This window comes from Lepidochelys kempii, chromosome 14 (genome assembly GCF_965140265.1).
Source record: "Lepidochelys kempii isolate rLepKem1 chromosome 14, rLepKem1.hap2, whole genome shotgun sequence".
Taxonomy (NCBI): Eukaryota; Metazoa; Chordata; order Testudines; family Cheloniidae; genus Lepidochelys; species Lepidochelys kempii.
In genome coordinates, this window is record NC_133269.1 from 35167122 (window position 1) to 35231004 (window position 63883).

Consider the following 63883-nt stretch of genomic DNA (forward strand, 5'->3'; position numbering starts at 1 on the left):
CCCGTAGATCCCAACAAACCCCTCACCCTTTCACTGCAAGCCGGCTGCACAAACTGCAGCCGGTTAGCTTTCAAATTGCTTCACGGAAATACTTATATACACTTACGCTTCACACCCTTCACGCCCACACCCTGGTGTCCCGCCCCGATACAAAGTGGCGGGATCTCCTGCCACCTTTGGAGGGTGAGCAACCTCGGTGGGCCAGCCTGTATTCCACCCTGGTCCCAAGGCCCGTCGGGGACATCAGTTGGCGGCTCCTTCACGGAGCTGTGAGCACGGGCGTGTTTTTGATACAGTTTACCCCCATTCCGGACACTTGTCCTTTCTGTAATGTGAGGGAAACCCTGGTGCACGTGTATTTAGAGTGTGCCAGATTGCAGCCCCTTTTCCGGCTCCTCACAAATATTCTATTACGCTTCTGGCTTCATTTTTCCCCCCACCTTTTTATCTATACACTTCCCATCCATGGCCCCACAAAGTCGCGGGATCTTCTGGTCAACCTCCTCCTAGCTTTGGCTAAAACAGCCATTTATAAAACCAGAGAGAGGAGGTTGGCCCATGAAACGTCCTGCGATTGTGGGGCCGTTTTCCGATCCTCAGTACACTCACGTATCCGGGCGGAGTTCCTCTGGGCGGCGTCCACCGACTCCCTTGAAGCCTTCGAGGAGCGGTGGGCGCTGTCTGGGGTTCTCTGCTCGGTGACCCCATCCGGTTCCCTCCGTCTGACCCTTTGATTGAGGGGAAGAGCGAGAGACGCCAGCCCCAGCCGTTGCCGCTGTGGATACCATCATTCCTGTCATCTAGGAGGGGTCCTATAATACATGGGTGTCTACCCCCCCCTAAACTGCCCACCCCGCAGCCGTGCCCATCTTACCGGGCACTCTCAGGAGAGGGAGGATCGGTGACACTGGGCGCGGCACTGGGTAACTCGAGGGGGTGGAAGACCACGAGTGTCGAGGAAGCCCCCCCGCTCTACGCCACCAGGTAACTCAGGAGGGTGGAAGACCACAAGTGTCGAGGAAGCCCCCCGCTCTGGGCCCAGGCTAGCCTGAACACTTCTCCCTCCTGAAAGCTGCTGTGTTATACCTTCTGATTGCGTTGTTTTGTTGCATAGTTGTTTTGTTTCCTTTGGTAATTCTGTAAGCGTTACCAATAAACTTTCTTTCTGTTTCAAAAAAAAAAAAACCTTCCCTGTTGGGAAACGGAACGTTCTTTGCTTGCTCCTCAGCTATCTGCTTTCTATTCTCTCCTAAAGCCCCCTGGCCTGGATTTTTCTTACTTTTTGAACCTGCCTTAGTTCCCCCCTCCGACCGGGCCAGATGCTTTTTGTTTTGGTTTGATTTTTTGTTGCTTTTTTTTCTTGCCGTTTATGTGCTGGAGGGCCTCCAGCTTGCCGCCAGCACCCCCCCCCCCACGCCTGCTTTCGGGCGCAGCTATTTGCCTCAGCTGAACCCCCCGGAGGAGGGGGGGGAAGATTGCCGATTTTGCTAGCCGGAGGGGGGAGTGGAAACCCCCAGACCCAGCTGTTTTGCTGTCTGTTTGGAATTCCTTTCTTATCTCAGCCCGTCGGAAGCCTTGGTACACAGCCAACAAGCTGGAGAAGAAATCACCCAGGGAAACTACAAATCATCGTGAAGAGGGCCGTAAGACTGAGTAATTTTTTGAATTATACTCTTGTGGGGGGAATTTGACTGTGTTTTAATTGCATCTGTGGTGGCACATGGGGTGTGGCACGGAGCTGCCCCCCAATCCATCGGTGCCCCTAACCCGCCCCACCATTACTACAACTGTCACGGCCCCCCTGCCGTCCGTCCCTGCTGGCAACCTGCCATCTGCCTTTGGATCCAGCTGTTTGCTTTGAACTTTGCCTTTCGGACCAGACTTAACAGTCGACCAAACGAGACTCTGGACAAACATGCGTGGGTCTACCCCCCACCCCCTTGGACTGCTTATTCCACAGCTTGCCCCTATCACTGGACCCCAATTTCTGTTATTCCTCCCCTCCCAGTCCAAACCATTTGGAATTTCCCCCCCACCCCGCCTGCAGCCCAGGAGGAAGGAGCGGTTAATCTGCTTCCCCCTCCCCCCTCCTCCTTCCGGTGTCTCCCCTTCTCTCCCTGCTCACAATGGCAGGGAATGAGAGGGGCGAGGCCCCTCTAACAATATCAGCTGTCCCTCCCCCACCCCTGCCCGACCCCCAAGGCCCCCCCCCCACTATTGTTAAAATACTTGCCACTCCCCTGGCTGGGGCACCGGCAGCAGGAGGCACCGGGGTGATTACTGCCGCTGCTGCGCCCACTGCCCACCCCCCCCCGAGATTCTAGGACCCCCCCCCAGCTGGCCGGAAAGGCCAGGGCGGGAAGAAAGGAAAGGGCCGTGCTAAAACCATTAGGCCCTTCATGGTAGGGGCTGCCCCCACGGCTGTGGCCTAGTCATTGACCGTGGCGCCCCTCCCTGCATTTCCCTCCACCAGCTCTGCGAATGTACCTCCCCCGGCCCCGTGACGGGCTCCCCCCTGCCTGCCGCCTCGTCATCTCGCCCACCCCCTGCCTGCGCTACCATCACCAGCGGCCGGGGCCCTTTCCCCACCTTGACCAAGAGGCACGGTGTCCGTTGCCTCCTGGTGCCCACCTCACCCCACGTGGAGACATACGTGCAGGCGTTGGCGAAGGTGGTAGGACCCACGGCTATTGTGGCAGCTTCCAAGACGTATGGGAAGGTCGTTTTCTTCTTAGCTTCGGAGGCTGCCGCCCAGGAGGCGGTGGAGAGGGGCCTGGCGGTGCGGGGGGTGTTTGTCCCCCTAGAGCCGCTAGAAGACCTGGGCGTCGCCTCGTCCTCACCTCCGTTCCTCCCTTTTTACCCAATTTTGCCCTGTTACCCGCTCTCTCCACCCTGGGGAAACTTGTCTCTGTCATCAGCCCTCTCCCGTTGGGCTGCAAGGACCCCATCCTCCGTCACATCCTTTCGTTCCGCCGGCAAGTGCAGCTCCTACCACCGGCAGGGGCGCGTGACGGAGAGGCGCTCGAGGGGTCTTTCCTAGTCCCCTACCAGGGAGCCCGCTATCGGGTCTTTTACTCCACTGGAGAGGCCAGGTGCTACCTCTGCTGCTCAGAGGGGCATGTCCGCAGAGACTGCCCTTTGGCCCGGCGGGGAGGAGCACCCGAGACCCCCGAGACCCGGCAGGACATCGGCCCCGTCGTTGCTGACACCCCTGGCTGCCCGGCACCTGAAACCAACCCTCCTCCTACTCGACCCATCGCTGCTCCCATCCGGGCCCAAGAGATACCTTCCCTACAATGCCCGGGCGAGCAAGGGAGTTCCACCCTTACTATTACCAATCCGGCAGAGCCTATGGAGGAGGGTGTGGCAAGGATATTACCGTGTACAGGAGAGGGCCCGCCCCAAGGAGAATCCCCCGCCCCTCATGCTGCCTCACCGCTACCCCCCCGAACCCCTGAACCATCACCTCTGCCCCCCGACACGACCCCTGCTAACCAACCCCCAGAAGACGCTATGGAGGGCTGGACCCTAGTCCAGGAGAAGTGAGGCAAGTGGAAGGCTCGAGCTCCGCTGCATCCATCTGACGCGGAAGCCCCCTGGAAGACCAGGAAAGGAGGCACTGATATTGAGCCTCCCGCTACGGCCACAAGTGAGATCCATCCACTGGTGTTGGGAGAGGAAGACAGACTGGCATTGGAGGGCAGAATCCCCCCTCCATGGGAGACCCTCCCCTCCGAGACTCCTGAGGACGCCCCTTCTGTCTGGATACCACCCAAATTCCCCGCAGACCCCGAGGCAACCGTTGAGGCGGGCCCTAGAGGAGAGGCCCCCAGGGTAGCAGGAGCTGGCCTCTCCTCCGTGTATGTGGAGATTGAGGCCCTAGATTTGACCTCGGTCACCCAGGGAGAGGATGATCTACTGCCGGCTGGCCTCGAGCTGGGCAACCTTACCCCAGCCTCCCTTTCCCCATGCTCCCTCCCCCTAGTTACCTTCCCGGGTGAGCACCCTGCAGAAGGTGGTCCACCACCTGATGCCATGGCCGCCAAGACCACCACGGAGCCAGTGCCTAGCATTATTGGGAGCCCCCTCCCTTACCCCTTAACCCTTGACTCTGCTCAGGAGGCACTTTCCTTTAGCTGCTTGCCTCCTGAACCCCAGAGCCTTACCCCTGCCCCTGCCCCTGCCCCCACCCCTGTCCCTGCCCAATTCCCCTCCTCCTGCAATGCTAATGCCGCCCCTGGGGTTATTTCCTTCCTGCCTTTCGCAGATTCCCCCCAGGGAGCAGTCTTTGCACTTTCTAGTCGCGACCCATTAGGAGTTGCAATTTTTTCCCTTCCATCCCCCTCCACCCCAAAGCGTGAAATGAATTTAATAACCCCAGCCTGTCAGACACCCCGTCGGTGGTCCGCACCCTGTCTACCTGCCTTAGCGGACCACAAGGCTGTATTAAGAACCCCACCAGGGAATACCCCAGAAATTGTAACCCCACCCCCCCATGAGCTGCGGCTGTAGGATGTCTCTCCGCAGGTCCCAGGTGCTCTCTTACCTTCAGGAAGGGGGGTACTCTGTAGTTTTCCTGCAGGAGACCCATACGGACCCGACCGCCGAAGACAGGTGGCGGCTGGAGTGGGGGGACGGGATATACTTTAGCCACTTCACGACTTGGCAAGCTGGAGTGGCAACCCTGTTCTCCCCCAACCTATGGCCTGAGGTGCTAGGGGTCACTGAGGCCATGCCGGGCCACCTGCTGCACCTTCGAGTCTGTATGGAGGGGCTCGTGGTCAATCTTGTTAACATCTATGCCCCACAAATGAGCTCAAAGCGGCCACAATTCTATCAGCGGTGTCCGACTTTCTCGGCACCCTAGATTCGCACGAGTGCCTGGTCCTGGGAGGGGACTTTAACACCACCCTCGAGGAACGGGACTGCTCGGGGCCAAGCTGAGCCTGGCCACCGCGAATATTCTCCGAGGAATAGTTGAATATCACTCCCTAGTGGACGTCTGGCATGACCATCACCCAGATGACACTTCCACATTCACTTTTGTCCAGGTGGAGGCCTATCGGTCACACCACTCTCAGTTGGATCGTGTTTACCTATCCCGTTTCCATCTTTCACAGGCCCACTCCTCCAACATTCGGCCGGCCCCATTCTCCGACCATCATTTAGTCACCATAATGGTCTCCCTCCGTGTAGAGAGACCGGGGCCGATTTAATTGGGGATTGGTCCTGCTTTGAGCAGGGGGTTGGACTAGATGACCTCCTGAGGTCCCTTCCAACCCTGATATTCTATGATTCTATTCTATGATTCTATGATTACTGCCACTGCAACGTTCACCGCCCCCTCAGACTCTAGGAAAACCCCCCAGTTGGCCGGAAGGGCCAGGGTATGAAGAAAGGAAAGGGCCCCGCTAAAACCACCAGGCCCTCCATGGCAGGGGCTGCCCCCACCGCTGTGGCCTCGTCATCGAACATGGCGTCGCTCCCTGCTGTTCCCTCCACCAGCTCTGCGAGCGTCCCTCCCCCGGCCCCCAGGACGTACGCCCGGATGGTGGCACGCCCCCCCCCCCCGCCTGCCACCTCGTCATCTCGCCCACCCACCGCCTCCGCTACCATCAATAGCGGCCGGGGCCCCTTTCCCACCATGACCAGGAAGCATGGCGTCCGTTGCCTCCTGGTCCCCGCCTTGCCCCACGTGGAGATATACGTACAGGCGTTGACGAGGGTGGTAGGACCCACGGCTATTGTGGCGGCCTCCAAAAATGTACGGGAAGGTCGTCTTTTTCTTAGCATCGGAGGCTACCACCCAGGAGGCAGTGGAGAAGGGCCTGGCTGTGCGGGGGGTGTTTGTCCCCCAGGAGCCACTAGAGGACCTTGGCGTTCACCTAGTCCTCACGTCCGGCCCTCCCTTTCTACCCAATGCCGCCCTCTTATCCGCTCTCTCCTCCCTGGGGAAACTTGTCTCTGTCATCAGCCCTCTCCCGTTGGGCTGCAAGGACCCCACCCTCCGTCACGTCCTCTCGTTCCGCCGGCAAGTGCAGCTTCTACCACCGGCGGCGGCGCGTGACAGCGAGGCACTCGAGGGGTCCTTCCTAGTCCCCTATCAGGGAGCCCGCTTTCGGGTCTTTTATTCCACGGGAGAAGCCCGGTGCTACCTCTGCCGCTCAGCGGGGCATGTCCGAAGAGACTGCCCTTTGACCCAGCTGAGAGGGGCACCCGAGACCCCCGAGGCCCAGCAGGACGTCGGCTCCATCTTTGCCGATGCCACTGGCCGCCCGGCACCTGAAACCACCTCTCCTCCTGCCCAATCCACCGCTGCTCCCATCCGGGCCCAAGAGACACCTCTCCTACAACACCCAGACGAGCAAGGGAGTCCCACCCTTGCTATCAACAATCCAGCAGAGCCTATGGAGGAGGGTGCAGCAAAGATATTACCAGGTATAGGAGAGGGCCCGCCCCAAGGAGAACCCCCCGCCCCCCATGCTGCCTCACCGTTACCCCCCCGAACCTCTGAACCATCACCTCTGCCCACTGACACGACCCCTGCTAACCAACCCCCAGAAGATGCTATGGAGGGCTGGACCCTAGTCCAGCGGAAGCGAGGCAAGCGGAAGGCTCGAGCTCTGCTGCACCCATCCGATGCGGAGGCCCCCTGGAAGACCAGGAAGGTAGGCACTGATACTAAGCCTTCCGCTATGCCCACAAGTCAGACCCATCTGCCAGTGTCGGGAGGGGAAAACAGAATGGCATTGGAGGGTAGAATCTCCCCTCCATGGGAGACCCTCCCCTCCGAGACCCCTGAGGAAGCCCCTTCTACCCGGATACCACCCGAACCCCCCGCGAACCCCAAAGCGACCGTCGAGGCAGGCCCCAGAGGAGAGGCCCCCGGGGTAGCAGAAGACGACCTCTCCTCCATGTATGAGGAGATTGAGGCCTAGGTTTGACCCCGGTCACCCAGGGAGAGGATGATCTACTGCCGGCTGGCCTCGACCTGGGCAACCTCACCCCAGTTCCCTTTTCCCCATGCTCCCTCCCCCTAACCACCTTCCAAGGTGGGCACCCTACAGAAGGTGGTCCACCACCTGATGCCATGGCCGCCAAATCCACCATAGAGCCTGCGCCTAGCATCACTGGGAGCCCTCTCCCCCACCCCTCAACCCTCGAATCTGCTCAGGAGGCACCACTTTTCAACTGCTTGCCTCCCGAAGCCCAGAGCCTTGCCTCTGCCCCCGCCCCCACCCCTGTCCCTGCCCAATCCACCTCCTCCTGCAATGCTACTGCCACCCCTGGGGTTATTTCTTTCCCATTATTTGCGGATTCCCCCCAGGGAGCAGCCTTTGCATTTTCCTGCCATGACCCATTAGGAGCTGCAATTTTCCCTCCGCCATCCCCTTCTACCCCAAGGTGTGAGATGGACCTAATAACTTTAACCTGTCAGATGCCCCGTCGGTGGTCCGCACCCTGCCTGCCTGCCTCAGCGGACCACGAGGCTGCATCAAGAGCCCCACCAGGGAACAACCCAGAAATCGTAACCGCACCCCCCCATGAGCTGCGAAATGCATTGTGGAAGTTTTTAGAAAACATCCGTGGCGCCCACAACAGGGTACAGCTGGCTCTCCAGCTATGGGGGGACTTTGATCAAATCCTCCAGGCCACAAGGGCCCTTATAAAGGAGGGTAGAGGGCAAGGAAAACACGGTGCTGCGGCCTACGGGCGGGCCCGCGGCTTCCGTAATGATCTACTCACTTACGGGATGGGTCACGGATTGCTGCGCGACCCACCGAGGGCCGCAAACACCTCCGCCAATAAGGAACCCCCACCCCCCCCCCAGCCCTTTGCATGACGCCTCTCATTATCGCAACTTTGAACACCAGGGGCTGTAGGATGGCTCTCCGCAGGTCCCAGGTGCTCTCTTACCTTTGGGAAGGGGGGTTCTCTGTAGTTTTCCTGCAGGAGACCCATACAGATCTGACCGCAGAGGACAGCTGGCAGCTGGAATGGGGGGAGGGGTCTACTTTAGCCACTTCACGATGTGGCAAGCTGGAGTGGCGACTCTGTTCTCCCCCAACCTATGGCCCGAGGTGCTAGGGGTCACTGAGGCCATGCCGGGCCACCTGCTGCATCTCCGAGTCCATATGGAGGGGCTCGTGGTCAACTTTGTTAATATCTGTGCCCCGACAATGAGCCCGAAATGGCCACAATTCTATCAGCAGGTGTCCGACTTCCTCGGCACCCTAGATTCTCACGAGTGCCTAGTCCTTGGAGGGGACTTTAACATCACCCTCGAGGAACGAGACCGCTCAGGGGCCAAGCTGAGCCTGGCCGCCGCAACATTCTCCGAGGAATAGTCGAACATCACTCCCTAGTGGACGTCTGGCGTGACCATCACCCAGATGACACTTCCATGTTCACCTTTGTCCGGGTGGAGGCCCATTGGTCACACAACTCTCATTTGGACCGTATTTATTTATCCCGTTTCCATCTTTCACAGGCCCACTCCTCCAACATTCGGCCGACCCCATTTTCCGTCCATCATTTAGCCACCATAACAGCCTCCCTCCGTGCAGAGAGGCCGGGGCCGGCCTATTGGCACTTTAACAACAGCCTGTTGGAGGATGAGGGCTTCGTGACGTCCTTCCAGGAGTTTTGGCTGGCCTGGCAAGAGCAGCAGCGTGCCTTTCCCTCAGCGCGGCAACGGTGGGATCTAGGGAAGGTGCGCGCCAAGCTCTTCTGCCGTGACTACACCCGGGGCACCAGCCGACGGAGGAATGCAGCGAGAGGGCAGTTGGAACGGGAGGTCTTAGAGATGGATAGGTGTCTGGCCGCCAGCCCCAAGGATCCGTTCCTCTGCGGAGCATGCCGGGAGAAGCGGGAGGAGCTCCAGGACCTCGAGGAACATCGGGCCCGAGGTGCCTTTGTTCGATCCCGCGTCCGCCTCCTTCAGGAGATGGATCGCGGCTCCCGTTTCTTCTACGCCCTGGAGAAAACGAGGGGGGCCAAGAAACACGTCACCTGCCTTCTAGCAGAAGACGGCGCCCCCCTCACGGATCCGGAGGAGATGTGTGGGAGGGCCCGTGACTTGTACACAAGCCTCTTCTCCCTGGATCCGACCGATCCTGGCGCTTGCAGGGTGCTCTGGGAGGAACTCCCCACGGTCAGCGTGGGCGACCGAGACTGACTCGAGCTGCCTCTCACCCTGGCCGAGTTCTCGGAAGCCCTCCGTCGCATGCCCACCAATAAATCTCCAGGCATGGACGGGCTGACCGTGGAGTTCTACCGCGCGTTCTGGGACATCCTTGGCCCAGACCTAGCCACTGTGTGGGCTGAGTCTTTGCAGGGCTGGGTCTTCCCTCTTTCGTGCAGGCGAGCAGTGCTCGCCTTGTTACTGAAGAGGGGGGACCTCCGCGATTTACGAAACTGGCATCCCGTCTCACTCCTTAGCACGGACTAGAAAATCATAGCGAAAGCAATCTCGCTGCGGCTAGGGTCCGTGATGGCGGACGTGATCCACCCAGACCAGACCTATACTGTCCCGGGTCGCAGCATTTTTGACAACCTATTTCTAGTCCAAGACCTTTTGGAACTCGGGCGAAGAGACGGTCTGTCGTTCGCCCTCCTGTCTCTCGATCAGGAGAAGGCGTTCAATAGAGTAGACCATGAGTACCTCCTGAGCATTCTGCAGGCGTTTGGATTCGGACCTCAGTTTGTGAGTTTTCTCCGGGTGCTGTATGCCTACGCGGAGTGTTTGGTTAGGCTCAACTGGACCCTGATCGAGCCAGTCAGTTTTGGGCAAGGAGTGCGGCGGGGTGCCCCCTCTCAGGCCAGCAGTACGCTCTGGTGATCAAGCCTTTCCTCTGTCTCCTCCGCAGGAGGTTGACAGGGTTGGTGCTGCGGGAGCCAGAGCTGCGGCTGGTCCTGTCGGTGTACGCCGATGACGTGCTCCTCGTGGTCCAGGACTCGGGCGACTTGGCGCGGGTGAAGGCTTGCCAGGCCATCTACTCGGCAGCCTCCTCCGCCCAAGTCAACTGGGTCAAGAGCTCTGGCTTGGCGGTGGAGGACTGGCAGCAGGTGAGCTCCCTCCCACCCGCGCTTCAGACCATCCGGTGGAGTGCAGGTCCACTGCTCTACCTAGGCGTTTACCTTTCTGCCACGCACCCTTCCCCGCTGGAGAACTGGCAAAATTTAGAGGGCTGGGTGATAGTATGGCTCCGGAAATGGACGAGGCTATTCCGATGTCTCTCCCTCCGAGGGAGAGCACTGGTGCTTAACCAACTAGTCCTGTCATAGAATCATAGAATCATAGAATATCAGGGTTGGAAGGGACCCCAGAAGGTCATCTAGTCCAACCCCCTGCTTGAAGCAGGACCAATTCCCAGTTAAATCATCCCAGCCAGGGCTTTGTCAAGCCTGACCTTAAAAACCTCTAAGGAAGGAGATTCTACCACCTCCCTAGGTAATGCATTCCAGTGTTTCACCACCCTCTTAGTGAAAAAGTTTTTCCTAATATCCAATCTAAACCTCCCCCACTGCAACTTGAGACCATTACTCCTCGTTCTGTCATCTGCTACCATTGAGAACAGTCTAGAGCCATCCTCTTTGGATAGCCAATCTAAACCTCCCCCTAATATCCAATCTAAACCTCCCCCACTGCAACTTGAGACCATTACTCCTCGTTCTGTCATCTGCTACCATTGAGAACAGTCTAGAGCCATCCTCTTTGTTTAGTGGTCTTGTACCTACAGAATGTTATCTCCTAGCCTCAATGTCTTGTGATCAGTATTTCGCAATATGCAAACCACTGCATTGTGCAATGATTATGAATGGCAGGTTCTGCACCAATCTGGCAACTGTGTCTTGGATAGGTGGCTTTCTGGCTAGCTCTGTAACAACGTATTTGATATCAGAGCTAACTTTTTGCGGCCCCAATGAAATGTACCATTTCTTTTGTGATCTCACCCCAATGATTAAACTCTCCTGCAGCGATACCTATCTGATAGAACTTGTGACCCTCATCTTCTCCTCTCTTTTCACTGCCCCCTTTTCTGTTAACCCTGACATCCTATATTTGTACCATTACAACCATCCTGAGAATCAATTCCACCACTGGGAGTCAAAAGGCCTTTTCCACCTGCTCCTCTCACCTCACGGTGGTGACAATTTTCTATGGGACCCTCATCATTGTGTATATGCTACCAAACAGAATGAGAGATCTAAACAAAATATTCTGTCTTCTACACAGTCCTGACTCCCCTGGTCAATCCCCTCATTTACATGCTGAGAAACAAAGAAGTCAATGGGGCCCTGAGAAAAGCTGTCAGGAAACTTCTGTCTTTCACAAGAATCCAGATAACCTAAGGTGCATGTTAAAAAAAAGTTCTTAGACTGAAATAGAGACAGTCTGAGATGATAAAAGGGTGGGATCCTGCAAACGCTGATATCTATCTATCTATCTATCTATCTATCTATCTATCTATCTATCTATCTATCTATCTATCTATCAGGATATATATATATATATATCTCCTTGAGAATCCTCATGTGAATTCACATTAGCATGACTTCCTAGATTAGACCATTCCTTTATCAGAAAGCACACACGAGGTGGTCCCTAGTTCTAGGCATCTGATACAATATTAGTGCAAAATGAGGACAGAGGATCAAATCCTGTGGAATCTAACTGTAGGAGAGAGACAGAGAACCTGAAATACTGAGCCTGGTATAAGGCCTGAGGCCTAAACCATAGTCAGCAAAGTCTGGCCATGCTGTGAACCAAAGTCAGGCCAAGTATTAAAGCAGATGCTTACAAGTTCACTGCCAGATACATAAACTTGACAAGGGCACTCCTAGTGTTGCTAACACACAGGCACTCCTAAGAAGCAACAGACACTGGGTATGTGTGTGAGCACACTGCAAAGATTAGCCCAGGTACATCCTGACCTAACACCAGATAAGAGGGTTTGACAGAAGTGATGAATAGGGATGTTTTTCTTGAGACACCTGGAACAAGATACAAGGGGAGGTAACAAGCAGATGTCATGAAACATGTGAGTTGGAACATACGTTTGTTTCAGTCTATAAATGTCAGGGTACCTCAGTTTAAACCTCTGTGCAGCCAAGAGGACAGCAGAAATTCCCGCCGCTGACTGAGCTGCTCCTTGGCACTGGGCACTCGTGTGTTAGTGTATCTGTAACCACAGAACCAGGATGCGAGAACTGTGACTTGAGGGCAATAAACCTGGCCGAGTGCCTTTGTCACTGAACCGAGCCTGTGGTCTTTCTTTATGAGTAACATCAAGGTCTGCTGAATTAACACGCTGCACTGTCTGCTAGTGCCTCTGACATCAGAGCTCCACGAACAGTAACAACATTGCAGCAGCAATAACATCCTTCAGCACTTAACAACACTAACCATACTGAATATCTGTCCCTCTGAAAACAATGGGAATAACAGGCACTCAGCACCACACAGGATTTGAGGTACAAGGTTCGCACAGCTGTACCTCTCCCATCTTTTAGCTCAGATAGCTATCTATCTTGACTGGAGTACCATCTATAAGTATTCACATGGAGAGAAGATATAGTGGAGGGCTCTTTATTATGGCAGAAAAAGACGGAACAAGATCCAGCACCTGGAAATAGAAATCAGCAAAACTCAAACAGGAAATAAGGTGCAACTGTTCATCTCTGAGGGCAATTAACCACTGGAATGTTACACAGCATAATATTGTAATTTAAATGTAATGTATTGCATGACTCTGCAACTTTTCACATCATTTTCACCAATATCAATTCTCCACAAGTGTACATGCAAAGTGAGATCAAATTTCCAGGGTTAAGGATATAATAAACATTAGATGACAATCACCTGTTTTTAGTCTTCTGAGGCAATAATGGAATTTCTTTCTCCTCCAACCTGTGGGCATTTCTCTGATAGGATTAAGAAAATCAGTAATATGTTCCTTCATTCCATCTCTGTGGACACAGTAAAGACATCCCACTGCGGGTCTGAGAGCCTTGGTACTGCTGAGGAGGATGAAAGTCTTGGGAAAGGAGAACATCAAGACTGAGTGGAAGGCAATGATCCCATAGTTGGGACCCTTCTTCCAGATGATGTCATGGTATCCTCTCGCACTGAGGATACCTCTCCAAGGGAGGGGAACCCCATTATTAGGAAGAGACAGGTAATAGTAATGGGGGATTTGATTATTAGAAACGTTGATAGGGGGGTTTGTGATGAATGGGAGAACCACATGGTGAATTGTCTGCTGGGTGTGAAGGTTGCTGATCTCTTGAGACATCTAGACAGGCTTATGTGCAGTGCTGGGGAGGAGCTGGTGGTCGTGGTACATGTAGGTATCAGTGACATAGGGAAGGATAGCAGAGAGGTCCTGGAAGCCAAATTTAGGCTGCTTGATAAGAGATTAAAATCCAGGACCTCCATGGTAGCATTCTCTGAAATGCTTCCAGTTCCACACACAGGGCCAGTTAGACAGGCAGAACTGCAGGGTCTCAAAGTGTGGATGAGATGATGGTGTTGGGAGAAGGATTTTAGGTTTATTAGACACTGGGGGATCTTTTGGGAAAGGACCAGAGTATAGAGGAAGGATGGGTTCCACCCAAACAATAATGGAACCAGACTGCTGGCATGTAAAATTGAAAAGGTCACAGAGGAGTTATTAAACCAAGGTCTGGGGGAAAGCCAAAAGTTACAGAAGAGTACATGGTTCAGACAGAGACATCCCTTAGGGGAGGATCTATTAATGGGGATTCTCTATACCTTAGTAAGGAGGAGAGGATAGAAATTGATAAAATGCAGGTAGGAGGTGAAGAGAAACAGTCAAATGAAAAAAAGTCCCATTCAATTACATCACATAAAGGCAGACAACCAAATATTGACAAATATAAGTGCTTGTATACAAATGCTAGAAGTACTAAGATGAGTGAATTTGAGTGCCTGGTATTAAATGAGGATATTGATATAATAGGCATCACACAACTCAATGGGAGCCTTTCCAATTACTTCCATGGTCACTGGATCATTTCCATACCGAAGTGAGAAATTCAGGTCCCAGGAAGGGTTGGAAAACAGAGGGGAAGGAGAAAGCACTCACCATTCAGGAGGAAGAAAAGAGAGAAGAAACATCTTCCCTGCCCTTCAGCATGCAGAAGGGGTGAAGAATTTGGAAAGGGGGAGAGAGAGAGATGTTAAACCGGGGTTGATAGTTGGCCCAGTGTATCAAATGGTGTCACACAGGGTCAAAAGAACCCCTGGTGCACCTTCCTGTCGATGTCTTGAGTCCTGATGGTGCATTAGCATTTCATAATATTACTTAAGGTGGCATTTATTCCATGGCACATATACTGCAAAGCAACAACAGGGACCAGGATGGTACAGCTGTTCTTTGCAACTTTGTTCAGACACAAATGGCCAGTTCTTTAAAGATATTTGGCACCTAGTGGGATTTTCAAAAGCATCTGGGACCTAACACCCATTGAAAAATCTGGCTAGGTACCTAAATACCTTTAAAAATATGATCCAAAGTGACTCTGCATTTCCTTGAGTCTAAATCTCCAGTAATCTAAGATGTCCAGCTGCAAATCCATCCCTGTGTGAGATAGAGCCAGATGCTCCTTGCAGGATTCTGTATGTTTGATTTCTTTCCTTTCTTGTTACTAAGTTCAGTTGGAGTTGCTTGGCAACATCATGGCGGAAGATCTTTGGGGAGAATTCCCTTGTGGTCATGAAAACGTGTATAAGTAATTGCAGTGTGGCACTTTGGGAATCCTGCTTCGGTTGTGCCATTCACTTCTATCCAGGTGAATTAGGTTGGGATTTGTATTGGGGAGATGGGGGGGAGGGAATTCTCTGTTTATCGATTCCACTGGCATTTCTAGTAGATTAATTAATGGATCATGTCTGAAGCAAATCAAAGCCAGCTGGCCAGATCCTAAGCATATATAAAGCAGTACAACGAACGCTGAAGTCAATGGTGCTACACAGATTTATGCAAGCTGGGGATCTGCTGAATTATACCAGTTTAGGGACCTGGTTCAATATGGTTAGTGTGTGTTTGTCTGAGTTTGTGTACAGTTCATTTGGTACATGTGTTTGTCTGTTTCCTTTACTCTCTCTGTGTGCATGTGTCTAGAACTGCATTTGTCTGGAATTTGTATGGATGTGTTTGTAGTTCTGTGTGGATGAGATCATATTTGTGTGTTTTATTTTGTTTGTAGGTTTGTGTGTGTGATTCTCTATGCAGCTGTCTATGTATCATGTTTTTATGGTCATATACCTGTGCTAATCATTTTTTTTGCATGTTCATAAGTGTGTGTCTAACTGCATTTGCCTCCTCATCTCTGTGTGTGTGTCATTGTGATTGACTGTAGGTTTGTGTGTGAGATTGTCTGTTGTGAATGTATGTTCATCTGTGTGTATTACAAGTCACACAGAAACTCCAGAGACATGTATCTCTGTCTTTCTAGGCACTTTTAAAAATCCCATCCACGGTCTGAGGATATGTGTTTGCAGGTTGTCTTTGTGCTCATGTGTGTGTCATAGAATCATAACTCTGGAAAGGACCTTGAGAAGTCATCAAATCCAGCCCCCTTTGCTGAGGCAGTAAACCTAGACCATCCCTGACAGATGTTTGTCCACCGTCTTCTTATAAACCTCCAGTGACGGGGGTTTCCACTGTCTCCCTTGGAAGCCTTTTCCAGAGCATAACAACCCTTATTTCATTTTTGAGACAAGGTGGGTAAGGTATTATCTTTTATTGGATAGCCTTTTGTTGGTGAGAGACAAGCTTTTGAGCTTACACAGAGCTCTTCTTCAGGAAATTATTTCATTATGTCAATGGGTTTGTATTTGTATGTTGTGTAATATATGTGAAAGGTGGTTTCAAAAAGGACAGTGATCAATTGTTCTCCATGTCCACTAAGGGTAGGACAAGGAGGAATTGGTGTAGTTTGTATCTGGACAGATTCAGGTTAGATATTAGGAAAAACTCTTCAGCTCGAAGGATAGTTAAGCTCTGGAACAGGTTACCTAGGGACGTTGTAGAATCCCTGTCACTGGAGATTTTTAAGAAAAAGGTTGGAAAAACATCTGTCAGAACTGATCAAAGTTCACTTGGCCCTGCCTCAGCATCAGGAGCTGGACTAGATGACCTCTTGAGATCTCTTCCAGCCCCACATCTCTTCGATTCAATGTCTACTTATATCTGTTGATTTGTTTGTGTCAGGCTGTTGTGTATGTATGTTGAAGACTAAGGCCAGAATTTTCAAAGGGAGCTGTGGGCTAGTTTTTTAAAGGTATTTAGGCACCTAGTGGGATTTTCAAAAGATTTAGGTGACTAACACCCATTGAAATCATTTGGACCTTAGTGATTTTGGATAACTCAATTTTCAGTTTTCTAACATGTGATGCCTTAAAGGGGGCTGATTTTCAGAAAGTGCTGAAGAATCATGTCCCTTTAAGGTGACTTAAATTGGGCAACTCAGAATCTTTTGGGCAGCTTTGAAAATCTTAGACATAGGGGGAGATTTTTCAAGGGTACAAGGGATAGTTAGGCCTCCAGCTCCCATTTCAAAGGTAGCCTGTGTCTTTAAAAATCCTCTCCCTTCCCCAGTGCCAACTCTCAATGCCATATTAAATATTGTAGCTGGGCTTCTGCTCATCTGGGCAGCCCCATATTCTACAGTTCGTATGCCCCACTTCTGTCTGCCAGGCCCCTGCATCCCAAGGCAAATCTATGGTTCCTGTGAATTCAACATAGCATGACTAAGTATGAGCATCAGGTCTCATCTAAATGAACACTTAGTTTGAAGCAAGCTGGGGTGCACTAAGTATCTGACTGGATGCTGCTGCCACACACTAATAGCTCCCGAATGCACTTTGAGCTACTCCCATTGCAAAGCAGGCTAGATCAAAGCACACTAGGGGAGTGTTAGTACATGGCAGCAGTGTCCAGATGGACACTTGTTACACGGCAGGCAAGGGGGTAGATTTAGACCCGTCATTAAGCGTCGATGTAGATAAGACCTCAGCGGCAGTCTGAAAGTCTTGGAGCTTATGTGCTTTGTGGCACGGGTGGGAGAGGGATATTAATTAGGTGAGGAGGAGAAGAGAGTGCAGGGTGGCCACAGGCAGGAAGGACATAGAAAGAGAACAAGAGTTAGACAGATGCACAAAGAAAGAAAGAAAGAAAGAAAGAAAGAAAGAAAGAAAGAAAGAAAGAAAGAAAGAAAGAAAGAAAGAGACTAATCTAGCCCTGATAAGGATGATGACGATAGATAGATAGATTAGGTAGGAGTGAGTGAGTGATTAGCAGGAGATAAGGGGAACTAGTTGATTCTTCTACCGCTGAAAAGTGTTATTAGGTTTATATGTGTCATATTCAATGATGTACCTGGGTATGGACCCAGATGGGATGTAGATGAGGAAATGGTGTGTGCTGGCTGGCTGGGAGGTGGCATGGAAAATGCATGGAGGTGGCAGAGGGAAAAGTTGGTATGAAACAAACCAGCCATGGGGGAGTTTTGTGGAGCGTTATGAATTTAGTACCAGAGTTGCACACAGGGACTTTTCTGAAACAGGATTTCTCTTGTATTGATCAGACCAGATTTCAAACAGCATTACCTCCTCACAGCGCTATAGATAGGGGTTATCCTCTCCTCGATTAATGATGAATTTAAGTCTGCAGCCCAAATTTGTATTGAGTAGAAATAGCTAAGCACACAAAAGCACAGACATGCACAAACATATACAGACACAGAAACCACATATACATGCTACTGCATTTACACATGCACAAACACAATTAAACACACACACTGACACTACAAGTACACACAGAAAAACACACACACATAACGCACACAATCATATACATACACATTGAAACACACACATGCAGATGCTACCAGAATCACACAAAAGCACATGCAATTGAACACACAAACACCTAAATACAAATCAGCAAACATTCAAAATTGTATACATACACAACTGAACACAAATAGAGGCACTACCACAATCACACAAAATCACATACACAAACAACACCACACACAGTACAACCATATACATATACAATAGAAAATAGGCACTACTGCAATCACACACACAATGACAAACATATACAACAACACACACAATCATATATATTGTGATGGGGCAAGGCCCGATGGCTATAGAAAAGTAGTGGGAGATAGATATATTAGCTCCAGGCTAAACAAATCCCTGGTACCAGCATAAGTGAAATGGCAGCTGCTCCAGGTCAATTAAGACACCTGGGGCCAATTAAGAACTTTCCAGAAGGCAGGGAGAATGCTAGGTTGATTGGGACACCTGAAGCCAATCAAGGGCTGGCTGAAACTAGTTAAAAGCCTCCCAGTTAGTCAGGTGGGTGTGCATGTCAGGAGCTGTGGGAGGAAGTTGCGCTGTTGGAGAGGCTGAGTAGTACACACCATATCGGGCACAAGGAAGGAGACCCTGTGGTAAGGGTGAAGTGGAGCTTGAGGAAGTGAGGGCTGCTGTGGGGGAAGTAGCCCAGGGAATTGTACATGTCATATTTCTAAAAGGTCAGCTACCATAGCTGATACTATTAGGGTCCCTGAGCTGGAGCCCGGAGTAGAGGGTGGGCCCAGGCTCCCCCCACCCCACCTTTGCCCCCTGATTAATCACTGAGACTGAGAGACAACAAAGACTGTGCCAGGAAGGATAACTTCTCCTCACCTCCCTCGCTGGCTTATGATGAAAATGGCTCAGTAGACTGTGACCTTTGTCTCTAGAGAGAGAAGGGTTACATGGAGGGTCACAGTAAGCCTCTGAGGCTAGCAAAATCCGCCAGGGAACGTGGGACCCATGAAGCAAGGACAGAGCTTTGTCACAACTGGGGTCAGAAGTGGGATTTTGTACACAGCGTGGCAGAAGAAAGAGTTTTTTTTTTTTTTTAAAGTGCACTGGGGTTTTGGATTTTTGGTTTGTTTGTTTGCTTTGTACCACAATGGAGGAGGTGGTAAGAGCTCTGGTACAAGCCACAGCAGCCCAGCAGGAGGCCACCCGGGTTCAGGCAATGGCACAACAGGAATCTATGTGGCTACAGCAGGAAACCACTCAATTATTGATGAGTCTGGTGACCCAAGATCATGCCCTCTTGAGAGAGGTGGTGGACCAGCTGAAGATCCTCACCACCAGATGGGACGCGAACCCTGAGAGCCACTGGTTGTCTGCCAAAGATGACATCAGGAGATAACATAGAGGCATATATCCTCTCTTTCGAAAGGACTGCTCAGCATGAGGCGTGGCCCCAGGAGCAGTGGACCAGCATTTTTTGTGTGGAGAGGCCCAGAAGGCCTACTTTGACTTGCCTGCCACGGATGCCACTGACTATACCCGTCTGAAGGCAGAGATCCTAGCACGATCAGGGGTAACGGCAGCGGTAAGGGCCCAGAGGTTCCATCAGTGGAAATACCAGGAGAACAAACCCCCAAGGTCCCAGCATTTCAACCTCATACACCTCGTTACAGCCTGAGGTGTGCAGGCCGGGGGAGATTTTGGAGACCCTGGTCATAGACCATTACATGTGGGGACTGCCACCAGATCTCCGCAAATGGGTAGGCCAGAATGATCCGTCCACCTACGACGAGATGATCACACTAGTAGAAAGATGGATGACAGCCAGGGAACTGACCCGACTACCCAAGCACCCGTCCCCAACCCTGGAAGGTTGGGCAGCCAGACCCCGGGGAGTCCTAGGGAGAAGAAAGGGGAGGCGAAACCAGAAGGAAGGGATTGGCCTGAGTGGGGGGAACCCCAGGACTAAACCCCCTAACCCCCGGGTTAGGGGAATGATTAAAAGCAATTATAGATGTTATGCATGTGGGGAGTGGGGACACATAGTAGCACAGTGTCCCAGCACCGAGGAGCCTATGCAATGTAACTTGGGGGATTGGGAGGTCCCATGCTCCCTTATTCACCTTGCGGGGGTCGCATTAGCCCTGCATAATTACACCAGGCCAGTGATGATAAATGGAGCAGAGACTACAGCGCTTGTGGACTCTGGGAGTGCTATCACCCTCATATCGGGTAAGCTGGTAAAAAGTAGTCAGCTGCTACGAGCCAAACGCGTAGCAGTGATGTGCGTGCATGGGGCCGTGAGCCACTACCCCACCATCCCAGTGGAGATAGAGGTTCAGGGAAACCCCATTGAGGTGACCGTGGGCGTAGTTCCTAAACTCCCATATCCTGTAGTCATTGGGAGGGACTATCCAGGGTTTGATAATTTACTCCCCCCGGAGAGGCTGGAGGGAGGTGGGGACCCTGAGGACAGCAACTCGTCACCAGTGGAATGTCAATCCCCATTGTTCGCTGAGATTTCTCAGGATCTGTTCTCAGCCCCCCGAAAGAGCCGGAAGACAAAAAAAGAGAGGAACGCCGCAAAGGCCTTGGGAACCCAGATCCTGACCCAGGGCCAGAAGACCTCCCTAGTAGGCAGATGGATGCGAGCGGCCAACAAGAAACTTCCACCACAGAAGGTGAGCCAGAAGCTGCCCCCAGCCATGATGGTGGCGAGCCATTGGAAGAAGCAGAAGCCGGCCCCTGGGAGCTTGGGCAGGTTAGTCCTGGGAGAGAGACTTTTGGGTGGGACCAGGCGGAGGACCCCAGATATGATAACGCCAGGAAAAAGGTGGCCAAGATCGATGGGATACCCGTGGATGGGAAGGTCTGGGGTCCCGGACCTTACTTTATAGTGAAGAAAAAGCTCCTGTACCGCATGGTGCAAATGCAGGAGCAAGAGATACAACAACTTCTGCTACCACAAAAACATCAAAAAGTCATACTGAGTCTCGCCCACAGTCACCTGTTTGGAGGACACCTAGGGGTAGAGAAAACCCAGGCACGGATTCTGCGGAGGTTCTTCTGGCCAGGAGTACATGAAGATGTCCGGCGATACTGCACCTCTTGTCTGGAGTGTCAGTTACATAGCCCTCGCCCGCACTTACAGGCTCCTTTGATACCTCTTCCAATAATAGAGGTTTCTTTTGAATGGATAGCCATGGATCTGGTAGGACCCCTAGAGAAGACAGCTCGGGGCCACCAACATGTGCTTGTTGTACTGGACTATGCAACCTGGTACCCGGAAGCTGTTCCCCTGCACAACACAGCTTCCAAGACAATAGCTAAGGAGCTAGTACAGATCTTTGCCCGGGTTGGGCTATCCAAGGAGATATTGACTGATCAAGAGACACCTTTTATGTCCAAGTTGATGAAAGATCTCTGTTCATTGCTCCATGTACAAGCCCTACAGACCTCTGTATACCACCCACAAACAGATGGCCTTGTGGAAAGGTTCAATAGGACCCTCAAGGCCATGATCAGGAAAGTGGTGAGCCGGGATGGGAAAGATTGGGATACCCTATTGCCTTACCTCATGTTCACCATCCAGGAGGTTCCACAAGCCTCCATGGGTTTCTCTCCATTCAAACTACTATATGGGCGCCACCCTCGGGGCATATTGGATATAGCCAGAGAAGCCTGGGAAAAGGAGCCAAATCCCGGAAGGAACATAGTTGAGCATGTACTGCAGATGAGAGATCTGATAGCCCGAGTTACACCCATTGTACGGGAACACTTGGAGAGAGCACAGGAGACCCAACGAACCCATTATAACCACCAAGCGAAGCTTTAACGATTCCAACCAGGGGATTGGGTGATGGTATTGGTGCCCACAGCAGAAAGTAAACTGTTGGCCCAGTGGCAGGACCCTATGAAATAATTGAAGCCGTGGGAGAGGTGAACTAGAAGGTGTGGCAGCCAGGCTGCTGGAAATTGGAGCAAATTTACCACTTCAATCTTCTAAAACCTTGGCACGATCGAGAGGCATGCTTAGTCATGCAGGAGACCCTTCCCCAGGAGGATAATTTACACGAGCAAGTGAGGATATCATCCAACTTGACGCCGATCCAAAAGATCGAGGCAGCCGACATTATTAATCGCAACTGAGATGTGTTCTCTACAAAACCAGAGCTGACTACTGAAACCTATCACCATATCCGCACGATCCCCGGAGCCAAGGTAACATTGAGACCCTACCGAATCCCAGCAGCCAAAAGAGAAGAAATCAAGGATGAAGTAAAGAAAATATTAGAATTAGGGGTTATTGAAGAGTCTTACAGTCAGTGGTCCAGTCCCATTGCTCTAGTGCCTAAACCTGATGGTACCATGAGATTCTGTCATGACTTTCGCCGACCGAATGAAATATCCCAGTTTGACGCACACCCCCTACCACGCATCGACGGACTGGTTGACCGACTGGGTAGTGACCGATTCTTGACTACACTGGATCTGACAAAAGGGTACTGGCAGATTCCTCTGACCAAAGCAGCTAAAGAAAAGACAGCATTCTCCACCCCGGATGGGCTATTCCAGTACACTGTCCTCCCTTTTGGGCTACATGGGGCCCCAGCCACATTCCAGCGCCTCATGGATAAGCTGCTGCGCCCCCATACTAGTTACGCAGCTGCATACCTAGATGATATCATCATCCATACGCCAGACTGGGGAACCCACTTGGAGAAAGTTGAGGCAGTACTCCTTAAGGCGGGCTGGCCTCACTGCTAATTGCACTAAATGCGCCATAGGGCTAGCAGAGGCTAGGTACCTGGGATATATTGTGGGAAGGGGCATAGTGAAGCCCCAAATGAATAAGCTAGAGGCAATTCAAAACTGGCCCCAGCCGACCCGAAAGAAGCCGATCCGTGCTTTCCTAGGTGTGGTAGGATACTACCGAAGTTTTATTCCCCACTTCAACACTAGGGTAAGTCCCCTAATGGACCTGGTGAAGGCCCGAGATCCAGACATGGTAAAGTGGACCAACGCAGGAGAGGGGGCATTCACAGACCTTCGGACATCCCTCTGTAATGACCCCATACTCATAGCCCCGGACTTTAACAGGGAATTTATTTTACAAACAGACGCTGCCGAGGTGGGGTTGGGGGCAGTTCTGTCGCAAATGGTGGGAGAAGAGGAACACCCGATCCTCTACCTAAGCAGAAAGCTTCTCCCAAGAGAACAGAAATATGCAGTAGTCGAGAGAGAATGCCTTGCTGTCAAATGGGCTATGGAGACACTGCGTTATTACCTCTTAGGCAGGCGATTTACTCGTTTGACGGACCATGCACCCCTCCAGTGGATGCAGTGGAATAAGGAAAAGAATGCAAGGGTCACCAGGTGGTTTTTATCCCTCCACCCATTCCAGTTCCGCATACAGCACACGGCTGGATGCCACCATGGCAACGCTGATGGTCTGTCACGAGCATACTCCTTGGCGTCCCAAGTTGCCCAACTCTATGGTGTTGAGGGGGGGTGGGGGGGTATGTGACGGGGCAAGGCCAGATGGCTATAGAAAAGTAGTGGGAGATAGATATATTAGCTCCAGGCTAAACAAATCCCTGGTACCAGCATAAGTGAAATGGCAGCTGCTCCAGGTCAATTAAGACACCTGGGGCCAATTAAGAACTTTCCAGAAGGCAGGGAGAATGCTAGGTTGATTGGGACACCTGAAACCAATCAGGGGCTGGCTGAAACTAGTTAAAAGCCTCCCAGTTAGTCAGGTGGGTGTGCATGTCAGGAGCTGTGGGAGGAAGTTGCGCTGTTGGAGAGATTGAGTAGTACACACCATATCGGGCACAAGGAAGGAGGCCCTGTGGTAAGGGTGAAGTGGAGCTTGAGGAAGTGAGGGCTGCTGTGGGGGAAGTAGCCCCGGGAATTCTACATGTCATGTTTCTAAAAGGTCAGCTACCATAGCTGAAACTATTAGGGTCCCTGAGCTGGAGCCCGGAGTAGAGGGTGGGCCCGGGCTCCCCCCACCCCACCTTTGCCCCCTGATTAATCACTGAGACTGGGAGACAACAGAGACTGTGCCAGGAAGGATAACTTCTCCTCACCCCCCTCGCTGGTTTATGATGAAAATGGCTCAGTAGACTGTGATCTTTGTCTCTAGAGAGAGAAGGGTTATGTGGAGGGTCACAGTGAGCCTCTGAGGCTAGCAAAATCTGCCAGGAAACTCAGGACCCATGGAGGCAAGGACAGAGCTTTGTCACAATATACACAATAAAACTCTCACAGACACACACACACATACACAACCACAACCACAATCATGCAATCAAACACAAACACACACATGAAGAGACACACAGGTACATTTTCTTGCCTTTATATTGCACAATTTAAGCTGAAATTATCCCCTAAAATTTTCTGTTCTAGTTCACAAACAACCTAAATCTGAGATTTCCAAAGCCACCAAAGGGATTTAGGTGCCCAGTTCCCATAAATTGTCATGCAGACTGGGTATCCAAATCCTTTAGGTGGCTTTGAAAACCTCAGCCTCATTCCTTACATTTATTCTCTTTAGAGTCATCCTTCTCAGCTCTGAAGAAATGGCAAATGAAACTGCCCCAACCGAATTCATCATCATGGGGTTCTCCAACCTCCAGCAGCTGCAGTTCTTGCTCTTTAGCATCTTCTTGGTCACCTACCTCTGCACTCTGGTGGGGAACATCTCCATCATCATGATCGTCTGCACAGATCCCCAGCTCCGCATCCCCATGTACTTCTTCCTGGGGAACCTCTCTTTCCTGGACATCTACTACACCACCACCAATGTCCCCCAGATTTTGGTGCACCTGTTGGCAGAAAGGAAGAGGATCAGCTATGCAGGCTGCATCGTGCAGCTTTATTTTTTCCTCTCCTTTGTGGGCACGGAGTGCATCCTCCTGGCTGTGATGGCTTATGACCGCTATGTGGCGATATGCAACCCCTTGCACTACTTCCTCATCATGAGGAAAGCCTTCTGCCTCAAGCTAGCTGGTGCCTGCTGGGCCAGTGGCTTCCTCAACTCTGTGGTGCACACATTGTTCACCTTTCAGCTGCCTTTCTGCGGGGACAACCAGCTCAACTACTTCTTCTGTGACATCCCACCCCTCCTCAAACTCTCCTGTGGGGACACCTCCCTCAATGAGATCATCCTGCTCACCATTGGGGTCTTCATTGGGTGGACTCCATTCCTGTGCATAGTCCTGTCTTATGTCTACATCATCTCCACCATCCTGAAGATACGCTCCACAGAAGGGAGACTCAAAGCTTTCTCCACCTGTGCATCCCACCTGACCATCGTCCTGCTATACTACGGAAGCTCCATCTTCACCTACATCCGGCCCATCTCCAGCTACTCGCTGAACAATGACAGACTGATCTCGGTGCTTTACAGCATAGTAACCCCCATGATGAATCCACTGATCTACACCCTGAGGAACAAGGATGTGAAGGGGGCTCTGAGAAAAGTTTTCTTGGGGAAATTGTGTTTGCAATGAAAGGGGCAAATTCCCCCTCCCAGAGGCTTCTCAATATTATCTGGGGGTGTCAAGGTTCCTTCCCCACTCGGAATTCTAGGGTACAGATGTGGGGACCTGCATGAAAACCCCTAACTTTATTTTTACTAGCTTAGGTTAAAACTTCCCCAAGGTACAAACTATTTTACCTTTTGCCCTTGGACTTTATTGCTGCCACCACCAAGCGTCTAACAAATATCTAACCGGGAAAGAGCCCGCTTGGAAATGTCTTTCCCCCCAAAATCCTCCCCAAACCCTACACCCCCTTTCCTGGGGAAAGCTTGATAAAAATCCTCACCAATTTGCATAGGTGAACACAGACCCAAACCCTTGGATCTTAAGAACAACGAAAAAGCAATCAGGTTCTTAAAAGAATAATTTTAATTGAAGAAAAAGTAAAAGAATCACCTCTGTAAAATCAGGATAGTAAATACCTTACAGGGTAATCAGATTCAAAACATAGAGAATCCCTCTAGACAAAACCTTAAGCTACAAAAAGACACAAAAACAGGAATATACATTTCATTCAGCACAACTTATTTTATCAGCCATTTAAACAAAACAGAATCTAATGCATATCTAACTAGATTACTTACAAAGTTCTAAGACTCCATTCCTTTTCTGTTCCTGGCAAAAGCATCATACAGACAGAGAGAACCTTTGTTTCTCCCCACCCCCCCCTTCCAGCTTTGAAAGCATCTTGTCTCCTCATTGGTCATTTTGGTCGGGTGCCAGCGAGGTTATCCTAGCTTCTTAACCCTTTACAGGTGAAAGGGTTTTTCCTCTGGCCAGGTGGAATTTTAAAGGTGTTTACCATTCCCTTTATATTTATGACAGGGGGCTAAAGTTCTCTCCTTTGTGTTTTCCCATCTATGTTCAGTAGTATTGGAGAAAACATGAAAAAATAAAATTTACAACAATATACAATAAAAATCTAGACATTGTTTTCAGTTTGAACATTGAAATGGTCCTATTTTTGTCTTTTCTGATTAAACATTGTACTGAATTGCTAATAATGGTTGGCTTTTTTTACAATATTTAAGTGAAATTGTATTCAAAATAATTCTCAAAATGGTTAGCACAATTTTTCATTTACTGAACCTGCTCAGGTAAATAAAAAATCAACTATTTCAATAAATTTTTATATCATACAAATAATTGCAAAAAAAAACTCCTAAAAAATTAAAATGTCCACAACTTTTTACACACACACACACATACACTCACACACACACCCAATTTATAAAAGACTATTTTTGAGGATTTTTTTTCTGTTTCAAAATGTTTGGTCTCCTCCAGCAGTAACAAAACATAAAATAAAACAAAACAAAATCAATAATAGTCAACTCATCAGCTCATCTCACAGAACAGAGAACAAAAAACACATGGTGAATTCCAAAAAAATTGCTTTATTTACAAAGCCGTGTAAATTAATCAGTAAATGAAATAGCAGAGAACAGTAACAGATGGTAAAAAGAGGTTTATACTGATCGTAAGATGGCACCAAAGATAAGAAGACACAATGTATAATGGATGCTGGTGGCTGTAGGCCTTGCTGAAGCCCTATGCATGAGTACCAATATGAATCAAAGGCTGGGAACCAGAGTAGGCCTGGCTTTGGCAAAATAGCAATGCATCAGGTGCCAGCTAACCAAGTAAGCACATTCCTGACCAAAGAGCATGGTACAAAAACACACAGATCTCTCAAGTAACTATGTAAAGACATTCTTATGAGATGGTACAAGAACACATCGACCCCTCGTAAGAAAAGGAGGGAATGACAGGATAATGGGTGTGGATGTTTTGTTCGAACTAGCAGGTACAAGGACAAGGGCGGTAACTAACATCAGGAGAGTAAAACACAACTTGTTTGTATCAATGTGTATATAAGCAGAGTCAGGATGAGCTCTACCCTTACATCTGGTGGTGAATAGTGGTGAGCTGTGGAAAAGAACTTCAGGGGCTGATCTTGTTTGCATAGGCACACCCACCCCGCCTAGAATGAGGCCATAGCTGTGCAAATGGTCACTTGGGCTGCTGTGGGATCCCCAGTTTCTCTGTTATTGGGGCAGGCAGAATAAAGTGTTGTTACCCTGATTATGTGAATCAAGGACAGTGGAACTGTTTTATGACAGAGGGACTCACCATCAACTAAGTAACACTCGCTAGGCAAGGGACATGGGTTCCAAAACTCATTGAATTGAAAGGGTTTGGGGGGCAGGTTCTTGTACCAGGTGGTGTGGGCCTGTTTTGAGGGCCCAAAACCTCACCTCATCACTGTGGAATAGCAGAGCTAATTTTGATTCTATTAGGAGCCTAAATACAGGCTGCTGAGCTGAATTCACTGTGGGCCAGCACTGAGGCTTCCCCTACTATAAGCTGAAATCACTAAAGAGCTAAAATTACTAAGAGCTGAAATCACTGAGTGCTGTGTTAAGTAGTGGGGGAGGTGGGGGGCTGAAGATATATTGTGGAATGGCTGGCAGAGCAGAGCAGTTCATGGGATGGCTGGTGGAGTGAAGCGGAGTGGCTTATGGGATGGCTGATGGAGTGGAGCGGCTTGCAGTGAAGGCTGCAGAAGAACCCCATGGAGAGGCGGGGCAGTCGGCCTCTGACCGTGTAAGGTTCCCCTTAACATGTAATGTGCCCCACCCCATTTCCACCCAGGCTGGGAGGTAAAACTCTGCAGATAAACTTTTGAACTCTGGGGCTGCAGTGACCAGGGACTTTGGGTAATTTTTGGGTTGCTGGACTCAAGAACCAAAGGGAAAGGACATGGCCCAATTTGCTTATCCATAGAATAGTGAGTCAAGGCCGAGGTCTTGGTCCTTATCTTCAAGTTGTTTAGTGGCTAAAAGATGTCCTAAAGCTGCAAAATGAGGACTGTGATTGAGAATTGGAAGGAACGTGGGGGGCAATGGGTGCAAAGGGGTGGGGATATAGGAGGGAATGGGGCTACGGGGAGGCAGAGGGAACTGGGGGGTTCAGAGGCAATGAGTGGAGCTATGTGGAGAAAGATTTAAGGCCAGGGGAGCTGAGAGGTGAGTGGGCATGAGGAATGATTATCTGGACTATAGGGAGATATGTGGGTGATGAGTCATATTATAGGAGAATATGGGGTTGTGAGTGGAGCTATAGGGGAGCAGGGGCACAAGCTAGTCTGGTGTGGTGAGCCAGACTATAGGGACATGGGTGTGTGTGAGGAGGGTTATGAGGGGCACAGGAATACTTAGAAAGAGAGAGACCCATTAAATAAACTGATATCTACACAGGTCCAGGGTGTGTTATTGTTCTACTCAGGTCAGATTACACGCTTAGTGCAGTTTGGAGTGATGTGAATAAATACATAAGTATTTGGCTCAATAAAGACCAGTAGGTCCACCTTATACACAAAGAGCAGCCGCTTACAGAGTGTTAACCTTTATTTTAACATTAAGGGCAAAAGTGGAGGCTGCATTAGAGATCCCAGTGCATGTGTGTGTGTGTGTGTCTCCTTAATAGCCTTCACCCTACTCAGCACAAGAGGTCTGTAGCTGGGAATAAGGATTTATCTGCATGTGAAGCTAGAGTTCACAGAGAACAAGTCAGCTGTACCGATGAAAGCTGCATTCCCCGGAGTTCGCAAGTATTGGTGAAATATTTCATACACTGATAGGCGTTAGGCACAAATTCACCACTCTGGTGGTTCCTGTTGCATTTATACAATGAAATGGTCTCCACTTCTGCTGGTTGCAGTTTAGATCTTTACTATTTCCCGTCCTTTTGTTGTGTTTATTGTTTGGTCTCATCCCTGTTACATTTTCCCCACTGGGGAGTTTACAGAGTTCTGATGTCTTATCCATAACATTAAAAGAAAGCCAGGAGAGAAACAGAAAATGGGAGGATGGATGATAATAATAAGATCTTGCTCTGATGCAGCATTTTTCACTGATGGCTCTCAAAACACTTTGTAGAGAAGCTCAGTATCATTATTTCCATTTTAAAGATGGGGAAACAGAGGCACAGGGTCATCCACCAGGAGAGCCCGGAATAGAACCCAGGTTTGCTGACTCCCCTACCAGTGTTCTGGTTACTAGGCCATGCTGCCTGCCTGGCAGAATGAAATGTCCTCAGAAAGGGATGCCCATTGCTTTCCTCTGAAGGAGAATCTTCCTTAAAATTCTTCCAAGAGCCATTTTTATCTCCTGGTTTCTCAAGCTATAGATGATGGGATTAATCAGCGGGGGCATCACAGAATAAAACACAGCCACCAGGTACTGTTTGAATGCAGAGTCAGAAGTTGGCATCATGTATGAAAAGATACCAGCACCAAGGAATAACATGACAACTGTGAGGTGAGGCAGGCAGGTGGAGAAAGCTTTGAGACGCCCCTCCACTGAAGAGATTTTTAGCACAGCAGAGAAAATGTGAATATAAGACACAGTTATGAAAGCAAAGCAGCATAAAGCTTCACATATACCAAATGCAATCAGGACAGTCTCACCGATGTGAGGATGGGAGCAAGACAGTTTCAGTAATGGGGGAATATCGCAGAAGAACTGGTCGATAAGGGACCCACAGAAGGGTAGTGAAAATGTGCTAGCAGTGTTCAAAGCAGAATAGACACCACCACCCAGCCATGCGCCACATGCTAGCTTACAGCACGCTGTCTTGTTCACAATTACTGTATAATGCAGAGGATTGCAGATGGCAATGTAACGGTCATAAGCCATAATGGTGAGGAACACAAGCTCTGTCTCTATGAATGAAAGAAAGAAAAACAACTGAGATACACATCCTTGGAAAGAAATAGCCTGGCTGTTCATGAGGGAGTTGATGAAGGACTTGGGGATGGTGACTGAAATGAAACAAATATCCAAGAAGGATAGGTTTTTCAGGAAGAAGTACATGGGGGTGTGCAGGTGGTAGTCAAGACTTATGGTTGTGATGATGAGAAGATTCCCCATGAGGGCAGCTAGGTAAATAGCCAGAAAGACCATAAAGTGTAAAATCTGCAGCTTCCGATTCTTGGAGACTCCCATGAGAAAGAATTCACTCCCTGTGGTTTGATTGGCCATGTCCTTCCAGGAGCCACTCTGCAAAGAGAGGGAGAAAGAGAACTTTTAGAAAGATTAAAAACTGACTTCATGGACTCTGTTTACTTAACTTTATAATATCTTTACACCTCACACATACCATTTTGATGTGCGGTGAAGAAATTATTAGAGACAGACAGACAGACTAGGTCTGTCCACTTGTCAATCACAGTCTTCATTTTGGAGCTTTAGGACATCTTTTAGCCACTGAACAACTGAAAGATAAGGATCAAGACCTCGGCCTCAGCTCACTATTCTATGGGTAAGCAGTGCCGAGAGTGTAGGACAGGTTTGATGTGCTTGTGGTGCTCTGTGTGGCTAAATGCGCTGCAGCAATATGAACTAGTTGGAGTTTCTTAAGAGCTGATGGCTTCATTCCTAGGTATAGTGTATAGTGACAGCCAGCGCTATCCATCCTCGATTGCTCCACCCACCAACTATTCATATCCCCCCACCCCAACTTACCCATATATTTGCTTAACATACTGGCTGAAGATGTGTTTGTCCCCATCTAGGAGCCGAAACACATAAAGAAGTTTGTGGTTTTGCTACAGCTTCCAAACTAGCAGATGCAGAGCAATGTTTTGAAAATTGCCTATGGGCCAGATTTTCAACGGCGCCTCAAGATGCATACAGGAACCTAGCAGGATTTTAAAAAGCGCCTAACCAAGTTAGGGCCCAAATTTGTAAAGGTATTTAGTCATCTAGCTCCCAATTTTTAAAGGTAATTAGGCATTGCTGCTCTCAGCGACTAATTGACACAAGTAGCTTATATTGCCAATCAGAAGTATAATTATGGAGACAGGGAAGGTCCAGACTTTAGTGTGGTCATGGAAAGAGTCAAATATGGCCACAGATATGTGTGAGTGTGTGACAGGACAGACTAGGTAGGTGAGGTAATATCTTTTAATGGACCAACTTGTGTTGGTGGAAGCTACAAGCTTTCAAGCTTCACAGAGCTCTTCTTTGGGTGTGGGGAAGGAAAGTAGAGTGTCTGAGGTAAATACAAGTTGGAACAGATTGTTAAGCATAAGGGGTAAACACATGTTTTGGGAAACCACTTAAAATGAACTGGGGCAATTGAGGGTTAGGCTGTTATGGCCTTCAAACAACCCCCCCAACTTCGTTAAGCTCATCATCAGAAGCAAGTTCACCACAGACCAGGACACACCAACTCAAAGCAGCACCAGACCCTGCCAGAACAACAGATGCAAAACCTGCAGACATATCCCCACTGCTCCGATGATCAATATTCCCCACAACTCACTTTTCAAGATTCATGGGTCCTATACACACCTATCACAACATGTGGTGTACCTCATCCAGTGCATCAAATGTCCAAACAACTACTATGTGGGTGAAACCAAACAATCACAATGCTCTTGAATGAACTCACACAGAAAAATGATAAAGGACAAAACCCATGAGTGAACACTTTTCACAAAGCAATCACTCCATTTACAAGCTGTCAGTCCTCATCCTCAAAAAAAAAACCTGCACGACACCTTAAATTCATAACTCTTCCAGACACTAAAAAATATGGACTCCACAGAGACACTGGTTTTATGGCTCATTACAACAATTTGTGACACACCCTACTGCCTGCTAATCCTTAATTGCCCACTCAATTTTAAGTGGTCTCCTACAGCATGTGTGAACCCCTTATGCTTAAAAATCTGTCCTAACTTGTATTTAGCTCAGACACTCTGCTTTCCTTCCCCACCCCTGAAGAAGAGCTCTGTGAAGCTCGGAAACTTGTACCTGCCATCAACAGAAGTTGGTCCAATAAAAGTTATTGCCTCAACCACCTCGTCTCTCTCATATCCTGGGACCACAACACCCTTGCAAACAGGCAGACAGAGAGATAGACAGAGCATGGAATAGAACTCACTCCCACAAGCCATAGTAGCTAGCGTGCTCATTACATTCAAACAAAATGCAAAGTTTGACCTAATTAAAGAGCAACACTGACTAGATGATCCAGTCATACAAGGTGCTAACTAGAGCTGCTTGGAAAAACAAGGACACATTTGGACAACATTTCTTGGGGCGGGGGGTTGGGGGGAGAATGTTTCCTCTTGTTCACCAAAAAATGCTTTGATGGAACTTTTTTCAACCAGCTCTGGTGCTCAGCCCTTCCTAAAAGGTGATGAGTGCCTCAGCTTCAGATGACTGCTTGGAATCTATCTAATTGTATAATTTCATTAAATCACCAGGTATTATGGTGATGTTCTGCATAGTATTAAAGCCTAGAGGTATAGCCAAAGCCACAAAAAGGATTTAGATGTCCAAATACCATTACTTTTAATTGGGAATTGGACATCAAAATACTTTGGGAAGATTTGAAAACCTCAGCCAGAAAGAGAGAGAGAGAGAGAGAAAAGAGGGAATGATAGAGAGATAGACAGAAAGACAGACAGACAGCGATAGGAATATAGGGACAGAGGAATTGCCATACTGGATCAGACCAGTAATCAATCTAACCCAGTATCCTTTCTCCAACAGTGGCCAGTAACAACTACTTCTGAGGAAGGTGCAAGATAGATAGACCATCACTTGCATTTTGACAGACAATTATCTAGTGTGGAAGTATAACATTGTATAAGTATAACGTTGTATAAGGGGACATGCTGGATACATTGTATATGAGAGGGCATGCCAAAAGATGTTACAAAGTATCTGAGGGATCATGCGTAGGGACAGTTAGCTTTTGAATGGAGAAGCAATTAAGATAGAGTCAGCACGTCTAAGAAGCAGGCATCAGAATGGAAGGTGTGAAGGGCAATTAGTTAAGTTAACTGGAAGCTGTTAAAGGAGATTGTTAAGGGTGGCAGGTAATTGAAGATATGTGACTGGTCTCAGGGATCTCGAAGGGTGGTGACTAAAATCTTTTTCCTTCTTTTGTCTGTAACTTCTCTGTAACTTGTTCTCCAAAACACTGTATAAATTAAAAGACACAAGCCCCACTCGGGGGGCTCACTTCTAAATGTATTAGCAGAGCAGCTTTGCTAATAAAACAGAGTGGTCTGATAAATTGTGAGTCTGAGTCAAACTTTGACACTAGGTAAGCAGATAGATAGATAAGATCTTATTTAATGCAGTGACTGTTCAAAAATTATGCCAAATCAGATTAATTAGCAGCAGCATCTAGCCAATTAACAGGAGTAGCAGGAGGAGTTCAAACAGGAATTAGAACTGTATACAAATAAGATAAAGTCATTGGCCAGAATGAGGAAATCACAGGCTCAAAAAGAGATTCACTCATTCTATATTTATGTGAGTGTAAATGAAGTGAATTTCTGAGAGCTGATGCACACTTTTGTTGCACAAGAGGTGAGACTAGATGATCACCATGGTCCCTTCTGACCTTGGAATCTATGAATCGATAAACCTCAAAATCTTACTGGCCCAAGGAGACCCCTTTTTGCTCACTCAGACAGAAACAGATACACCCCTATGTAAATCATTGATCACACACCCACATCTCACACATCCACACAAACCTCTGCTGTTCTCCAGCTTTATGGTGATATGTAAAGAAGCTAATGGCAGCCAATCTGAAAATCAGAGAGATGTGGTTGTGTGTCTTTCAGTGAGTGGTTGTGGGAACAAACACATAAGTTATTCAGCTATAGAGTCCATGAAGCATACCTGGGCTGGAAGACGCATATGTTCGCATATGGAAGACCTCCCTGATTCTTCACCAGTGCAGACTGCCTAGGTTGCTGAAAGGAGACTTATTAATAAAATGTGTGCTTTAAAGGGCCTTTGGGGAAAGGTCCCTGAGGTCCCATCATGGGATGTATGATGCTCACAGAAGGCAAAATCAGAGCTCTGTTTATTTTTCATATTATCATAGCTATGCACAGAAATGACAATGAGAGAAACATCAGGCCAAACTAACTCCTGGAGTTACATTGATTTCAGTGGTGTCAGGGTGGTAGAGGTGTTAGTCTGTATCAGCAAAAACAACGAGGAGTCCTTGTGGCACCTTAGAGACTAACAAATGTATTTGGGCATAAGCTTTTGTTGGCTAAAACCCACTTCATCAGATGCATGGAGTGAAAAACATAGTAAGCAGTATATATATATTGCAGCACATGAAAAGATGGGAGCTGCCTTACCAAGTGGGGGGGGGGGGGTCAGTGCTAACAAGGCCAATTCAGTTAAGGTGGAAGTGGCTTATTCTCAACAGTTGACAAGAAGGGGTGAATATCAAGAGAGGAAAAATTACATTTGTAGTGCTAACGAGGCCAATGCAATCAAGGTGGATGTCATCCATTTCCAACACATTTTCTTGTCAACTGTTGGAAATGAGTGACGTTCACCTTGATTGCATTGGCCTCATTAGCACTGACTCCCCACTTGGTAAGGCAACCCCCATCTTTTCATGTGCTCTAATATATATATATATATATTGCTTACTGTATTTTTTCACTCCATGCATCTGATGGAGTGGATTTTAGCACACGAAAGCTTATGCCCAAATAAATTTGTTAGTCTCTAAGATGCCACAAGGACTCCTTGTTGTTTTTGCTTATTTCAGTGGCTTACTCCTGAATGATGCCACTGTGAAACAGATTATATGTGTTTGAATGAACAGATAGGAAGTTTGAAGTGAATACAGTCCAGGAGTGTTTTGCACGTGGGAGAGGTAGAAAGCTCAAGGTCAAAGAGAGGTGGGTTGAAAAGAGAAATTTAGTATTAATTATTAATAGCAGATCTATTATGTTAATGGCTGAGTGAGAGGAGAATCAGCCCTTGGAAACCGTGACCATAATGTAATTAAATGTCACATCCTTGTAGGGGGGGAAATGCCAAAGAATTCCACCACAGTAGAATTAACTTCAAAAAGGGCAACTACACAAAAACGAGGAAGCTAGTTAAACGGAAATTAAAAGGAACAGTCACAAGGGTAAAATCCCTGCAAAGTGAATGGAGACTAGTCAAAAACATAACAGAGACTCAAACTAAATGTATATACACACACAAAAACAACACCATGGCTAAAACAGCAGAGTAAAAGAAGTGATTAGAGGCAAAAAAGGCATCCTTTAAAAATTGGAAGTCAAATTTTACTCTGCTAACTTTGGAAGTAACTCTGAGAGTGCCATAAATATAAAGGGAAGGGTAAACACCTTTAAATCCCTCCTGGCCAGAGGAAAAACCCTTTCACCTGTAAAGGGTTAAGAAGCTAAGATAACCTCGCTGGCACCTGACCAAAATGACCAATGAGGAGACAAGATACTTTCAAAGCTGGAGCGGGGGGGAAACAAAGGGTTCTCTCTGTCTGTGTGTTACTTTTGCCGGGACCAGAGCAGGAATGCAGGCCAGAACTCCTGTAAAGGGTTAATAAGCAATTTAGTTAGATATGCATTAGATTCTGTTTTGTTTAAATGGCTGATAAAATAAGTTGTGCTGAATGGGATGTATATTCCTGTTTTTTTGTCTTTTTGTAACTTAAGGTTTTGCCTGGAGGGATTCTTTATGTTTTGAATCTGGTTACCCTATAAGGTATTTAGCATCCTGATTTTACAGAGGTGATTCTTTTACTTTTTCTTCTATTAAAATTCTTCTTTTAAGAACCTGATTGCTTTTTCATTGTTGTTAAGATCCAAGGGTTTGAGTCTGTGTTCACCTATGCAAATTGGTGAGGATTTTTATTTTCCCCAGGAAAGGGGGTGTAGAGCTTGGGGGGATTTTTGGGGAAAAGACGTTTCCAAGTGGGCTCTTTCCCGGTTATATTTTGTTAGACGCTTGGTGGTGGCAGCAATAAGGTCCAGCGACAAAAGGTAAAATAGTTTGTACCTTGGGGAAGTTTTAACCTAAGCTGGTAAAAATAAGCTTAGGGTGGTTTTCATGCAGGTCCCCACATCTGTACCTTAGAGTTCAGAGTGGGGAAGGAACCTTGACAGAGTAACTGTGCTGCCATGTGCGATGTCCCCACGACAGCTAACAGCGCATAAGAGAGAAGTACGGGATCCATCCTGTGTCACTGCAGATTCTGGTGTGCACTACAAAAGAATGACAGTTGGAAAAAAAGCACAAAAGGAAGCCAGAGACCTTTGGAGGGGTGGGACAGAAAGCGATGCACGACGTTACATTTTGCACATCCCAGGATGCGCCGCGCTCTGTTTCCGCATTCCCACAACACCTAGTGACAGATGGTGTCGGCAGGCACTGTGGGATACATACCCACAGTCCATTGCTCTCACTGTGGACCAAGATACCCCAAATGTGGACATGATCTGCTGACAGAGGGAGCAAATGTAGACACGCTTTGGTGACTTTGCTTTTGTCAATGTTTCCTTGGTGACATTAGTTTCATCGAAAAAACTTGCCAGTGTAGACAAGCCCTTAGACATTGGTGTAAAAATCAGCTCTCAGTGTGACAAGGTGATGTGTATGGATTTATTTGTGAGTATGTACAGAAAGCTGTCAATGGTCTCAGAGCACTGTGAAGATGTTAAATACTTTGTTTATCAGTAGATAACAAGCCATTTTACAAGGTACCATTAACCTCATTTTACAGCTGTGGAAACTGAGGTACAGAACTACATGGCTTTCTCAAGGTCACACTGAGTCAGGAATAGAACCTTGCTTTCTTGACTCCCAGATTTCACCCATGGCACTAGATTACACTACATAATGGGGGATAATTGAGGTACCAGCCCAGCTGGAGGTGTGGGGTTACAGTATCTATAAACATGGTATTGGAAGGAGAAAGATGCCTAGAAAAGCAGAGATTCTGCAAAGCTCATCCACAACTACATTTAAACATCAACAAAATTACAATGACACCACATAACCCCAAATTATCTTTTTTGATGTCATATTTCACAGGTTATTTATTTAATTACATTTCTTGATAGGGCCCATGGCAGATACAGATTGGGGAAATCAAACTTCCATCACAGAATTCATCCTCCTAGGATTCGGGAATCTCCCTCAACTGCTGGTTCTTCTCTTCCTGCTGTTTCTAGTGATCTACATTGTGACCACGGCTGGGAACATCCTCATTGTTGCACTAGTTGTGGCTGATCAGCACCTTCACACCCCCATGTACTTCTTCCTGGGGAACTTGTCCTGCTTGGAAACCTGCTACACCTCCATCCTCCTGCCCAGGATGCTGGCCAGTCTCGTGACTGGGGACAGAACCATTTCTGTCAGTGGCTGTGTTGCGCAACTTGATTTCTTTGGTTCTCTGGTAGCTGTGGAATGTTGTCTCTTATCAGTGATGTTTTATTATCGGTATTTAGAGATATGCAAACCATTGCATTATGCAGCCCTTATGAATGGCAGGCTCCACTTCTGGTTGGCAGCTGGGTCTTGGGTAAGCGGTTTTGTGGCTTGCACCATCACTGCATGTTGGATATCACAAATGATTTTTGTGGCCCCAATGAAATTGACCATTTATTTTGTGATTACACCCCATTAGTAAAACTGTCCTGCAATGACACCAGCCTGATGGCTCTTGTGAACTTCCTGTTCTCCTCCATATTAACACTGCCTCCCTTTATATTAACCCTGGCATCCTACATGTGTGTCATTGCCACCATCCAGATAATTTCTTCCACAACTGGGAGGCAAAAGGCATTTTCCACCTGCTCCTCTCACCTCATTGTGGTTACACTCTACTATGGGACACTAATCATTGTCTATCTGCTACCAGACACCAACTCCTTGAGAGACCTGCACAACGTGTTCTCTCTCTTCTACACTGCCCTGACTCCCCTGGTCAATCCCCTCATCTACAGCCTGAGAAACAAAGAGGTCAAGGTGGCCTTGAGAAAAGCTGTTAGTGAAATTATGAATTTCATGACAAATAGCAAACTATTTTGTATGTAATTATTGTATTGTGCAATAAAATCAAGATAAGGGGAGCTCATCTGATGGGGTGATGCTGTGAATCACTGCTTGTGCTGGCAGCCCTTACCCATTAGAGCAGTTCTATTAAATACAATGGGACTCCTGATGTGAGGAAGAGTTACATGTCTGAATAAGGGCAGCAGGGCCAAGCAACCTCTGATTCATGTTTCTCTCTGCTGGTGTGGCAATATCAATTAACATGGGCTTGTTTGTCATACTGAGTTTTATTATTTATTATTATTATTATTATTATTGTATGATTTAGCACAGAAATATCTCTCTTTGTTTCCATCTGAGGCTGTCATTCACACTTCAGTGGGGTTCTAGAAATGAGAAATCAGAATGATTTGCTGTTTAACCTTCCCTTTCTTCAAAATGGGGATCATAATAGCTACCCCCATCATGTGGCCTTGTGAATATGAAAACATTCAGATTCAGATTGGACTCTGTGTTTACTCTCCATGATACAACACCTTGCTGTGTAATGGCTTTGACTTTAGTGGGTTTACACCAGTGTAAAATCACAGGAGCAGGTATGGTTTGCTACCACTGTATGAGAGTGTGTGGAAATATTATGATAGGTAGCAGCAGGGTAGCTAGAAATGAACATAAATTGGTGGTATCTGAGTGGCTTCCTTTCCAGTCAGTAGAATTACATTGGTGCTACTATGAACAGAATCAATGCAACTGTAGTGTAAGTGGGAGGAGTATCAGACTCCATAATCACGTTATCCAGGTAACGAACCCTCATGGTGTGAGAAAATTGCCTACAGGGTCAGGAAGAATCAATTTTAGCCCACACTATGTGGGCTGGTTATCCTCTCACTTATTTCAGTTTTACACCAGTGTAACTGTGATGACTTCACTGATGTTACTCATAATTTACACCAGCATAAGTGAGAGGTAGTTTTGGCCCATTGACTTCAGTAGAGTTACTTCTGATTGATATTTGGGTGAGTGAGAGGGGAATCAGCCCCACTGAATCCCATTGAGTTACTCCTGATTTGCACCAAGTTGCATGAGAAGAGAATGAGCCCACATGATTATAGAACTTTGCACAAACAGTGAAGTTTATTATGTGGATTTCCCTATTCGCCAATGCCTGCAGGAGCTCAGTCCATAACAACCCCAACTGCTGCCTCAGTATTGGCCACTCCCACTGAGATTTCCATAGCAACCCAGCAGAGTTAGATGCCCCGTGCTCAGACTTCCAATGGGAATTGGGACCTAATTCCCCTAGCCTCCTGCAAAAAACAGAACCTCAGTGAATATCAGAGAGATAATATAGCATTCCCATTAGAGAAATGGGGAGCTAGAGACACAAAGTTTATAGCCAAAATGTTCAGACTAGCTAAATGGAAGCTGAGGAGCTTGGTGACTTTGAAAATCAGGCTTTGTTTCTTTAGATATTTTGGTGCCTATGCTTAGCAACCAAAGTGTGGAAAAGTTGCTGTTTAACGTTCCTCACTTGAAAACAGGGGGCGATAATATTCCTGCTTTTGTCTGGAGAGCTCAAGATGCTCTATGATGTGAGGCAAATATTATACCACATCTGGAAAACCTTCATTATTATAGTTGAGGCCCTGACAGGGGTGAAAAGTATCATTAAGGTCACCCATGACCTTACTGCTGTTGTTCTTGTTTATGTTATGGTAGCATATAGAAACTATGGCTCTGTTGTGCTGGGTGCTGTACAATCACAACAATGGGACAGTCCCTGCCCCAAACAGCTAACAATCTAAGAATAAACTATAGACAACAAGTGGAACAGACAAACAGATGAGGAGAGTACAAGGAAACAATTAAATGTAACTGGTCAACATAAATGTCATAAATATAAAGGGAAGGGTAAACCCCTTTAAAATCCCTCCTGGCCAGAGGAAAAATCCTCTCACTTGTAAAGGGTTAAGAAGCTAAAGGTAACTTCACTGGCACCTGACCAAAATGACCAATGAGGAGACAAGATACTTTCAAAAGCTGGGAGGAGGGAGAGAAACAAAGGGTCTGTGTCTGTCCGTACGCTGCTTTTGCTGGGGATAGAACAGGAATGGAGTTTTAGAACTTTTAGTAAATAATCTAGCTAGGTATGTGTTAGATTATGATTTCTTTAAATGGTTGAGAAAAGAATTGTGCTGAATAGAATGACTATTTCTGTCTGTGTGTCTTTTTTGTAACTTAAGGTTTTGCCTAGAGGGATTCTCTATGTTTTTAATCTAATTACCCTGTAAGGTATCTACCATCCTGATTTTACAGAGGTGATTCCTTTATTTCTATTTAGTTCTATTTCTATTAAAAGTCTTCTTGTAAGAAAACTGAATGCTTTTTCATTGTTCTCAGCTCCAAGGGTTTGGGTCTGTGGTCACCTATGCAAATTGGTAAGGATTTTTACCAAACCTTTCCCAGGAAGTGGGGTGCAAGGGTTGGGAGGATTTTGGGGGGAAAGGCATGTCCAAACTATGTTTCCCAGTAAACCCAGTTAGAGTTTGGTGGTGGCAGTGGATATTCCAAGGACAAAGGATAAAATTAATTTGTACCTTGGGGAAGTTTTAACCGAAGCTGGTAAAAGTAAGCTTAGGAGGTGTTCATGCAGGTCCCCACATCTGTACCCTAGAGTTCAGAGTGGGGGAGGAACCTTGACAATGAAAAACATGAAAAACAGTGTGTCCAGTGACACAGCTGCCTAACCATTGCCAGGGTATTTTTGCTGGCATCACAGCAGAGAAGAGTTTTAAGAAGGAGATTTTTGTGTCATCCACAAACTTTACCCGGAATGATTTTATATTTAAAATTCTTCACAAATCAAAGGAAAGAACTTCCTTCCCATAACTTTTCTCAGGGCAGTTTTTATCTCCTCAGGCTGTAGATGATGGGATTAATCAAGGGTGGCACCACTGAATAAAATGCAGCCACCAGATGCTGCTCCAGAGCAGAGTCAGAGGTTGGTGCCATGTGTGAAAACATGCCATTGGTGAGGAATAAAACAATGACAGTGAGGTAGGGTAGGCAAGTGGAGATGGTTGTACGGTGATCTTCCACAGAAGGGATTTTCTGCACTGTTTAGAAGATCTGAACATACGACAACATTATCAAAACAGCTTGAAGCTAAATACACACCAAAGGCGATCAGTGCAATTTCACCAGTGTGAGATTCAGAGGATGAGATCCTCAGCAATGGCTGGATGTCACAGAAGAACTTGTTGATAATGGACCCACAGAAGGGTGATGAAAATGTGTTAGCAGTGTGCAAAACAGAATAGAGACCACCATCCACCCATGACCCGCAGGTTAACTTAACACACCTCCTCTTGTTTATGATCATTGCATAGTGGAGAGGATTGCAGATGGCAACATATAGGTCAAAAGCCATGATTGTGAGGAGGAATAGCTCTGTAGCTAAGAATGACATAAATAAAAATAAGAAAAGGAGGACTTGTGGCACCTTAGAGACTAACCAATTTATTTTAGCATAAGCTTTCGTGAGCTACAGCTCAATTCATCGGATGCATACTGTGGAAAGTGTAGAAGATCTTTTTATACACACAAAGCATGAAAAAATACCTCCCCCCATGCTTTGTGTGTATAAAAAGATCTTCTACACTTTCCACAGTATGCATCTGATAAAGTGAGCTGTAGCTCACGAAAGCTTATGCTCAAATAAATTGGTTAGTCTCTCAGGTGCCACAAGCACTCCTTTTCTTTTTGCAAATACAGACTAACACAGCTGTTACTCTGAAAACTGTCATAAATAGAAATAGTTGTGCAGCACACCCCTGGAAAGAAATAGATGAGTTGTTCATGAGGGAGTTGATGAAGGACTTGGTTACCATGACAGAAATGAAGCAAATATCCAAGGATAGATTTCTCAGGAAGAAGTACATGGGGGTGTGAAGTAACCATGGGGCAGTCCAGGGTTATTGCCATGATGATGTTAAGATTCCCTGACAAGGATACAATGTAAATAAACAGAAACACCACAAAGGGTAAAAGCTGCAGCTCCTGAACATCAGAGAACGCCATTAGAAAGAATTCACTCATGGCGGTTTGACTGGCCATGATTTTCCTGGCAGTAACATTTTCTCTCTGCAGAGGGAAGGATAAAGAGAATGGTATAATATCAATAATGAGAACAGCAGGAGTCATACATACAGATATCTCCAGGTCTTAAATTCAGCTGGAGCTGTCCAGAGCCGACCTCCGGTAAATATTTTCAAACCCCTTGGAGTTTTTATAGAATGTTGGGGGTGGGGGATATGGGGGGCTTTGGGAAATACTCTATAGAATAAGCCCTGGATATCTCCCTATATTCTACTCCTGAACACAGTCCTTCAAACTGCTGCATACAGCCAGCTGGAAAACAGAGTAATCACCTAAACTATTTTCTGTTTCGCATCCAGGATTGTTTTGATGGAAATTTTCCAGTCATCTCTAATGCTCAGTGATTCCTAGGTGGAACCCACTAACTACAAGGAATCTCCCTGTTTATTATTAATTTTTTTTGTAAGGTTCTCAAAAACTAAATGAGTGTGAGGTAAATGCCTGGAGGATTCATAGATACAGGACAGATAGATCTAGCTATCCATCTATCTAACTATCTGCGCCACTCTTTCACCTAGCACATTGAAACATCAGTAGATGGCCCTACTGTGGGTGGGTAAACTAGTTCTAGCAGGAATCATTTAAAGAATCTAGAGTTCATTACATCTTATGGTCCTTCAGTTTGCAAGGGGATGACAAGGTTTTCCAAAAATAAATTGCCAAACCCTCTGCTCTTTACCCTGTCCTTTCTTAAGTAATAATTAAGGATGCCAAAATGTAAGTACGGATGGCAGGTCTTGGGCCAATAATAATAGCAGAACTAATAACTGAATCAAAATAATAAGAAGGTAGCACATAGAGTAAGAAAATGAACAAAAGTTATGAAGACTATGAGTAGGAAATATCTGAGATTGCCTGCCTCCCAGAAGTTCTCATATCCCACACCTCTCTGTAAGTGTTAAAGAGCTGGCTTCTGTTCTCAGCAACACTGGTGTAAACCTGGAGTCACTAGAGGAGTTTGGGGTTTACATGTTTGGTGTAAGTGAGGTCACAAACTGGGCCAATATCTTATTTCAGTAACAAATCCTGATTACTGCTTAGCAACTCCAACTTCAACAGACACAAACATCACACACCCTCTCAGACTCAGCAACGCAGAATAGAGCGAGTTCCGCTCTCGGAATTTCCCCTGCACATCTGTCTAATCTGTCTATATATCATTTCTGGGATGCCTAGCAGTATGTTATCTATGGGGGGTGGGGGTCTTGTCTGGGCCAAAAAAATAAAGCTAGATCTATTGCAGTGGAGCTGAAGATATTGTACGTTCAAAAGTCTGAGGGAATCGTACCATGCTAAAACAGGCGTCTTCCTCTCCGTTTGTGACAGTCTCATTCTTCCTCTGGCTTCACGCTATTTGCTAAGAAGGAAATAATGGTAGCATAGACATGCCCTTGTATCCCAAGGCTGAAATAATGCTGTGGACCAATATATGAGGAAACAAACCCCAACAGAAGTAATTTAACTGCACAAACCATGCTACATACATGCAAACAAGGGTGCCTATTCTCCTCCATAATCCACCTGCATGGAGTGAATGAAGTACCCCCGTGGAGATAACTGTTGCCATATAGCCTTCAAAGGGCCTTGGGAAAATGTCTCTGGGGTCCCGTAATGAGATGTATGCTTACAGCAGACACTTCCCCACCCTGTATACTATTGTATGTTCACAGCAAGGCACAACAATAGATGTAGGAGCTAACTTCCTCCTGGGTGTAACTCCATCAATTTCTGGGGCGTTATAGCAGAGAAAACTCTGGGCCATGGTTTCTTGTAAGCCTTTCTGCAGTAGCTTAAACTGACTGATTCAAAGATTCATAGATTTGCAGAATTCAAGGCCAGAAGGGGCCATCATGATCTAGTCTGACCTTCTAAGTGTCTGTTGCATTTGGGTCCACCAGATTCTTATCACTGGGGTCACTCAGGAATAAATAGCCATGAGGACAATACAGTTACTCTGCATTTAAACTGCAGAACAGGATATGGCCCTGTCAAGGTTCCTTCCCCACTCTGAACTCTAGGGTACAGATGTGGGGACCTGCATGAAAGACCCCCTAAACTTATTTCTACCAGCTTAGGTTAAAACTTCCCCAAGGCACAAAGTCTTTGCCCTTGGATTAGGTAAAACGCTGCCACCACCAAGTGATTTAACAAACAATCCGGGAAAGGACCACTTGGAGTTCCTATTTCCCCAAAATATTCCCCCAAGCCCTTACATCCCATTTCCTGGGGAGGCTTGAGAATAAACAAGATGAGCACAAACCCCTTGGATTTTTAAGACCCAAAAAACCCAGTCAGATTCTTAAAAATCAGAACTTTATTAGAAGAACAAAAAAAGATAAGAGAACAACTCTGTAAGATCAGAATGGAAGATAAGATAATTCAAAACACCAAGTCCCTCTAGGCAAAACCTTAAGTTACAAAAAGACACAAATACATGAATACACATTTCCTCCAGTACAGCGAATTTACAAGCCAAAAACCAAAGAAAACATAACGCATTTTCTAGCTAGATTACTTACCATCTTTACAGGAGTTGGAGAGCTTGCATCCTTGATCTGTTCCTGGCAAAGGTATCACAGACAGACAGAAAACTTTCCCACCGCATCCAGATTTGAAAATATCTTGTCCCCTCCTTGGTCATTTTGGGTCAGGTGCCAACCAGGTTACCCGAGCTTCTTAACCCTTTACTGGTAAAAGGACCTTGCCTCTGGCCAAGAGGGATTTTATAGCACTGTATATAGAAAGGTGGTTACTCTTCCCTTTATATTTATGACAGGCCCTGTAGCAAATTGCCAGCACTGTTGTGGTGGGTCCCATGCTTTTTCTTCTTATGGGAGGGGGGAGTCAGGGCATTATCTCTCGCCCTGTTCTTGGGCATCAACTGCCTCGCTAGTGTCCCAGAGAAGGGGGAGGGACCTGAGCCCCACCCTCTACTCTGGGTACCAGCCCAGGGGTCCTAGGAATAGTGGCAAAGTGCTTGAAACTGTGATTCCTTCCCCGGGGCTACTTCCCTCTTCGTCCCTTCAGTTTCTTGGGCTTCCCGCCCTCTCTCCACTTGGGTAGGGTTTCTCCCAAACCCTTGTGTCTGGGGTAACCTGATGAAAGTAATAGGCAACAGGTTTAAAAGAAACAAGAGGAAGTGCTTCTCCACTTAACGTACAGTCAACCTGTGGAACTCATTGCCAGGGATGTTGTGAAGGTCAAAACTATAACTGGGTTTAAAAAGAATTAGATAAGCTCATGGAGGATAGGTCCATAAATGACTATTAGCCAAGACAGTCAGAGATGCAGCTTCAATTCCCCCGTCTCTGCCAGAGGTGGAAAAAAGCATTTGAATGGGGTGTCCCAGCCGCAGTCTCTACTGTTGAAGCTCTTCAACTGTGGATAAATAATGAAAGAGTCATTGGAGCAGGGGAACTGGATCTGAGGTCTTCCACCTTCCTGGACTACAAAATCATTCAGACTCTCAGTCTCTCTCTCTTTGGCTTAAGGACTATTTAAATATTTATCCACAATGGAACAGTCATTGGGCCAGAGAGAGCGATGATGGACCTATTTATGTTACTTTACATTTTGCCAACACAAAAAAAAGGCATCACCAGGAAAAGCTTTACTCATCACCATTGTGATGAGATTTGATAGTGAAGTAAAAACCAGGAGCTTTATTGATCAGGCCTGCACTGCTCGGGCATCCATACAACACTGATGGAAGTCTCAGGCATCAGATCTCCAGATTGTAGGATAGTTCTTTAATGGATCTACTCCAGTTCACAACAGCAGAGGATCTGGGCTCATACAGTCTATCCATCATGCTAGGGAATTTTGCCATCAGTTAATGTTAACATGATTAATTACTCACTGAGTTAGTGGTCCCGATTCCCCACTTTGTAACACCTATTTATAATCAAATAATTCCTAATTTACACTGGTGGGATTGTAAAGAGAATCAGGCCACTTGAAGTCTTTAAATCAAGATTTGAGGACGTCAGTAACTCAGTCAGAGGTTATGGGTCTATTAAAGGAGGTTCTGTGGCCTGCGATGTGCAGGAGGTCAGACTAGATAATCGCAATGGTCCCTTCTGAACTTAACTCTATTATGGAGTTAGACCATCATCGCCTCTCATCTATTACTTCTCTTCTTCATCATTTCAGGATCTACCTCAATCTTCTTACATCCTGGAGGGAAGGAAGCTTGTTTCCTCTCTATCTTCCTCCCCTTGAATGGTGAGTATCTTCTTTCTGCTGTCATCTCCCAGCCCCTTTTTGGGTGCAATTTTCCCACCACAATGCATGAATAGTTCAAACCACATTGTACACTGTGGCAGACAGGAAGAACATGGTCCCTGGGTGGTATCTGGGTGGAGCTGGCCTGTTTCCTCCATGCCCCCTGTCCATTCCCATATATCACACTCAATAATAGGGATTGGTTCTCTTTAACAGCCAGTCATTACTCTGCTTCAATTCTGCCATGGTCTGGAATGAGGCTCTCCATGACAGCCATGTATGGCAACTCCAAATCCTTGAAAAAGTAAATACCAAACATTGAGGGACTTACTGAATTCTTACTGAGACAAAATTCCAATGACGTTAATGGGGCTACTGACATGGGTCATGATGATGCCCAGTGATTAACAAACAATTGAATTTAACCCCTGTCCTGACCCTAATCCCCACACCTAATGTAAATAGATTTATAGCATGGAGTGACATCACTCAGCTCTAGAAACTTATTCCATAGCTGAGTGCAGTTGGAAATGTCATGCATGCTGCAACCATGCTGGCTGCCATCTCTCCTCTTTGACGGATCAGTAAGACCTCAGCAGTTCAGTGACTGTGGTATCCTAGTGTAAATATACACCATCTATGTGCAGAAGATCCTGTCTCCCTCTAGTGTCTGGACAAAGCAAGTATAGCAGCCTGCCATTAATTGACATGCAAAGATGTTATTCCTTTAAGTCAAGTGGCAGAGTCCTCAGATTTTATTACAAATGATTCTGGATTTAATATCTTAGAACTAGCTAGCTAGCTACCAAACAATTTATCCTATACATATCTATCTTATATGCTAAGTGTTAAAATATTTGCAGATGACACCAAACTGAAAGTGGTTGCAAGAACTTGGGAGAACAGGTTTAGAATTGTATGAGTCATTGGAGCTGGCATTGTCACTCTGGGCATCTTATTGATCTGGGTACTTTTTAACCAGCTCCTTATTGACCCTTCATTGCACTCAGACAGGGAGATGACACAAACATCTATGTTTTTTAGGCTGCCCTGAGAGCAAACTTAACCCTTTCCCCCTGACTGGGTAGTCATGAATCCTATAGGGGAAAATGTGGTAACCTAGTACAAATATGCACCATTTATGTGCACAAGATTCTGTCTCTGGACAAAACAAATATAGCAGCCTGCCATGAATTGACATGCAAAGAATGTTATTCCTTTAGGTCAAGTGTTAGAGACCTGAGTTTTTTGTTACCGGTGATTCAGGACTCTATACATTTTGTAGATAGATAGATAGCTTCTACATATCCCCATACACATCAGTCTTATATGTTTTTGTTTATAAAATATAAAATAAAATATCAAATATGAAACCAGACTGGAAAGGGTTTGCAAGTACTTGGGAGGAATGCTTTAGAATTCCATGAGTCATTGGAGCTTGTATTGTCTCTCTGACCCCCTTGTTGATCTGGGTCAGTTTCAACCAGTTCCTTAATGACTTTTCATTCCACCCAGACAGGGAGTGACACACACACCTATGTTTCTCAGGCTGCTGTGAGAGCAAACTTAACCCTTTTTCCATGACTGGGTAGTCGTGAATCTTATAGGGAAAACTGAGGCACACATAGGGCTCATAAAATATTACAAAAAATCCCACTTCATCACAGGCATACTAACAGGAGTATTATATGCAAGACATGAGAAGTAATTGTTCTGCTCTACACGGTACTGGTGACCATGCAGATGGAATATTGTGTGTGCATTTGGGCACCACACTTAAAGAAAGAAGTGGACAGTTTTGGCAGACAGTGGGTGGAAAGGATCCAGGAATGGTAGAATTTTAGTTTCCAGCCCCAATGACCTGTCCAGAAGCAAATTTCTGCTGCCAGGGAGCAAGAGTGGGGAAGCAGAGAGGAAGAAACTGCATCTTCCTGAATCAGAAATCCTTCACATGGCTGGTCCTGGGATAGAGTAGCAGAGAACCACCACCTCTCTGATGAAGCATAGGAACAGGTTGCTTGTAGCCATGGAGCCTTGAATAACACCATTGGGGTCCAAGTCATCAATGAGAAGCCTTGGCCCACCTGTAGAGTTACCTTACCTAGGAGTCATTTCACCTAATAGAACTGTAGTATGCAAATTATCAGCAGGGAAAGACTGAGGATTGGTTGAGTTACCTCTGATGTCACCATGGCCCAACTTTAGAGGAACCTGATCTACTGACTTGGCCATGTGGAAAACTTATTCTGAATCTAATGATTAGACACAACTTTTCTTAACAATTTAGCTTCATTAAAACCTAATATCTTCAAATGTAGCCTACAAACTTATTTGAAATGAGGATGAACACTGTGGAAAGTGTGAAGAGTATGTTTATTCCAGTTTTAAGATCACTTGGGAGAAAGCAAGGAGATGGCAAAATCTCAGTTTCAAGCAGACCACTGTCTTAATTATTATATTCTCATGAACTAATTAAGGTATTTGCTTGCAAAGTCATTCAAACTCCAAGAATAAGTAAGCCAAGATCAAGGAGGATACACAGTATTCTTCAGAGCAGGGGTGCAGTGTATTTTTAAGGCTTTGGCTTGGTGTTCTAATTTTCCTCCAGAATGTGTCCAATGGCCAGAGGTAGACAACACCGAGACTCTGCACTGCAATTCAGGGAGTCCTGATTCTGATATGCATGAGTTCAACAGGCACACAAAGAGGAATATGGACTATTCATGTGAGTCAGTTTACAAGCTCATATTTCCATGATTGGTCCATTAATATATATATATATATATATATATATATATATATATATATATATATATATATATATATATATATATATATAGGTTTAAAATATCTGTATTCTTGGGAAAGAAAAAAATCTACAGACAGCTTTTCTGAAGGCTTCCTTCACCTCCTTGTTTCTCAGGCTGTATATCAGGGGGTTGACCAATGGAGTCAGGACTCCATAGAAGACAGAGAACACTTTGTTCAGGTGCCTCAGTATATCAGAGCCTGACACCAAATACACAATGACTAGTGTCCCGTAGAAAATTGTCACCACAATGAGGTGAGAGGAGCAGGTGGAAAAGACCTTTTTCCTCCCAGTGGTGGAAGAAATTCTCAGGATGGTGGAGATGATACAAACATAGGATGCCAGGATCAACAGAAATGGAGGCAATGTAAAAATGGAGGAATTTATGAAAGCAGTAACTTCCACTGTGTGGGTATCACTGCAGGACAGTTTTATTACTGGGCTTAAATCACAAAAGAAATGGTCAATTTCATTGGGGCCACAGAATGTTATCCGTGAGGTCATAGATATACAGATGGCCATACATATAAATCCACCTATCCATGACCCGACCACCAACTTGATACAGAACCTGCTATTCATAAGGGATGCATAATGCAGAGGTTTGCATATCGCTAAATAACGATCATAGGACATCACAGATAAGAGAGAACATTCAGCGGCTGCCAGAGAACCAAAGAAATATAATTGTGTCAGGCAGCCACTAACAGAAATGGTTCTGTCCCCAGTCAGGAGACTGGCCAACATCCTGGGCAGGATGGTCAAGGAGTAGCAAGTCTCCAAGCAGGACAAGCTCCCCAAGAAGAAGTACATGGGGGTGTGAAGGTGCTGATCAGCCACAACTAGTGCAATTATGAGGATGTTTCCGGCCAGAGTCACAATGCAGATCACTAGAAACAGCAGGAAGAGAAGAATCTGCAGTTGAGGGAAAGTCCCAAATCCCAGGAGGATGAATTCTGTGATGGTTGTTTGATTTTCCTGGCATCTGTTCATTGTTGGTTTCATCTAGGGGAAATAAAAGAAATTCTGCAATTTATAGCGTAACTTCTATTTCAAAACACTAAGCATTTCAATTCCGACTTCTCCCTGCTGGTTCCATCCCAACGGGTGAGTGAAGACACCAGATGGTGATGACATTTTGGGGAAAATTTTCCTAAGGGCCTAAGTGTAATCACCTTGAAAACGTTCCTATTGTCTGGTATCTCTATGGTTGAACACATCTCAGCTGCAGAACTCCTGACCATACTTGTATATTACTTTAGCCACAATGTCTGAGATTATAGGTGAAGACTAAGAAAATTAAATGCCACTTTCCTGACCTCCTATGAAAATCCCAGCCAAAGGCTCATACCTAATTTGGTATGTTGGGCTCATACCTAGTTTAGCCATACTTACATTTCAGAGTCCAGCAGATTCCAGTGGAGTGGACACTAGAATTCAATTCCAGAAACTTGGGTTTTATTCCTGGCTCATCCACTCCCAGACCTTGAGCTTGTCCTTTCCTCTCTCTGTGCCTCTGTTCCCTCCTCTGTGAAATCGTTGATGACAATACCACTTACCGTTTTCTTAATGTGATTTGAGGTTTATGAAACAAGAGCTCTCAGCATATGCTCCATTGCTCTTGTGTAAAATAGAGATGCTACTTAAGACACTTGACAAAGTTCTTTAATATCTCTGTTCATGAGTGCTGTATAACTTAAATGCTATAAAACTGCTATGCGACCATGCATAACTTTCAATACAGAATAGGAAGAGAACCTAACCATGCCTCACAGTCACAGCATATGTTTATATTTCCATCTCAATTTCTGCAGAAATGGCATCAATTGTTCTTTTAATAGCACTGAACATTTCTAGACATTTCCCTTTTTCCCTTCATTCTGCAGGGATATCTCTCTCAAATCTCTCCTAACTAGAATCAGATAGTTTGTTTGTTTATCTTCAAGGATATGCACCATTATTTCTGAGAGCCACACATCAATAAAAATTGATGGATAACATTTTCAAAAGTGCCCAAAACTATCCATGCACATAAACCTGCAGACAGGACCCCCAGTACCTTTGAACATCTGGCCCTGAGACAGCATGCTAATGAGCATAGGGGGGATAACTACATTAAGGAGGTCTGCCAATACTTCCTTGGCTAAGGCTGCTGTGACAGTTTGGGGAATATATGCTTTTCCAGTTGTTAATTCCATTTGGTTTTATGAATGTTATTTCTACTGTAATCATCTTTCTGGATGAGATCATCTCTTTGGTACCAGGAAACATGTACCTGGTTGTGGAGAAGCTATGCCTGGAAAGCAGTGAGAAAGCCATTAAGGACCATCAACACTGAATGGCTCACCGCTGGTGAAGCAGTGGGAGTGTGCTGAGAGATACAGAGCTAGGAACAGTGACCAGTTACTACCTAGATCAGGGGGCTCAGCAGCACATGGGATTCAGAAGCTGGAGCCAACGACAACAGTCCAGAGTCAGTTCAGAGCGGGGAACAGGACCAGGATGTCACAGTTGCATCTAGGTTTCTGCTGTGACTAAAATTTGAAATTGTCCCGTAGACAAACCCATAGGGACATTCTGTCATCCAAAGAAGAGAACTCACCCCTCGCAGGATCTGCTGATTTCTAGAGTCACCTATGAGACACAAGGATTCTGATGACCATCAGAGATTTGCTACTAAAAGCACTGTTGTCATGGTTTGTTATTTGACTCTCACTGTTTTTGTAACCTCGTTGCTACTGCCAGAAAGCACAGATAGGGTTGAAATTTGGCAATATGATGGAATGACGTCACATATGTGGAAATATGTTCTTGATCTGTTCAACATAACTACAGATATAATCTGACACACAATTAATGCCCAAGCCCATACATGCCCTCACCCACCACACTCTCTCTCTCTCATTCAGGTGTATATGCCCTAGTCATGAGAATCTAATAATTTTCCAGTGGGTGCAGGAGAATGACTCACATACAGTGGGAACATGAAATGCAAGAAATGGGATCACTCAGAAGGAAATTAACCCAGTTTGGAATGTTGCTTAAACTAGAATGAATGGACTGAGGTTTCTGAAATGCTGAAAGTGTTTCAATGGGACTTATTCACCTAATTGACATAAAGGGAGATTTTCAATGGCAAAAATAGGGCAGACAGGTTGAAATTCCAAACATTGGCCATGACTGACTCAGTTGAATGTAAAATCTATATAGTAAGATTCCAGGAGAGTGACTCTGTGTGTCACTCTAAAGCATACTAAGCCTGAAAAACCAAAGGGATCCTGTAAAATGTGGCAGCATAGACCAATAGCTAAGGATGAATACAAAAGAATACCGTAAGTACGTAGGGACAAAATCAGAAAGGCTAAGGCACAAAATGAGTTATACCTAGCAAGGGTCATAAATAAGAAAAGGAATTGTAAGTACATTAGGAGCAAGAGAAAGATGAAGAAAAGTGGGGGTCCTATAGCTGTCAGGAAAGGAGAGCTAATAATGGATGACATCGAGAAGGCTGATATATCAACACAACCATGTACACAATAAAACAACTACCACACACAATAACCCCAAGCACACATAGCCCCTCACTGCAGTGCACATCTACACAAATTAACACAAATGTCCCAGTACAACACGAGAAATACACAAATGAACACAACCACCCACACAACTCAACCAGCACACACAATAACCCCAAACACCACTCTGAACACTAGAATTTCCGTTGAATCCATATGAAATGATGGAAATGGTTACAAGCATGGTTCACAGCTCTTTCTGTTTAGATTATCACCTGGTTCCATTATCACTGGGATAAACAGTCTGTTATTGTCCAGTTTTTAAATTCTCAGCCATGTGGGTTTTTTTTATCACATGTGAGTTTACAAATTACACTCTTATGACAGCACAGGCTTTCAGCTAGTAGAGAAGAAGTGACCAGATTGCCTCCAGGAATAGAAGCTTGACAAGTGACCTGGCTGACATGGCAGCTAAATGGCAGGTAACATTTAGAAGAAGAAGGATCTCAGACATATTCGAAAAGATTAGCTATAACTTTTAAAAGCTGTTCATTTATCCCTAGTGGATAGAGATCAAGATGTTGCCCTCCTTTGCCCTCCTTACTCTGATTCCTCCCTTCTTTACCCTCACACTTTTCTGTTCTTTTTTTTTATTCTCCCATTACCTTTGTTTGTGTGTGTGTGAAATCAATAAAATATAAATAAATCAATAAATAAAAAGAAATGTGCACACTTAAAAGTGAATTACTGTAACTCAGTTAACATGAAAAATAAAATGAAGATTTAAGCTTTTTGAGGAGTTAATAAGGAAACAATTCTCCTCTCACTTACCCTAATATAAATCAGGAATAATTGCACTGAAGTCAATAGAGATGCACTGCTATAAACCTGGGATAGATGAGAGAAGAATGACACCAAAAGAGAGGCATCGTCTTCAATTTTTAATGTCTCTCTATAAATTCATGCCCAATGCACCTGCACAGACACAGATTATCACTTTCACAGCACCATTCCCCATGTGCTGTGTTGCCATCACCTCCATATATAGTCTGGTGACCACGTGGGAATTATTCCCAAAAAGCATCTGCTGCGATGTTGCCCAGCAACTGGAGCCATCCTTAGTAACAACTGACCAAGAGGTCAGCCTTCCATAACAACACAAGGTTTTCTTCTCCATCTGATACAGGGATGGGTTTTAGAACAGAGAGCTTCAATCCGAGGAGACTGCAAGAGCTGAGGAGGGGGCTATTGGTCATCAGACAAAGCATCAGAGAGGTGCAATATGATCATCATTCCGTAGCCATTGCCAGTCTGGAGCACCAGGGTTATTGGTGACCCTCCATCATCCTCATTTCATGCTAGGAAGCAGATTCAGTCCTGCTGTATTTCCAATATCTTTGATGGAGTTGGACCATCATTGCCTCTTTCTTATTACTTCTTTCATTCAGCATTTCAGGATCTCCCTTGTCTTTCCGCATGATGGAGAAAAAGGAGATTTTTTCCTCTCTTCCTCCTCCTAAATGTTGTATATCTTTTTTCTGCCTTCATCTCCCAGCTCTTCCTGGGGTGCGATCCTCCCTCCACAATACATGAATAGTTCAAAGCTGTTGTATACACTCTGGGATTCAGGAAGAACATGGCCCTTGGGTGGGATCTGGGTGGAACTGTTCTGTTTCTTCAGCACCCCCTGTCCTTTCCCATGTATCACACTCAATGATAGTGATTGCTCCTCTTTACCAGCCATTCATTACTCTGCCTCCATTCTGCCATAGCCTGGAAACAGCCTCTCCAATATGTGTTCTCCGCGACAGCCACATATGGCAACCCCAAAATCCTTTCAAAGTTAATGCCAAAAAGTGAGTGACTGAATTCTTATTCAGGCAAGCTTCCTGTGACGTTAATGGGGCTACTCACATTGAGGATCGAAGATTCACAGGCAATTGAATTTTGACCCCTGTTCTCACCCATACCCCCCACCTAATGCAACTAGATTTATAGCAGAAGAGTGACATCACTCATCTCTAGACACATCTCCCCAGAGTGCTGCTGGAATTGCCTTGCACGCTGCAACTATGCTGGCTCTGGTCTCTCTTCTTTGGTGGATCAGTAAGACCTTAGCACTTTAGTGGGTGTGGTAACCTAGTGTAAAGATCACCATATATATGGGCAAGATTCTGTCTCCCTCTAGTGTCTGGACAAAACAAAGACAGCAGCCTGCCACAAATTGACATGCAAAGAATGTTATTACTTTAGGTTAAGTGCAGAGGCCTGAGTTTTTGTTACAGGTGATTCTGGATTCAATACATTTCAGAGAGACAGAAAGTATCTATCTACCCCCATACACATTTGCCTTATACATTTCTGGTTATAAAATTTGCAGGTGACACCAAACTGAAAGAGGTTGCAAGAACAGCTTTAGAATTCCATGAGTCTTTGGAACTTCCATTGTCTCCCTGACTCTTCATTCCATGCAGACAGTGAGTGACACACACATCTATGTCTCTTAGGTTGCCTGGAGAGCAAATTTAACTCTTTTCCCCCCAACTGGGTAGTCACTAAGCTTATAGGGGAAACTGAGACATGCATAAGACATGCATATTACAAACATTCCCACTTTGTCACAAGTGTATTAATAAGGGTATCATATGCAAGATATGGCATATGATTTTTCAGCTCTTCTCAGCACTGGTGAGGAGTTAGATGGAGTAACCTGCAGCACTAGAACTTGGGACCACAAGGGTTCTAGGTTGCTGAAGCCTCCACAGACTGCCCACTGATCTTTCTTCAGACCTGCTCCTGAGAGATCATAGACTCCAGCTTCTGACCCAGCCTGTCTCCTGGTTTGCACTCTGGCCTGTCTCGGATTCTGACCCTCGAGTACCTGACTCCCGACTGCCACTAGGTCTGACTGCTCATGACCCAGGGGCGACAAGTATTGTGTCCAGATTTGAGTACCACACTTTAAGAAAGATGTGGACACCTTTTATCAGGCTGTGGGTGGGAAGGATCAGAGAATGGCAGAATGTTAGTTTCCAGCCCCAGTGACCTGGCCAGCCGCAAACCACAGCTGTCACGGAGCAAGGGGGGAGAAGAGAGGAGGGAACTGTGTCTTCCTGAGTCAGAAATCCTTCCCTTGGGCTGGTCCTGGGACAGTGTAGCAGTGTCCCCATCTCTGATGAAGCACAGGAACAGGTAGCTTGTGGCAATGAAATGCTGAATAACACTGATGGGGGCCAAGTCATCAGTGAGAACTCTTGGCCCACCTGTAGAGTTACCTTCCCTTATTCAGTCATTTCAGGTAATAGAACTGCCACATTCCAATTAGCAGGAGATGAAGAGTGGGGATTGGTTGATTTACCTCTGATTTCACCAAGGTCCCGACACAAAGTGACCTGAGCTACTGACTTGGCCATGTGTAAAATGTATTCCTAATCTAGTGATTTGACAAAATTCTTTTTAACAATTTAGCTTCATAAAAACATAGTGTCTTCAAATGTAACCTACATACATATTTTAAATGAGTTCTTACATTGAAGAAAGTGTGAAGAGAATGTTTCATTCCAGTTTTAAGATCACTCGGCCCAAAGCTAGATATGACAAATGCTAAATTTCTTAAGGATCTTATTTTAATTATTTTATTGTAATGAACTAATTAAAATATTTACTTGCAAATTCATCCACTCAAAGAATAATAATCCAAATTCAGGGAGGATGCACAGTATTCTTCAGACATTAGTGTGGGAGTGAGGGTCCAGTGAATGTCTAAGGATATTCCTTGGTGTCCTAGTTTTCCTGTAACACGAGTCAGAGGGCCACAGTAGGCAATACCCAGACTCTACACTTGGATTCAGAAAGCCATGATTCTGATAATCATGAATACATATATATAAGCCTAAAATCTCTCTATTCATTTAAAAGACAAAAAATATAGGACAGCTTTTCTCAAAGGCTTCCTTCACCTCCTTGTTTCTCAGACTGTATATGAGGGGGTTGACCAATGGGGTCAGGACTCCATAGAAGACAGAGAACACTTTGCTCAGGTCCCTCAGTACATCAGAGTCTGATACCAAATACACAATGATTAGAGTCCCATAGAAAATTGTCACCACAATGAGATGAGAGGAGCAGGTGGAAAAGGTCTTTTGCCTCCCGATGGTGGAAGGGATTCTCAGGATGGTGGAGATGATACATACATGGGATGTCAGCGTCAATAGAAATGGAGGAAATGTCAATATGGAGGAATGTATGACAGCTGCACTTCCAGGATGTGGGTGTCACTGCAGAATAGTTTTATTATTGGACTAAAATCACAAAAGAAATGGTCAATTTCATGGGGGCCACAGAATGTTAATTGTGACATCGTAGATAGTAAGAAGGCAGCAGACATAAATCCAGTTATCCATGACCCGACCACTAGCTAGAGGCACAACCTGTCTCATTCATCCAAACCACCTTGGTCTTCACCTCCCCATTCTGTGGCCCCAACAAAATCGACCATTTCTTCTGCAATGTGCTGTCGGTGCTCCAGCTGGTTTGTGCCGACACATCCCGCAACAAAATGTCCAACATCACAGTCACTGTGGTCTTCCTCGCCACCCCGTTCATGCTCATCCTCACCTCCTATGCCCACATCATCGCCACTGTCCTGAGAATGTCCTCACCAAGGAGCAGGCACAGAGCCTTCTCCACCTGCTCCTCACATCTTGTGATGGCGACACTCTTCTACGGCTCTGGCATGGTCATATATCTGCATCCCAAATCAAACTACACGCTAGAGAATGACAAGCTGCTGTCCCTCTTCTATACCGTGGTCACCCCCATGATGAACCCCAACATCTGCAGCCTGAGAAACAAGGAGATGAAGGGGGCACGGAGGAGGAGGGTGGCTGGGAAGAGGTTGCCCCCATTACAGAAAGGGTTTTGCCTCAGGCTAAATTAGAACCCAACCCTGAAGCCACTGGAGTCAATCACAGTGTTCCCATTGATTTGAAAAGCAGCTACTTTTCACATGCCCAATTTAAAACATAGGGGAAGGATAAACTGGTGGTTTAGAGGAAGTATAATCTGGTGGTTCTCACCCTACCCTGAGATTAAGAAAACCAAGATTAAATTCCTTGCTCCGCTAAAAGCTTGCAGGGTGAGTCACCTACGGCAAGAATAAATCCTTTTTTAAAAAGTCATGTAGGGCCAGATTTTCAGCAGTATTTAGGTGTCTAAAGAGGCAGATAGTTGCCTAATGAGATTTTCACAAGTGCTTAAGCATGTTAAGCAACTATGGCCAGATTTTTAAAGATGATTAGACACCTAGTGGGACTTTCAAAAGTGCCAGGGAGTCTAACACCCATTGGAATAAATGGGATTTAGGCACCAATCTACATCTTTAGGCATATAAATATCTTTTAAAACCTGATCCCTAACTCTCTTTGATTTCTGTGGGAGATAGACACCTTGTAAGATTTTCAAAAGTGCCTATCTGAATTATTAGGTACCTAAATTCCTAGAAAACTCTGGCTCTCTCTTCATCCCTTCTGTGCAATGGGGACTGACTCAGAGAGGATGTGGATAAAATGGGGATAAAAAACACTTCCTAACCTCACAGGGCTTTTAAATAATGATAATAAAATAATAAATAATAATAATAATAATCCCCATAGGTATGAATGAGCAGTTCAGGAACACGTTAGGAGTGCAAGACATCACGATCCATGACATCCAGAAGACAGCGCCTTTAGGCACTGTGAGAATTTTAAGGAAAGTCAAAGAAGAACGAGTGCATTTGAGCATCTAAAATGCAAGAATTTTGCAGAGGTTTTAACAGAAGTACTGACTACCCAAACCTATGTTTGTGGTCAGAATTTATTGGTGACTCGTGGAGGTACATTTTAGACACTAGCTTTCCCTTATTTATTCTAAAAGATCTTGTATGTTATGAAGGCTATTGTTAAACAAACAAACAAAAAAACATCACCAGGATGTAACATTGAGGGAAAATATTAAGAATAATAATTGGAGCACTCATGAAAAAGTATGCATGTGTTTAAATTTAGTAATGAGAAGTCATTACTTTCCAGAATCCTACACATGATGATATGTAATTTGGAGAGGATAGCTAGCTAGATAGATGGATATTTAAAGGGTCTGGATTTTCAGAAAGTGCTGAGCACCTGCCTTTTGGAAATCAGGCACCTTTAAGGCTTTTGAAGTTGGGATCCCAAATTCACTAGTCCCTTTTGAAAATCTTAGCCCAGCCTGGTTTCTAGGAACATAGGCCAGATTCACTGATATCCTCTGACTACTCCACACCACTGATGGAAATTGCGGGTATCTCTACACTACAAACACCAGAGTGACATAGCTGCAGCACTGGTAGTGTAGACACTTGCTACAGTGACGGAAGGGTTTTCTCTGTCGCTGTAGTAAATCCACCCCCTTGAAAGGCGGTAGGTAGGATGATGGAAGAATTCTATACCGTGCGTCTACACTGGGGCTTAGGTTGGCTTAACCATGTCTTTCAAGGCAGTGCACACAGCAGCCGGAGAGTTAGACCCAATGGTCAGATTGCTGGAAGGTCTCAAAACATTTTCTTGTGTTTGAATGTCCCCAGGCTTTGGATCTGGATTGTGCACCTTGGAATCATTGCTGCTGAAAACTGAAGTGAGGAGATTTTCACTGAAATATCCAGATTTCTTCTTCTTCTAATGGTCTGTGAACAATAACAGCCTTCACTCCAATCACTTACAGGCTTAAAACCTGAGCACAGAATTAAGAAGTTAGAACTGATCAGATTTGTTTTAATGTCTTCATAAATATGTAAACAAATAAAAACGCACAATTCAGATTGCTTTGATTCCTTGGGAATTGTATTATGTCTTTCTTCTGATTATTTAGAAATCTGCACCATGTTTGTGAATACATTTATGAGTGTCATGGCTGTGCAGAAATCTGTAAAAGTTGAACCAAGAGTACAGAATAGCATCTCCCTGAGTCTGCAGGGAGCCTGAACCAATCTCCCTGAGAGGGGAAGCTTCCCCGAGTCTGACCAATGCAGCAACATCTACCCGAGTCTACAGGGGGCTTGAAACAATTGCTCTAAGATGGAGACATTGTGTTGTTGATAAAATCCTATTTTCCGAAAATCCTTTTGTCAGGATATTTTTCAAAAATTCTAATTTAGGCATCTTTGAAAATCCACCCCCTGTTCCAATTTAGTGTGAAGTATTAGGAAGCCATGAGACATACCCAGGAGATTCCTGATGCATTTATTGAATGTTCAATGGACAGCACAAAAGAAGGTTGTGCTGTCTTATTACAAACATCCCAGGGCCAGTGATACAGAAATTAACTAGCAAAAGAAGAGGACTTCATTACAAATAATAGGTCAGATTGTGATCTCAGTAGGAAGACAAAGGGACAGCTCCCCAGATGGCTTAAATCATTGGCTTCTTTGGAGTCAGTTGGCCAGATCCCCACCTGGTGAAAATCAGTGACACTCCACTGGAGGCCAATGGATGAGCTAGATAGAAAAAAACAAAATGTATATAGCTCGAGTCCCAGCTACAAAAATGCACTTGCGCCACTGTAGCCCTTCTGATGAAGACACTAAACTGATGGGAGAGAGTTTGCCCAATGGCTTAGTAATGCCACTGCCACAAGAAGCTCTCCTGCCAACATAGCACTGTCTACACGTGGGAGTTAAGGTCACTATAACTACATCGCTCAGGGGTGTGGATTTTTCACACCCCTGAGTGACGTAGTTATACCAAAGTAAGTGTGTTGTGTCGACCTGGCCTGCGACAGCATGAGAATGACTCTATAGCCTGGTGGTTTTAGAGCAATTACCTAGGAAGGGAGTGGCCCAGAATCCCATTCCTTTCCCCTTTTGTTATTCAGACACAGTGGAACAGCTTCAGTAGGAGGACTGAGGGAGCACCATGTCAGAATATCCCATAGCCCAGTGGTTCGGGCACTCACCTGAGAGGTGGCAGATCTCTGTTCAAATCCCTTCTTCCCCACAGGCAGTGGGGGGACTTGAAGAGGAGGGTCTCCCGCATTCCAGGGAAGTGCTCTAAGATTTGGGCTAGAAGTCACTATGGCATTCCTCTTCCTCCCACCCCAGCTTCTTGCAAGAAACATGTTAGGCTCCTAACTCAAAGAGAAGGTTCACAGCTGAGCATCCCAATCAAAAGTAGGCACTGAACTCCCTGCAAGGGGCTGGGCTTAGCACACAGCCCTCTCCTTGGCATTTCCCATGGACTAACTCCGTCAGCTCCTAGCATGTGCTGGCTTTTATGGATCCCATTCTAAGTGAGTTGTAGCTCACAAAAGCTTATGCTCAAATAAATTGGTTAGTCTCTAAGGTGCCACAAGTACTCCTATTCTTAGGTGTCTATCCCTCCCATTCATTGCATAGGGGCCTGGGCACCTAATTCAGGCTTTGTGATCCCAGTGATTTTCTAGACACCTAAAAGTTCAGTGTGGTGACTCACCTAATACTCAACAAACAGAAGGAAAGAGGGTTGTAAAGTGTTATTGTCACACACAGGACAAGAAAAAATATTTGGAAATTAACAAGCAAGAAAAAACTCACCATGATAAATAACAGGCCAGATTCTAACCTCAGTGTAAATGTGGAGTAACATCATCAGCTTCAGTAAAGTTACTCCACGTTTACCGGGGGGTGTAAATGAGATTGTAACATGGCTCACAGCTGGGCCCAAAATTCCTTTCTTACTTCTTTCCCTTTGTAAAGTAGGAAAGGCCACAGAGAAATCTTGCAGACACATTTGTTTTCCAGGCAGCTGTACTATGATTCTGCACAGTGTACATTTCTGTGTTAGAGTGGTGTCATGTGAGCACTGACTAACAAACATGTATGTATATGTAGCTTACAAATTCTGCGTATCTATCTAGGGTGGGATTCCCAAAGTATTGAAGACATATAGGAGTTAGGTGCTCAAGTCACTTTTGACGGAATATGCTCTTTGTACTCCCTTAACACATTTTAAACATCCCACCCCTTAGGGCTTTGTTTATGGCCCATTGATAGAGTATCTAAGCAGCCTCTGTTGCCAGGGCTCATGATTTTACTGCCAGTCTCATGAAATTTGGCGTTTCTCTTAAAGCCCCAGCTTCAAGAGTCTTGAGATTTCCAGCGAACCTCACCTTTCAAAGAAGTAAGATTCTAGCCGTCATGGTTGCAGAGGAAAGCTGGAAATGTGACATCTAAATGCTCAGGAGACAGAAGATGAATAAGCCTCCCCGCAACAATGTATCTTTTTTCAATATCTCAGGATTTTTAAGCCATTCTCATCATTTTTTCAGACCTGTCTCATTAAATTTGCATTCTTGGGGTGGAGTTTATAGGCTTGTTTTTGGGTCAGTCTACCCTGCAATCGTGGGATGTGATTTCAGCTGGTGTAGACAGTCCCCAGCGAGCTTTATTCTAGCGACCAAGTACTGGAGCATTAGCGCTGCGGCAGGGCTCGCTTCAGCTGCGACTAGCCATGCAAGTAAGTTCACCGGGTTCCAGCTGGGCTGCTACAGCCCAGCCTGAAGCACACGCTGCTGCAGCTCCATTGCTCGGGTACCTGAGCTGGCTAGATTAAAGCTGACTCGGGTGTGTCTACACGAGCTGCAGTCACACCCCGTCATGGCCGCGCAGACATCCCCCTCGCTGCAGCGTTAGCTCGAGGCCCAACTCGTTTTTAATTCTGGGTAATTTGTTTAGGCAAAACTTTAAAAAACAAAGTAACAGTATTTTGGTAAGAGCTCCTTTAAGCAGTTAGAAAGCAATAACATGTCTTTTTATATTTTATTTTATTATTGTAAAACCCTTCTTTGCATGAGGGTTTTGTATAACATTGTTATTCCTCAGGAACTTATTTCTTCACAGTTTACATTCCCTTAAGCTATTTTTACCGGGTGTTTTCTTACTGTGCAAGGCACTTCAACAAAGAATTACTAAAATCTTCCTTTGTGTCAGAGATGATAGTTAGGGAAATTAAGTAAACAGCATCTTTTTAAAATGTAAAAACATGCTTATATTATTTTTAAAATTTGTGATAGTAAAGACTGGGAATGTCGTGGGGTTCTACCCTAGAGAGGTGAAGAACAGGGCCTCAGAGAGACTGAGAGGGCTCCATGGGGCAGCTAACCCTGAACTGTGACAATGTACATCAGTAAATAAGCTCCATAAACTAAGGCTGGGTTATTTCACTGGTGTCTGTGTGCAGGTTGCCCCTGGGCTTGTGACAGCCCAATGCTGGGTCCTTGATCATGTGCAAAAGACAGAAAGGTTTTATTTAGCATCGCCTGCTGCAGGGGAGGTGCCACTTTCAGCCATCTCACTCAGCAGCAACAGGCAAGACACTGGGAGTAAATTGAAACAATAGCCCCGTATCACGCCCACCTTCCCTCAGGGAGGGTCTGGCCAGCACCAGTCTCTAGTCAGTTCCTGCTCCCAGCCAGGCCTCTCTCACATACTGAGAGCTGGAGATCTGCATCCCCTCCCAGCCAGCTCCCAACTGAGCTGGGCTTTCCCCTGTTAGCTCCTCCCTCCAAGGCTGACACCTCTTGCAGGTGTAGTGGTATATAAGCGTTGTATCAACCAGGCAAGGTACTAACAAGCTTCAACAGGACTTTATTTTCAAAGTGGAAACCTCTTTACCAAGCTGCTGCTGCACCCTCTGTAGCTCTCTCCCAGCCTCTTAATTCCTCCCCCATCCTTCCTGTTTCCTGTCCTTTCAGACTCCCAATTCTAATAATTACAAGCAACATCTAAACACCACAATAAGAACATAAGAATGGCCATACTGGGTCAGACCTATGGTCCATCTAGCCCAGTATCCTGTCTGTTGACAGTGGCCAATGCCAGATGCTTCAGAGAGAATGACCAGAACAGG

General features: G+C 46.1%; 4 protein-coding genes and 1 pseudogene across 4 annotated transcripts; 3 read left to right on the forward strand and 2 right to left on the reverse strand.

Annotated features, from left to right (window-relative positions):
• The first annotated feature begins 9656 nt into the window (after positions 1-9656).
• Positions 9657-11355, forward strand: LOC140898170 (olfactory receptor 6Z7-like; annotated as a pseudogene).
• A 13089-nt stretch (positions 11356-24444) lies between these two features.
• LOC140898171 (olfactory receptor 5V1-like) lies at positions 24445-25377 on the forward strand. The gene has a single exon (XM_073311601.1). The coding sequence runs from the start codon at positions 24445-24447 to the stop codon at positions 25375-25377; it is 933 nt and encodes a 310-aa protein (XP_073167702.1).
• A 4127-nt stretch (positions 25378-29504) lies between these two features.
• LOC140898172 (olfactory receptor 14A16-like) lies at positions 29505-30452 on the reverse strand. The gene has a single exon (XM_073311602.1). It carries the CDS (start codon positions 30450-30452, stop codon positions 29505-29507), a length of 948 nt encoding a protein of 315 aa, XP_073167703.1.
• Positions 30453-37347: 6895 nt separating this feature from the next.
• LOC140898173 (olfactory receptor 10A7-like) lies at positions 37348-57921 on the forward strand. Its single transcript, XM_073311604.1, has 2 exons — positions 37348-37803; positions 57400-57921. Exons 1-2 carry the CDS (start codon positions 37348-37350, stop codon positions 57919-57921), a joined length of 978 nt encoding a protein of 325 aa, XP_073167705.1.
• On the reverse strand, positions 49152-50472 carry LOC140898000 (olfactory receptor 10A7-like). The gene is made up of 2 exons (XM_073311367.1): positions 49539-50472; positions 49152-49309 (listed from the first exon to the last, which is right to left on the reverse strand). The coding sequence occupies exons 1-2, from the start codon at positions 50470-50472 to the stop codon at positions 49152-49154; spliced, it is 1092 nt and encodes a 363-aa protein (XP_073167468.1).
• Positions 57922-63883: the final 5962 nt, after the last annotated feature.

Bases quoted from the DNA above. Each gene is read 5' to 3' on its own strand.
- LOC140898000 (XM_073311367.1), bottom strand. From the start codon at position 50,472: ATGAAACCAACAATGAACAGATGCCAGGAAAATCAAACAACCATCACA. The intron at 49,310-49,538 runs GTAGATTTTTTT...CCTGAATTGCAG, and splicing joins AGCCTTCAGAAAAGCTGTCT to TGCAGAGTCTCGGTGTTGTC.
- LOC140898171 (XM_073311601.1), top strand. From the start codon at position 24,445: ATGGCAAATGAAACTGCCCCAACCGAATTCATCATCATGGGGTTCTCC.
- LOC140898173 (XM_073311604.1), top strand. From the start codon at position 37,348: ATGGCAGATACAGATTGGGGAAATCAAACTTCCATCACAGAATTCATC. The intron at 37,804-57,399 runs GTAAGCGGTTTT...CCCGACCACTAG, and splicing joins GGTTGGCAGCTGGGTCTTGG to CTAGAGGCACAACCTGTCTC.
- LOC140898172 (XM_073311602.1), bottom strand. From the start codon at position 30,452: ATGGCCAATCAAACCACAGGGAGTGAATTCTTTCTCATGGGAGTCTCC.